The following is a 58244-nucleotide window of genomic DNA, read 5'->3' as shown; positions in this document are numbered from 1 at the left end:
TTAATAGGTGTTTGCACTAAAAATTGACACAACTGACAATACCATGCAAGCGTGGTTATTTACCACTTTGAATCTTAAACCTTAAACAATTTTTATTAAACTCATTTGACCAACTATTCTCTAATTCTTACAGTTTAGTCTGTACACTTTCATTTCTAACCTTTTGATCTAATACACTAATTCCAACATCGATAAAACACTCTAACAAGTTGGTAAATATAAGTAAATAATATTTTTTGACTATATCATTAAAATTTTGGTCCTTGAACCATTGTTTCCGACATTGTAGAAAAATCGAGTTTTATAGGAAGTCTACAAGACAGTAAACAAAAAATTCTGTTAGGTCATAAAAGTGGAAGTTACTAAATGACTCATATAGTGAGAAGTCTGAAATATCAGCTATAGATGTTGAGAATACTAGCAAACTTGTTGATAGACAAGATGCAATTACATGAGGAAAATGTGAGAGCATATTGTACATAGAATCAGATGTTTCATTCAAAACCTTTATGAATATGAATCTGCCATTAAGAGTCTGCCAATGGTGATAAATAAGCTAAAAAGGGTTATGAAAAAGTTAGACGATTATCCAAATCTTAATCTTAAGTTTATCTTGGCAATAAGGTTGCCAAAAAAAGGAAGTTCGCCACGGACTATCTTATAAGGAATGTTTTCCAATGAATATCTTGAAGATAGAAATGTTCAACAAAAATCATGAAAAAGAATTTTCACTAGGACTATCTAAAGCTTAGAAGTCCGCTAATGACTATCTTATAAAGGGGAAGTCTACCTTACAGCGAGGAAAGAGTCCGCTGGGAACTATCGATGGCTTTGAAATCTTTTAGGGCTACCTGATTAAGGAAATATCTTTTCGAACTATCTTATAAGTATAAGTATGGTTTCGCAAGAAAAGCGTAGTGTTTGATTATCTGCCAAAACTTATACTTTGAAGGTCACATAATAGGGTGTAAGTAAATGGGTTTTCCTTTGGAAGGGTATATGCATAGGATAAGTTGTAATAAGGTAATTGTCAAAATAATATAGTAAGTTAATAATGAGTTCGATGCGAAATAAAGGGATTAAGATAAGAATCTTCCATAGTGGCAAGATATCTGCTAGTCCACCAAAAGTACTCAACAATCCGCATATTTGTTTACATGGTTAACTTTGGATGAGTCAAATCATAAAGGTAAAATGAAAGCTCAGGATGAAGCTAAATAAAGTCAAGTCTCAGAAAAGAGTGTTAGAAAGACTACATTATTTTGCTTCTTTTGTATATACATACTTTATTCTTGAGCGATAAAGAGAAAAATGAGTGAGCGAAAAAAGGGCAGAGTTGAAAATGTGATTGGGAAGACATTAGAGAATATGGGGAACAAATACTTATTTGCTCAATTTGATTTTCAAGTAGCTTGGGTTTAGGTTAAGCCTTTTATTCTCTTGTTATTTGAATCATCATACCTTAACCTTAAGCCCAATTACAAGTTTATTAAGACTTAGTGACTTTGTTTCATAATTAGAGCTGATTTAAGAGAGACATGGTAGATAATGAGCTTATTAGTTCATGACATCCATTTATTTATTGTTTATTACTTTTCTAATGCACTAAGAGATTTCACAACATGTAACTTACACATAAGAGTACAGAAATTTCGTTGTTTTATTACTTTCTATCTATGTGAATTTTTCTGAAAACTATCTATGCTATTGCTAGTATCATATTCGGACATATTCAATAACCTAGATTCTTTATTGTGTTAAATAAATTTGTCTTCACTCCTTCATAATCTTTTCATCAAGTTATGTTAAGAACCTTAGAATTGCATATTTGTTTTTGTTTTTAAGTTGTTTTGCTTGTGGACAAGCTAAAATGTGAGTATGAGGGTATGATGAATATATTTGTAACATATTTTAGGTTCTTATTTGCTCACATTTAAATTGTTTCTAAGTGTTTTAGAGTTAGTTTTTTAAGTCTTTTGGTTGATTTTACAACTATTTTGTTGTAAAATGAGTCTTAGTTTATTTTTAGTGTTTTTAGGTTATGTTCAGTACTTTTTATATACCTTCTTCATAGTAAGCTTTTTTAAAGTATTTTGTAAGCAATTGGATTGAATTCGAGGAAGGAAAAGTAAATTAGGTTAAGGTGAAATAAAGAAAATTTAAAAAAAAATGAAGGAAAATTTTCCAAAGGAGGTCATGGCTTGGCATTCATGTGCCACGACCTTATGCTGATTTTTACATTTTATTTTTCACTTCATTTTTACATGAGCAATTTGGTATTTTGGCTTTAGCTCATGAGTTTGCCTTAGAAAAGTTTTGTAAAAGCAAACTTTAGCAAATAAGTTGAAAAATATGCTTTAGGATAAATTAGAAAGTCTACTTCTCATTTCTTTTAATTTATAGCCATCAAAGGATTCTTTTCTAAATTTGCTAGTAGATTGCAACAACTTGTTGGGGAATTATTTATTGTCAAGTTTTTCTTAACTTTATTTATTTTTCTTTCATTATGCTTCATCTGAATATCTTTTTATGTTAATTGTCAATTCACAATGAGATCCGTAGGTTAATGGCTTAGTAATTGAAATAGGATTAAAACCTTTTTTTTATAAGATGGTTGCAGTGTAATTCTCTTGATTTGTGCACATGTTAATCTTAGGTGATAAGCAAGTTAATTAAAGTTCTAAGGGAAAGTAGATTGAGAGCCAACCACCTACTCTGCCTTAACAATCTAGTCAGAGGTTACCCAATAATGGTTTCACTAAAACAACCATACAAGGACTACATTGCACATAGTACAAGTTTGGTGAATTGTTAAAGCAGTTGGTCACATTAAGGAATGTTTGACAATGGCACTTGTGTGTTTTAGCACTTAGCCTAATTTTGGAGGTGCGTCCATGTAATTGATTCTAGATTGGGGTTGATTCGGTATATGGTATTAATTGTTATTAACTAAATGTGATCCTTAACCACAACATTAATGAATTGAAGTTGAATAATCAAAATAACACTCTATTATCAAGTTTACTTTATTTACACTTATTTTATATATTCATCTTATTTACTTGTTTTATTACCTTTTAACTTAAATTAGTAATTTAGTTAATTAGTGAGTTAAGTTAATTGGTTGAAGTCATTTGCATATTTTTTTGTAGGTTTGATCCTCAAAATATTTCTTTACGGATTTATTTCATTATAATTATTAATGGACAATGATGTTGTGCACTTGTAATTATCAAGTAAATAATGGACGTTATTTTGAGGTTTAATTGAATATCTATTTTTGCATTAATTTTATGTAAGCTATTTGCAACCAATCAATAATATTATGATTTTTATAATTAGTTTTTTTATGAAAATATCATTTCATTAAAATAACTCGAAAAACCAAAGACAACGAGTAAAAGAAACAAATCCCAAGTTAATAAGCTTACTGAATACACTCGGCCTTAGCTTTCTTCATTATCACCATTACAATCCGAAATTAAAATATCCACAATAAAAGGAGGACAAGTGACAAATTCAGAGTAGTTTGCTTGAGAAAAAGTTGCCATTGCCAAAGATTGAGCCACTTTATTAGCATTCCTACTAGTTTAACAGAAGGTCAAAGAATAAAATAAGTACTAAGGTGGATGCAGTCTTAAATTTGCAGTGCCGAATTCGAATAATCAAAAGAGCCATAAAATAGGGCTGTTGAAAAACAACGATTATCAATTATCAGAATGACATCTTTTACGTGATTAAAAAAAATCATTAATTGCTAACATGGTAATCAACATGTATGCTGCAATAGCCCGATTTAGACCCTATTCAGAATGGTGGTTTCAGGACCACGAATCCTAGTCAGAAAAATATTTAAAAAATATTTTCTGTGTTTATTATGTGTGAATTTATATGTGTTAATTTTTCGTGTTTTAATTTTACTGTTTGGATGCCCGATTAAATAAAAGGGCTTAATCGCGTAAAATGAAAAAGTTTGTAGTTAAATGTGAAAGTGCCTAATTGTTGTCTTTATAATATGAAGTATTTATGTTGCAATTAGACCATAATTATAAATGATGGACGGTTAAGGACATGAATATAATGTTTGTATAATTATTTCATTAAGGTTATATTAGTAATTAAAGTAATAACATATGACATAATAAAACATAAAATAAATAAAAGCCATGCATTCATATTCTCAAATGGTAGAATGTTGTAAGAAAATCATATGCATGCTTAATTAAGGTATGTAATTTAGCTCGGTTTTTGATAATTTTTACGTTTTTGAGATAGTTGCAGTGTAATGTACAAAGCCCATGCTTGAATTTCTGATTTTGATGAATATTTTGAGTTATGTCATTGATGAATAATTGAGTTTTGTGATGTTAGTTGATGAATTATGAAAGATATGTTTTGGATTAATATGTTTTGTATTGGAATTTTTGATTATTTTGAGTAATTAGGGCTAAATTGCAAAAATAATAAATTAAGGGACTAAAATGTGAAATAAATGAAATAAATGGACTTGTATGAACATGGATAGCATTTGTCCTAAGCATGGTGTGTGCAAATTTTGCACGTTTTTTGTTTTGTGCAGTTTGGACTAAATTGTAAAAAGTGAAAAATGTTAGGGGTAAAATAGTAATTTTTCCATTTATGTGTTGTTGGACTAAATTGAATAGAATTATGTTTGAATGAGTTTAATTTGAATATGTTTAGATCAAGAACTAAAGAAATCAAATTTGGATCGGGGAAAAAATAAAGTTGTCGAATAGTCGTTTCGTTCCGATTACTGTTATCCGAGGTAAGTTTATAGGCAAATACGTGTTGTAAATTTCAATATATGTTTATTAAAAATGCTGAATTGAATTGTTATAATTTTTTTGAGAATGTGTTGAAATGATATATGTTTGAGAGCAATGGTTATGAGTTTGATTCGATTGAGTTACGACATCTAAAAGCCCGTATGAGCCTTAGGAATAGATAGGATATATATGTCATGACATAGGATTCTGATATGTGATGTGCGAGTAAGACCATGGCATCGATATATGTGTACGAGTAAGACCATGTTTAATACGTTGGCATTGATATGTGATTCCGATATATGTCTGCGAGTAAGACCACGTTTAATACGTTGGCATCGATATGTGATTCCGATTTATGTGTGCGAGTAAGACCCTGTCTGGGACAGTGGCATCAATATGTAACTACATGTAAGACCATGTTTGGGACGTTGGCTTTGTACGATATGTGTGATTATCCGAGTATCCCTTCAATTTCAAATGGTTCAACGGGCAATGCTAAGTAGTGATCGAATGTGTAAAACGAGCTAAGTGATCAGGTATGAAATAGTTGATTAATTATTTGAAAATAAGGTAAGTTGGTTATTTGAAATGTGATGCAAATTATACATTATGCTAATGTAAATATATATGTGTATTTGTGAAGTCTATTAGGCCATATGATATGTATAAGTATGAGATATTAAAGTTTGATTCATGCTCTATGTTTATGAGTGTGTATATTCGGTTATGTAATGGTACTATGGTTTAGAACTTGAATATTACTTTGATAATAGATACATGAATATTCGGTCAAGATAAAAATTATATATGGAAGTATATGTTATATATTTCAAATTTTGTATTTGAAATTAAATGTGACTATGAAAGTATAAATTGATTTAGTTAAATTGAGTTGATATTGTCATTAAGATATTTATTTGCTTATGACTTACTAAGTTATGATAGCTTACTGTGTGTGTTTATGTTTGTCTCTGTTTTATAGATTTTGGAGACTAATTACAAGCTCGGGGATCGTCAGTGAAGTTTATCACACTATCGACTATTTTGGTATTTTTATAAAGTTGAAATTAAACCTATGGCATGTATAGGCTAGCTTTATGTTTATACTTGATTTTGGGTTATGTAAATATGAGCCATACGAAAATGGCTTATTATTTTGTTAAGTTTGGATTTTATGTCTTGATCAAATTATGGTTATGTTTGGTTGTGGTTTTGATGATTCCGTTATGGTTTATACATAGATAAATATATGTGAACTTGATTGATATGCTTTGTTAAGGTTTTGCTATGTGAGTTCGTATTTGGCTATATGGTTTGGTTTGATTATTAGGTTAATTGATGATTTAGTAATTTGACATGGAATAAGCATATTTTGGTAAGTATGTTTTTGGTAAATATGTTTGTGATGTTTAGTTAAATGATTCGGCAATGAGAAGTGGTAATTATAATATATAATCGGTTTAATAATTAGCTCATATTGGTAAGTTTGTTTGATGGCATTGTTTGCATTTGTGGATAGTTATGAATCGATTTGTGTGATGTTAATGTAGTGATGGATGTGGTTTCGGTTGTGGCAAGTTTATATAGGTTATATTATGAATATATTATTGCTTGTGTAATTGGTCTTTTTGGTACGGTATGTGATAGCAAAATATGACTATGTTCTATGGATGATGAGTCGGTCATTTGAGCAAGTAAAATGTATCTAGTTAATAATGTTAATTAACTAGGAAATGATATACCTAATTGAGATTTCGTTATGATAACAGTATGATCTATTGAGGTTAAATTTGATAAACGGATATGTATGGCTAATTGATTGGTTGAGTATATGTATTTTGGTATGAATAATTAGCATGCGATTTAGATGTTCTTTGATTTGTTATTTGTGTTCAAAAATGTTAATGTTACTATAGTGCAATGCGCATAGCTTGGTAATAATGACAATTATATTTGACCATTTGTTATTTGTGTACTTTTGATTGATATTTGTACTCAAAATGGTTCATTTTGTTTAGTAATATGGTATAATATACAAATGTATATTGATTATATTTTTAAAAGCCAATGTCGCATATGTTAATTTTAAATAAACTTTGGTTATATGATATGCTTGGTTATTCAGCACATGTTTATAAATGAGTTATTAAATACTGAAATTCTTTGATGTATTAAGTTTCTTTAATGATAATAATACATGAATTTTGTATGTATTTGAAAGTAGATTATATATAACTTTGGGTTTTCATTGATAATTGTAACACCCCTAACCCGTCTCCGTCGCCTAATCAGGGTTACGAGGCATTACGAAACCAAGCTCACATAAACATAACTTTAATATCTAATTCCAAATGCAAGTCCAATTCATGAACATATATAATCAAATTCCAGCATGGAAACTAAACTCTTTTCCCATTGCTATTTACAATATAGGATTCAAAACTAACCAAAACATTATCAAGCCTATACATGCCATAAGATCGAGTTCAAATATTTAACAAAATACCAAAAGAAGTCGATAGTGTGATGGACTGTGCTGATGATCCCCGAGCTCGTAACGCGTCTCCAAATCTATAAAAACGAATGAACGAAAGCAAACGAAGTAAGCTTTTATAGCTTAGTAAGTCTCCAGCATAACTAAATGTATAATTATAAACACATAATTATTATAACCTTTTTAATCTATTCTACTGAAATTTCAACTAACACAACCAACTAACATTCATACATTATTCTACTCAGACCATTTCATTTATAGTCAGATATGTATACCTGTCGGATGAATTCAGTTTAATATATATATTATACAAAACAACATTACAATTGAATGTATACCACCGAGCATATATATACATATTATATACATATCAAACCGATTGTATATGTACACTCATGGTATGTTCTAAATCAATTCAAATCTAACACAAATATATATACATCAATCACATCTTATATTTGTTTATATATAAATATACCCACTATGAATTTATACCTGAATACCTAGGTAACACATACATTCGAAATACACACATATATATATATATATCTCAAATGCAGACATGATTAATTATCAAACACATAGGCTCAATATATATATGTTTAACTACCACATATCACCATATGCATTTATAAATTCAGCAATCACATATATCTAATGTACATATGTATTCATCGATTTCATATAATCACAAATCATAGATATATCCATTGCATATTCTAACACAATTTAAACAGATTCACCGGCATTTTGCCTGCTAGGCTTAAAGCCTGATTCAGTACACCGGCACTTAGCCTGCTAGACATATAGTCTGAAATGTATCACCGGCATTAAGCCTGCTAGACATATAGTCTGAAATGTATCACCGGCATTTAGCCTGCTAGACTTAAAGTCTGAATTACTTCACCGGCATTAAGCCTGCTAGACGTAACGTCTGTATTATATTCAATCACTTTATAATAATTCAAACTAACAATTTCATATCTTCACTACCATTCAAAAACTTTCACGTGAATATACATACAAAATCGAAACTTTCACATACATATATAATTCCATACCAAATTTCGATTCAAGAATTTATACATGTGCATTTATACATATTCGAATCTACCATATGAATGTATAATTTCATACTCAATTTCAAAACAAAAACTTGTACATATATAAATGCACAATCAATCCTCGCATACTTATATAATGACATAACTAAATTCAATACACAACGCATACATGTATATTTGCATGCTTATTCGACTTTATATATATATACATACTTATATAATCATTCAAACCATATATATATATACCTATATCTTATACATACCTTTGTTTAATCCAATAATTTATACAAGATCATACTTGTATATTCGAACATGTTATATACAATATCTATAGTCCAAAGTTTATTCAACTATTATACTTTAAATTATAGCTCAATCATAAGATAAAATTAGTATGCATGTATAAATATTAACTTAATAACTTTTAGTTGCTAATAGACTTACCTCGGATATCAGCAAACACAATCGACTATTCGATTACCTTCGACTTCCCCCGATCCAAATTCGTTTTCTTCGTTCCTTGATCTAAACATAGTCAAATTTAACCTTTTTATTCATCAAAACATTCATTTGAGTCCAACAATACATAAATGGGAAAATTACCATTTTGCCCCTAACATTTTGCACTTTTTGCAATTTAGTCCTTTTTGCACAAAACACCAAATACACAAAATTTGCCCATAACACACAAGGGCCGAATATTCATGGTTCTCATACAAGTCCACACATTGCATTTATTTCACATTTTAGTCCCTCAAAAATTTATTTTCACAATTTAGCCCTAAATACTCAAATTCATCAAAAATCCCAAGACAAAACATGTTAATCTAAGACATATCTTCCATTATTCATCATCAAACATCCCAAAACACAAATATTCATCAATGGCATAATTCAAAATATTCATCAATTCACAAAATTAAGACATGGGTTTTGAAGTATTCAAAGCAACGATCTCAAAAACGTAAAAATTATCAAAAACTAAAATCAAACTAACCTTGAATTGAAATCCCTAAGATGGCCGAATGCTAAAGCTTGAAGAACAAAGTTTCTTTCTTTTTGTTTCGGTGATACAAACAATGAAGAAAGAAAAAAAAACTTATTTCTTTTATGTTTTAATGATATAATAATATAATATTATACTATTACTATTATAACTTTTATATTTAATATATAAAAAGTATATATTAACTATCATTGCCGTCCACTATCTTTTAAAATGGGCTAATTGCCCTTTAAGAACCTCATATTTAAAAGCCACCATCAAATAAGCACTTTACACCTTAATAATCAAACTTCACATTTTATGCAATTTGATACTTTTGTCAATTAAACACATAAACAACAAAATTAATTCACGAAACTTTCACACATTTAAATTCACACATCATAAACACACAAAATAATATTAAAATATTTTTCAGACTCGGATTTGTGGTCCCGAAACCACTATGTCCAATTAGAGTCAAAATCGGGCTGTTACAATAATTGTGTTATGATTTAGATTATGTATTTAATGTTAAACGGATTTATGTTTTAGTTATGTGAATCTAACATATGTGTATATGTAAATGTTCGAAATTTGGGTCTCATCCGATAATGTCTCGTAACCTCTTTCTGGCGACGAATACGGGTTAGGGGTGTTACATATGCCACGTCAACAAAATTAACAAACATTTACTTTTTCATTCATTTTGGGGTGATTTGACAAACAATGCAATTTCAAAGGTTAAAAGAAGTAAAAAATTAAATAAAAGACTAAAATAACTTTGTTGTAAAGTGAGAGGGCTAAAATAGTTATTATGCAAAAAAACTATTTGGTAAGGTTATTAATTTTTTAACTGTTATTAACTTTGTATACATTAAAGAGGCAACTTTTTTCTATCTACAATAATAATTTATTTTATAATTTTGTTACCTTTGATGATGTGAAAAATATATGGGCAAATAAATAGGTATAAATTTATTATTATTGAAATATATTTTAGCTTGCATTTGAAAAATAGTTTCGTTTCAACTTTCATTAGTACAAAAAGATTAAATGCAAAGTAGTGCAAGGAGTGAAGTAAAAAGAGAATTAATACACAATATTTATTAATATAGTTTAGACACAACAATTCTATGTTTGTAAAGCCTTGCCCAGTGAATAATTATCCTGAATTGATATTGGTGAGATATTATTGAGAAAGAACAACTATAAACCTCGAACATGTACCATAACAAATATGGAAGATATCAAACCAAATTTTTTTATTTCTCACCGTAGTTGGAAGAGAATAAAAGTTGTCAGAAAAAACAAAAATACATAAAATAATAATATAAAATCTAATACCAAATTATAAGCTTTAATCAACTCTTTGTTATGCTTATGTCTGTTGACAAGATGTCATTACACTTATGAAAATATATATATAATAGATATATTTATTAAAAATTTATGTAAAAATTTAATTATGCATTGATTAAAATGGTAAAATCGATTGTTTATTAGTATTTTTAGTTTAAATTTTATTATAACTAATTTTTATTGATTTTTATATAAAAAATATCGAAACACTCACATAAAAATAATTTAATTTAGATATGAGAGGATATTTTAATAATTTTATAATTAAATTGTTGTCTAATTAATCTATAACATTAACTCAATAAAACCCTTAAAGTATGCAACACCCATAACCCTTCTCTGTCATCAGAGTTGAGTTAGAGGATATTACGATAGTTAACAAGTCCAAAATCATCTTACCATAGTTCACAAAATAATTTAATTATAAAAAAATCATAACAAATCATCAATCATAGCATATCTAAGATTACGGGCCTTAAATCGTGCTTACAATACCTTAAAATAATTAGAAAACATTCAGGGACTAATTTGAAGCAAAATAGAAAACATGAAAAATGTTGAAAATTTTAAAAAACAGGGGTCACACGACTGTGTGACAGAGCCCAAATCGTCTGGCTCAGGAACATGGCTGTGTGGCCAAACCATGTACAATTCGAAAGTAGGGTCACACGACCGTGCCTCTAGGCCATGTAACAGCCTGATGCCATGTGGAAAAACCTACACTTAAAATCAATAAGACACATGACCGTGTAATAGCCCAAATTTTAGTGATATTGGAAATAGTGGTTTGAGACCACCAAATCTAAAAAATGAACTCGTAGATTATATTATTTACTTTTTATGAGCCAAATGTAGGTTTAAAAGATTTTTGAAATAGTAAATTGTGTTTTATAAAGATTTATTTAGTCAAGAAATTGAGAAAAAAAGTATCGAGATATCGGTGTTATAAACTGAGCCATAAATATTTTTTTAAATATTTACGGAGTGTCAATAAGGTAGTATTAAAATTTCGTTAGAAAATTTTGACGTTTGGGTGATTAATTAAATAAAAAGGACTAAATTGAAAAGATGTAAAAGTTGTTAAAAGGATTAAATAGATCGATTTTCAAATGAGGAAGGACATAAAGTGTAAATAAGCCCAAAAGAGATATTTTCGGTGGCAATAGCTGAGAAAAATCAGGAAATGGGTGAAATAAGGGCAAAATTAGAAAATTACCAAAATTAGCTAAATAAAAATGGGACCAAATTGGAATATTTAGAATTCTCTTAAATTTCTCTTCATTTTCATCAGCTGAAAAACAGTTTCTTCAGCTGAAAAACAGTCATGGAAGAGGGTTCAAGCTGGTTTTTATACTCTAGCTTCATGTAAGTTTAATTCTTGCTTTCTCCTTGAAATTTCTAAGATTATGGACTTTTACAATTGGGTCCAACTTACTATGTCATTAGTTTTTGATTCCATGGCTAATTTTTAAAGTTTCTATGGATGAGTGCTGGAAGCATATGATGAATAAATATAGAATTGAAGCTTTAATTTTGATACATGATGATTTTATCACGTAAAATTGATGGAAATTAATTTTAGGACCTAATTATGAAAGAGTTTAGAATTAAGGTCTAGTGCTAAAGTTCTGATTTTCAGAGGTTATGAAGTAGTTTAAAATGATACACTAAAGTATTAATTGAGAAAAATTAGCTCAGTTGAGGGGTTAATTGAGTAAGGACTGAATTGTATGAACTGTGAAGTTTGGGGTAAAATGGAAATCAACATTTTGCATTAAAACTGTTTTGGACAGCAGCATTAGTCTAACTTTGAAAAATCACCAAAAATTGTAGAAATCTACTAAGAGGATGAATAAAATATGAAATTAAAGCTTATTGAGTCTAGTTTCTTATAGAAGAAACGATGTAAGTAATGGAATTGTAAATCATGAGATATAATAAATTTTGTGAGACAAGGTCAAAATGATTTTGGGTTCCCCTGTTCTGACTTTGAAAAATCATAAAAAATTGAAAAAAAAAATTAGAGGGTTAAATTTATATTTTTAGAATCCTAAATGAGTCTATTTTCAATATAAACAAACAAGAATATTATTCGAATCTCGTACGAGGAGATAATTAATTTTTAGTGAAGAATGGTCGAAATTGTTAGACAGCAGAACAGGGGTGAATTTAAAGAATATACTATACTTATTGGCTAAACCAAAAATTCTGAAAATTTTATGGTAAGAAGATATGTAAGTCTAGTTTTAGGAAAAATTAGTGGATCTTAATTTGGACTTCATATCTCAAGTTAAAAATAATTTAGTGACTATGACATGGATTGACAGCTTTGGAATATAAATATATGTAAATAGTGAAATTATAGATAATGTTACTTATAAGCGTGCTATATACATTAAGTATGTGGAATAGAGAGGAGGAGGAGGAAAATATGTGAGTGACTTATGTATAAATTGATTACATGCTCGATTATATTTGGTAAATGTTAAATTTTTTAAAAATGAAAAATGTTATAAATTCATGTTTGAATTAAATGTTATATATGTTAAAGAATAATTTGAATATTGGATATTGCCTAATAAATGAATATCCAATATTGCTTAGTAAATGTCAAGCCAAATATAAAAAAAAATTGTTATAAGTGGAACATGTGTGAAAGAATGTGGTAAGTATTTTCATGGTTATTATTGAGCTCATTCACATGAATTTGTCATTTGAAATTGTGATAGACAGGAAGAAATAGTGAATAGCATGCTTATGTATGGTTATATGTAGAGGTGTGCATGGGCCGGTCCGGGCTTGCCCCGCCCAAAATGTGAGAGGGTTTAGGCAAAAATATAGGCTCGAAAAATGGGCGTGGGCAAAAAAAATAAAGCCCGTTTAAAAAACGGGTCGGGCCTCGAGTAAGGCATTTTTAGCCTGACCCGGCCCGGCCCGGCCCAAATTTACTAAATGAAAAAAAATTCTATTTTTTAATATTATTTTCTCCCTATTTTACTACTATTTTACTAGTATGTTGCTACTATTTTGTTGTTATTATTTGGATATTATATAAAACTTATTTTATTGTTAGTTTTTTTTTTTATTTTAAAGATATCTACTAATTTTGTTATTATTTTAGAGGCATTTGCTTGTTAAATTGCATCTATTTTAGTGATATTTAAGTATACATATTTTTTAAAATTTATTTTCAATTTGTTGAGAAATATTTATTTTAATGTTTTTAGTATTTTTGATGGTTTATATATATTTTAAAATTATATGAAAATAATATAAAAATTAATATGGGCGGGCCGTGTTGGGCTCGGGTTTTAACATTTTTATTCGGGTCGGGCTTGGGTAAAATTTTAGGCCCATTTTTCGGGTCGGGCCAGTCCTGGGACTAGCAAACGGGCCTAAATTTTTAGTTGGGCCCGACCTTGCCCATGCACACCTCTAGTTATATGTATTTATCTGAAACACGATAAAATGATGGTTATATATTTGATATATGGAAACATGAGACTGTGATATATGAACATGAAATATATTTTATAAATATGTTCGTTCATAATTATAAAATTGTGCAACTCAAGTGTACTATTTGTATAAAGATGATATTTCAAATGATTTGATGGGTAAAGCTCCAATGTGAGATAGTCTGAAATCAAGACAAATTATTATGAAAGCGTATTTAAAATACATAGATATGATTGTTATAAGTTATGTGAATAAATGATGTGTAAAAGTATATGCAAATGAGAAATTTAATGAAAGTTGAGCCCATACATGTTTCTTGATATTTATACGAATTATATGACTAACAATGTGATAAGAATAGGTATTAGGGCTCATGATCAATTCAAATAATTATGTTTTGCATAATTATGTTGAATATAGAGAATCGATAAGTTAATTACCATGTTATACGAATTTATTAAATATTACATGTTTACTTTGTTTTACTTTTTCCCCTAATTAATAATGATTCTATAAGTTCCGGTAATGCCTCGTAGCTTGTTCCGTTGATAGATACGGGTAGGGGGTGTTACAAGATCATGTGACAGCCCGTGTGTGGCATGACCGTGCGACAACCCGTGTCCTAGGCCATGTGCACCTAAAATGATTTCTAAAACAAGCCAAAACATTATCTATTTCTTAGATGCCAAGCCAAACCAAAACTAATCATTCACATGCCTTCAAAATACATTCAAACAAGCTTAAAACATACCAAATCATTCAACCTAAGTGCCTAACAAATATGCCCTCATTGGCACCACAATTCATACATCAAGTTTATTCACATCGTAGGTCACAAGTCCTTACCTTAAACACATGCCAAACAAAATAACCAAAACATATATATATATAGACCTTTACAAGCCAAAACCAAAGACATTTATACAAGTAAGCTAAAACCAATCTTAAACAACATCACATAAGTATATAATGTACCACTTGCAAAAAGTATTCAAAAACATATACAATGCACATATATTGTATGCCACATATCCTAAAAGTAAACATATCAAAATCTATTGAAAGATAGTTGGATAGTGTGAGTTTCGATTTGATTCGATCGTTTGATTCCACAAAACGATATCTACAAAAAATAAGAAAATGAATCGAGTAAGCTTTTACTATCTTAGTAAGTTCACAGGTTGGTTAACTTACCGCATAATCGCATTTTAGTAATTAAAAAATCATTAGTTAATATTAATTTTAACCCTGTCAACCACAACAATTCAACAGGTGAGTTTCGTAAATACGAGTCATATAATGTAACACCCCCTACCCGTATTCATTGCCGGAATAGGGTACGAGGCATTACCGGAGTTTACTGAACATTTTCAGATAATTTTGAGTCATTTATTATTCATATTTTGAAATAATCATAACGTCTCTCTATTGGGCTCTCGAAGCCCAAAACATACATTAGAAACCAACTGGAATAAAATCGAGATCATAAAAATTTTTGCAAAATCTTAAATTATATTTTCATCTAAGTACTTACCATTTCAATGCTCCTTATAATTAAACATGTTACCATTCAATCAATAGCTTGGCACTTGTCTAAGCGTCAAACAACAACATTGTTAGTATACTTGCACATATTTCATATAAATTCAACATTGATATACCTATTTTCTCAACATATCACACTTGAATTTAATAATAGTCTCAACTTACATAATTTCCTTGTATCAACATATCAAAGATAATTATATATGTACATGTCACAAAATATATTATTCTCTTACTGTTTCTTCATAAGCATATATCATTCATTTCGTTATGTCAATATTTCATGCACCATCATTTCCTTATATCTTGTATATATTTATTTCGGTAATAGTTCGTATTAAACTTAACATAAATTAAATTCCATGTACCCATACTTATTTCATTTATCTATCTTCTTAATTATTTCATACAACTATTTTGTACATATATTTCCATATGACCAATTCCTGTAAACATTTTACACAACCATTTCATATAACCATTCCATCTTATACATATTACCTGAATATCGATTGTTCAATAGATATCTTGGCGTTTCTCTTCCTCGGTCTTATTTATCTTCGACATGATGTCATAGTATCTTTCAACTATGGTTTTACTCGCTTTCTGTCATGTTGCCATGGTATCTTTCAACCATGGTCTTATTCATTTTCCCGTCATGTTGCCATGGTATCTTTCAACCATGGTCTTACTCATTTCATGTCAGGTTGCCATGGTATCTTTCAGCCATGGTCTTATTCATTTCATATCACGTTGCCATGGTATCTTTCAACCATGGTCTTACACATTTCATATCACGTTGCCATGGTATCTTTCAACCATGGTCTTACACATTTCATATCAGGTTGCCATGGTATCTTTCAACCATGGTCTTACACATTCCATATCACGTTGCCATGGTATCTTTCAACCATGGTCTTACACATTTCATATCAGGTTGCCATGGTATCTTTCAACCATGGTCTTACACATTCCATATCAGAGAGCACACTCCCGCGAACCTCATCCTTACAGTGGGATTACCAGTCCAGGCTAAATCCCCTGTAATATAAACTCATAGAGTATTATCGGGATTACCAGTCCAGGCTAAATCCCTTTCAACGATAATTACTCTAATGAGCTTGGATCTGAATTACCAGTCCAGGCTAAATTCAGACCTTAATTCGGATTACCCGTCCGGGCTAAATCCATTTTCCACATATTCTTCGGGAGGACTATATCAGGATAGGATCACCCGTCCGGGCTAGATCCTTTTTACCGTCAATTCCTTTCAGAGATCCATCGAATTTTCCTTCCATTCAACTGTGATTTTTTTCCCTTTTTTTTTTCAAATATATCGATGTTTCATAAATTTCCATATAATGAACATTCAAATCATATTCATATAAAAAAACATGCATTTCAAGCATTTAAGAATATAATTCAAGTTACACGAACTTACTTGGCGAAATTGCAGAAATATCAAGATTAAGGGGCATTTTGGTAATTTACCATTTTCCCAATTTTCACCCGATCTTAAATTGAAAATTTCATTCAATTTATTAATTTAGATAATAAAAAAATTCATTCCGTTCAATTTGGTCATTTTTGACATTTTTACAAAATTACCCCTGAAGTTTTACTTTTATTCAATTCAGTCCTTAAGCCTAAAACATGCAAATTAGCCATGCTAGCTGGATATTCATATATATTTTCCTCCTCCTACTCCCCATTCCACATCCTTAATGTATATAACACACTTGTAAGTAACATTATCTATAATCTTTATTATTTACTTTTATGAATATTCAAGCTGTCCATCTGTGTCATAGTCACTAAATTATTTATATCTGGAGATATATAACTCCAAATTAATATCCGATAATTTTACCTGAAACTAGACTCATATATCTTCTTACCATAAAATTTTTAGAATTTTTGGTTTAGCTAATAAGTACAGTTTATTCTTTAAAGTTACCCCTGTTCTGCTGTCTAACAGTTCCGACTCTTATTCACTAAAAATTAATTATATCCTCGTACAAGATTCAAATGATGTTTTAATTTGTTTCTATGGAAAATAGGCTCATTAAGGATTCTAAACATATAAATTTAAGCCCGTAATTATTTTTCTCCAATTTTTTATGATTTTCCAAAGTCAAAACAGGGGAACCCGAAATCATTCTGACCTTGTCTCATAAAATTTATTATATCTCATGATTCACAATTTCATTACTTACATAGTTTCTTTTATAAGAAACTAGACTCAATAAGCTTTAATTTCATGTTTTATTCATCCTCTAATTCGATTTATACAATTTTTGGTGATTTTTCAAAGTTACACTACTGCTGCTGTCCAAAACAGTTTTAATGAAAAATGTTGATTTCCATTTTGCCCCAAATTTCACAGTTTATACAATTCAGTCCTTGCTCAATTAACCCCTCAATTGAGCTAATTTTTCTCAATTAATACTTTATTCTATCAATTTAAACTTCTTCATAACCCCTAAAAATCAGAACTTTAGCATTAGACATTAATTCCAAACTCTTTCTTAATTAGGTCCTAAAATGAATTTTCCATCAATTTTACTTGATAAAATCATCATATACCAAAAGTAAAGCTTCAATTCTATGATTATTCATCATATTATTTCAGAACTCATCCATAAAAACTTTAAAAATTAGCCATGGAATCAAAAACTAATGAAATAGTAAGTTGGACCCAATTGTAAAATTCCAAAAACATAGAAATTTCAAGGAGAAAGCAAGAATTAAACTTACATGAAGCTAGAGCATGAAAACCAGCTTGAACCCCCTTCCATGGCTGTTTTTCAGCTGATGAATATGAAGAGAAATGAAGAGAATTCTAGATATTCCAATTTAGTCCCATTTTTATTTAGCAAATTTTGGCAATTTTCCAATTTTGCCCTTATTTCACCCATTTCCTGATTTTTCTCAGCTATTGCCGCCCAAAATATCTCCTTTGGGCTTATTTTCACTTTAGGTCCTTCCTCATTTGACAATTGAGCTATTTAATCTTTTTAGCAACTTTTACACATTTTCCAATTTAATCCCTTTTATTTAATTGACCACCCAAACGTCAAAATTTTCTAACGAAATTTTAGTACTACCTTATTGACATTCCGTAAATATTTATAAAAATATTTATGGCTCGGTTTATAACATTGAGATCTCGATACCTCTTTTTCTCAATTTCTTGACCAAATAAATCTTTATAAAACACAATTTACTATTCCAAATATCTTTTAAAAACTACATTTGGCTCGTAAATATTAAATAATATAATCTACGAGTTCATTTGTCGAATTTGATGGTCTCAAACCACTATTTTCGACATCGTTGAAATTCAGGCTATTACATATAATCATCACAATTATACAGTTTTAACCATTATCAAGTCACGATATATTATCGGAAACCATGAACACTTACACAATTCACCATCGAAGCATCATAACTGAAAATCAAATACGTATCAATATCATGTCATTTAACCTTAAAATTTTTAGCTCGATGAATGATATAAATAGATGCGGATATGTGGTTAACCATCCAGAACACACCAGAATGCTCAAATGAGCTAGACCAACCGAGAACACACTTGGGCACTTGGTGCCTAACTGTTAGATAACATCCCTCAATAAACACACCTGGGCACCAAGTGCCAAGTCCGTAAGCTAACATCTGCCCTCGGTAACATGCCAGAATCACTGTAAATATAGCATGGTTTTTTGCAACAAATGCTGGACACCTATATATTCAGTAGAAAGTAACACATCAAAAGTCATCATCTCATCGCAAGTCAACCCCATAACGTACACAATATAACCTATTGGCATGCCAATTATATCCCTATGTAGGGTGAGTATTTGATCGAGTCGAGTCGAGTCGAATCGAGTAAAAAATTTTTGAGTTAGTCGAGTTGACAAATCCTATTTTAGCAACCAAACTCAATTTGAATTTTTTTAATCGAATTGAATCGAGTCAAAAAATTTTGAGTCAAATTGAGTCGAGTTAACGAATCCTATTATTTATACTTAATGTTGCGTTTAGATGGACCAATTATTTAACTAGTAGACGAAGTACAAGATTATTTAATTACATGAACAATATAATAATTTTGTCTTTTAACTTAATAGGTAAACATGTATCAAAAGGACGTAGTTTTACCTTTTAACTTAATTATTTTGAATTATAACTTTTAAAAAAGTAAACATTTATCAAAATGACGTAGTTTTGTCTTTTCTTATTTGGATTTTCGGATAACTCGAATTGTGTAATTCATATTCGAGTTAAACTGAAAAGCTTATTTTTTATTCGAGTTGGTCTGAATAACTTAATTAACTCAAATAATTCGAACTATTTAATTCAAAATTTGAATTTTTTATTGAGTTTTTCGAATTGAATGGAATTTTGCTCACCCCTATCCCTATGTTCATCTGGGCTCGATATAGGTAATCATATAGCATTTTATAATTCAATTCATTTTCTCACCTTGTACCAATTTGTAACAATTCAAATATATATATTAACATACCATAACTCAGATATCAATATAATATTATAAATTATACCTAATTAAACCATATGAACTTGCCAGTGTTAAATTGCAAAGATGACAATATCAGAGACTAATTAATAATTTTTTTCTTTTTCACAATTATCTACTAATTCTTGATCATTGGTCGACTATTTAACATCACAGTAATAATGTGCAAGCGTATACTGTCAATGCAAGTTTAGTAGACAGATGTGAGTCTGTCGGATATCGATCCCACAAGGATGGTAGACTTTTGTCTATTAATGTCGGTGCAATAACTAGATATGAACAAGATAAATTGTGAGGATGATTGTCGATGCAATAACTTAAAAACAACAAAATAAAATATGATAATGGTAAATTGGGATCTCCAACATGAATCTTCAGCAGAATATTAAGTACTCACAAGGTATAAAAGTATAGGTGATTGTTGAGGTAATAAAATTCAATGTATATCTTACCCAGCGTCACTTCTCTATTTAATCTAATACTTAAACATGCACATTAACCCTACCTTTTGATGATGGCAACATGGCACTATTAAGAACAAGTGGACTAAATTTCTCTAATCCTCACTCAACTTTCGTTGTAATGCTTGTTGGCTCGAATTGTCAATGCACTTTCCAGTGTTAGTGACTACAATAACACTTCCGTGTTAAGAAACATTTAAACCCCAATATTAAACAATAAAAGCAAGATTGAATAAGATAACATTTAACCAAGAATTCATGTGTACTTCTATATAAACAGCAAACAAAGAATAATCACCAGCATTTAGAAAGAAATAAGAAAGAATCGAGTGGAGAGTATTATTCCTAGACAACTTGACTGGATCTCTCTTTTCCCTCCTGTCTCGCACTTAGATCTCCTCGTCAGAAGCTAGTCTACATTAATTTTCACGTTGGCTCACCCGGGAGAGGCTTAAGCTGCTATGACCGCAAGCTTCAAGGTAGGATGAATATAATGATGATTAAGAAAAAAAAAGCTCTCTCTTTTCTTCTCACGTCAACCTATTATGTCCTCCTCCAACAATACAGGTGTGTTTTCCTCAAAATTATTCTGTCCTTGTATGTACAGGTTGGTTATACCAGACTAGACAGCTCACACAGTTTTAGTTTTTATCCGGACAACTATTAGGTGCGGCGACAATTCTGGACGCAATCTAGAATTAACTCATGCAGCGACATTAAAGCAAAAAGATAGCAAAATTAAGAATAAAATAAGCTAGGATTCACTGAGTTATAAAATGAAATTTACTAAACTGAAAATGCTAAAATATATGCTAAGAATAACTAAATTGAAACAATTTAAACAATAAGGAAGAGAGAAAACCTACGTTCTTTCTAGTGCTATCAATCATACAAAGTAAAGAAGATGACTGAAGCTTTTATTTTTCATGTGTTCCGATTTTTAAAGTTGAAGATCAAAGATGAAAAAAAATGTTTTGTTATATTTTTTTTACTTTTTATTATTATAAATATTATTAACATATAATTAACATATAAAATTAATGAAAACACATCATTAGAGGTCCACTATATGTTCATAATGATATTATTAACTTATAAGTCCTTCTATTTACATTAATTAATCCATTTAATCATTAAAATTTAATAGTCATCAAATTTTACTTTTTTACGATTTAATCCTTTTTGCTTAATTAATTATCCAAACGTTAAAATTTTGAAACCAAAATTTAGTACACCTATATAAAAACTTCGTAAATATTTAATAAAAATATTTAGGGGATGAATTTATAGAAATGAGGTTCCGATACCTCATTTTTTAAAACCACTTAACTTTAGGGACAAACCACTTGTACTTAACTATTCCTTTAATTAGCAAAAATTATCAGATAAAAAAATCTATATAATACTATATTTGACTCGTAAATATTAAGTAATAATATTTACACTCACTCGTTGGTTTTGTGGTCTTGGAACCACTGTTTCCGACACTACTGGAAAACGGGCAATTACAAAATAATTATAGGTAAATTACACAATTAGTTATTACATTATGGGTAAGTTTTCGTCTTGGTCAATTAATTAAAAAAATTTACAATTTGGTTATTGAACTATTTGAAAGTTTTCATTTAAGTCACTGAACTATTTAAAAGTTTTTATTTAAGTCATTGGTCTATTAAGTTTCTTTTTTTTTAAAAGTTTTACTAGCAAGCTTCAAGTGACCATTTGATGATTGGTATGATGGATCAATACCCATTGAAGAGTAAAAGAACTGCCTTAGGTCTAAGTCGATTTGATAGTCAGTGTTGGATATCAAAGAAAAAAGTTGTTTTGAATTTTGGTTAGCCAATTGGTGATGTCTAAAGCTGTTTCACGAAAATAAACTAAATTGTAGAAGAGAAAAGAAAATTTTTTTAGATTAGTGTAAGCATTGCAAATAAAGAAAGTCATATAACATCAATTTTAAAAGTCCAATGACTCAAATAAAAACTTTTGAATAATTCAGTGACCAAATTATAATTTTTTAATCAAATGACCAAAACAAAAACTTGTCTATAGTTTAGTGACTAATAGTGCAGTTTATCCAATACTTGTAAATAATTCCACAACGTGATTTGGTTTCCCCAAAAACACGTGGTAAAACTGTGTTGTCTGTCTACAACTAAGGCTTCCTTTGGTTTGGCTGTAAAAGCCAGTGAGGTGCAGTTGGGGGGAGGAAATGGTACCAATCTCACTGTTATGCTGTTTGGTTCAGCAAATCAGTGCAGTGAGATTGCATCTCCACCACATTGCTCAGCTGAAAATTAACTGGAGATTTTAGTTGCAATTGAAATCAACTGAACTGTTGGTATTTTTAACCGACAAAAATACCCTGCTGCAACTAGAACCATGTCAATGGATAAGCTCTCAAAATGGAGATCAAAGAGACAAAAAAAAAATATACCCTCAAAAATGGTGACCCTTTCAGCTCCACTCTCCCATAACTCTTTATGCTCTCCAGAATTATCAACAAAACACCATGGTTGTCCTCTTTATCAACCCATGTACCTCTCAGAGTCACCTGTTCTTCTTCTGGTATGGCCCTTGCTTTTTTTTCTTTCTTTATTTCTTAAACTGCTTCCAAATTCTTTTTCCTTTTTTCCTCTTTTGAATGTTTGGAATACGGATTCAAGCTTGAAAGTAATTCCCATTATGTGGGTAAATCTCAATTGCCGTGATGTCTTCAGTTCAAGTCATGTTTTGGGGTTTATGTTGTTGAGTTATTGTCTGGAACTTTCATGGGGGAAGCCATGTTTAGCTTTGTGTTTTCTCTTTAATTACTATCGCTGATATGTTTTCTTCCATCGAAGCAGCTAGCAAACGTGTTCCCAAATCCGAGGAAAGCTCGTCTCCACTAAGGACTGTAGCTTGTGGCCTTCTTGCTGTATGCACCGTTGCCACTGCCTCGCCTGTAATTGCTGCCAATCAGGTTGAAAACCTTCACCACTCCTCTGGGTTAAGAATTGCCAGGAACACATAAATTGTTGCACGGTAGCTGTTTGTATCTTAGCCTGAAAGAAGAAATAATGGAATTCATACGTAAATTAGCCTAGTTAATTCAATCAAACTGTCTATCCAAGTTACCTTAGGTCATTTAGTAACTGGCTTGCTCGGGTAAGGATGACTATTGGGATTGGGGAATAAATGTTCCTATATCCATCTGACGATTCAAATTAACACTGTCAAAAGGCCACTAAAAATGTCTAATTACTAAAGCATTGTCATGCAGAGGCTTCCTCCGTTGTCAACGGAGCCGAACCGATGCGAGCGTGCCTTCGTTGGTAACACCATATGTCAGGCAAATGGTGTGTACAATAAGCCGCTCGATCTACGCTTCTGCGATTACACTAACGAGAAATCGAACTTGAAGGGGAAATCTGTTACGGCTGCACTTATGTGGATGCTAAGTTTGATGGTGCAGACATGTCTGAAGCTGTGATGTCAAAGGCTTATGCTGTTGGAGCTAGCTTCAAAGGTAAATCTTCTTTATGTTTTGCATTTTCTACAATCATACATCTTTTCGTAACTCAGTGTTTTTGAGACAATTATAATTTTGTGCAAATTATCTATTTGATAAACTTGGCACAATTACTCGTATATATTTAGATACAAATATATGAGTATGATCCTCAAAATACATGAAAACATTTAGAAAAAATTAAGCATACACGTACCGAGTACATGTGTGTATTCAACACACATCCAAGTTGAGTATTGGAAATCATGGTGAATAAGTTTAGCATAAAATGGGAAATGATCCAAAATATAATGAACACAGGTACAGACTTCTCGAATGCGGTTTTGGATTGAGTTAATTTCGGAAAAGCGAATCTGCAAGGAGCTATATTCAAGAACACAGTGTTATCTGGTTCAACATTCGACAATGCGCAGCTTGAAGATGCAGTTTTCGAAGATACCATCATCGGTTACATTGATCTTCAGAAGCTTTTTACCAACACAAGCATCCGTGCTGAAGGAAGAGTTGAGTTGGGTTGCCGATGACTGATTTATATACACATATATATTCTATGTTCTTACTTTCTTTTTCTTTTTTAATTTTCATGTTGAGATTAAAAATGGTACTGGAAAACAGTTATTTCTGGTTTTGCTGCGTCTTTTATGTGCTTTGGGCCGCAAATGAAACAGATCAAAAATTTGTGGAAAAGAATTTGGGTCAATCGGCGTTCAGGCTGATGTCTGATTTGAAAGTTTGCTTTATTATTTAAAGGCACAATGGCTATTTAAAAGAAAATTTCTATTTTTCATTTTTACTCCCTTAAACTTGCATTACTTGGTAAAATCTCAAAATTGATAGAAAAATTTACTTTTGTTGATGAGGCATATACGTGGATATAATACCAATAATTAATTAAAATTTTAAATTTAAAAAATTCAAAACTATATTTAAAAAAATAAATACATTATAAATTATAAAAAATATATTTAATTATATTGAATCAAAGTTTATGTATTAAATGACACATTGGATCAAAATTCGTGTATAAATTTGAAATTTATACCTATATAAACTATAGCAAATATAGCAATTTATACTTGCATCTTAGGAAATTTTGAGAAAAGGGATTAAAAGCCATCTAAAATAAACAAGTCGATTAAGACATTATTGGCGTTAATTGCATAGGCTCCCTTTGGATAGGCGGTGCGTTTATCTAATAAATAATCTAAATTGATTATATAATTCATTAAAATATTAGAAGATACATTTTAATATTCTATTAAATGAATCTATAAATTCACATATTTTAATAATTTTAAAAAATTATATTATATATCAGTTCTAATCTGATGTCCTTAATAGTCATTTTTTATTCTCATCTCACTGCTACAGCTGCGTTTGAATCCAAATACACACTCCACCATTGTTTTTAATCTCACCGCTACAGTATCCAATCTCACTGCTACAGTAACTAATCTCACCGCCACCGCTTTTTTTAACCTCACCGGAGGTAAACACACTGCTAATCCAAACTCACCCTAAGAATGTAGGACCCGCTTTGTTTTATATATATACGGAGAAAGGAGTGTGTAAGACATGTTTTCTATTGTTGGAAATTAGAAAACAAATGTCGTATTGTTGATTTATTAAAATTAAAAAAAATGGGTTTTAAATTAAAGTTGAAAAGTCAAAGTAAGGTAAGAAAATGATGATGTGTGGATGCCAGCCAGCTTTGATGATAAGTGATTGATTTCCATCGCATAGACTTTTCTTGCTTTTCCGATACTTTCCTTTCCTTGGTCGTTAAATGCTGATTAAATTAAACGCGTCAAATCCATTACTCCTTACCCATTCCAATTTTTCTATTAAAAAATTAAAATACCCACTATTATTTGATTTCATCACTACAATTATTTCCTCCATTTCCCTCTGTATAAAAAAGGAAATTAGATTGATAGATTAAAATAAAATTGCTATAAATTTTTTTAAAAATTGGGAATAAAAAATTCAAATAAAGTACGCAAATTGATTTTTATTTTTTTAAGAAAAAGATTTGATATATATTTTTTTTATTTTCAATCCAGTTGTTATGACATTATTATTATGAATTATAATTTTCAACTTTAAAAAATTAAAAAACATATCTTCACGTCTCTGATACATTTGCCCTCTATATAATCTCCTTTTCACTTCCTTTGCCTTCTTTCTTCTTCCTCGTGGCACCCCCCCATATTTCAAAGGATTCCTTCAGGTAATCTGCAAATCGAATTATATATATGCATACGCACACTCACACATAAATATGCATACATATATATATATATGGTTTCTTGCTTTTTCTTTCTATTTTTATTCGGTTAAAAACAAATCTGTTTTTAGTCAAAGTTCAAAGCGTTTCTATAGCAGATCTGAAAGGTTTTTAGCTGTAAAATTGAACTTCCCTTCTAGGATTTTCATTCTTAGTTCTTATCTCCTAATTAATCCCTTATTTTTCGGTTTTTTTAAAGTCAACTCTCTCTTTAATTATATAAATCCTGGGTTTAATTTGAATCGATCCCAAATAAATTTTTTCCACGGTAAGGCTCTAGATCTGGGTTTATTTATGAGCAACAAAATTAAGATCTGTGTTTATTATTATTTAAAAACTGTGTTTTCTTTATTTTACGATTTTAATTGAATTTTTATTGTTGGATCTGCGGTTTGACTTTTTCTTTTATAGGTTTTTTTTTTAAATCGGCGTTCATTTCGAATATTTTTATTTTCCGGGGAAGATGAATCGTTGCAGTCTTCAAGAAAACGCCTCCGTTTCGGCTTATGATCATCAAAGGGGCGGCCCAGTTGTTTGTCCTAAGCCTCGGCGAATTGGGGTTCTCGCCAATAACCCTAACAGGCCCTTGAGATTGCATTTGAGGTATAATTTTCTTTCTTTCTTTTTCTACGAGTCTTTAATTAGGATCTTGTTTTATATTTTTTTAGGGCTGATCTAATTTGTTTATAGGGATTGTGATTTAATTATGTTTTTGTGTTTTTAATTTCAGTCATCAAGCCGAGGTCAGTGATTTAAGAGCCGGTGCGGAGCTTTTAGATATCATCCTCAAGAAGGTATTCTTGAATACCAGCTCTAACTTTTCGCCCTTTCATTTGAGACTTTTGTTTGAATCATATTCGAGTACACTAAAAGGATATGCTCCTTCAAAGTTCAAAGCCCCTCAAAATACATGAAATATCTAAACATGAGTCTATATGATCTTGAAAGACCTTATAAATACGTGAAAATCTTAGAAAAATATGAATATAACTCTGTTTGTCGCTAATCTGTGGCTTACGCGTGACGACGTAATTATCCTTTAAACATAAAATTTCTGGACAAATCAAACTTATGGAATTTCAAAAATTTATGTTTTGAGTTTATGCACACATGGTTTTAATATTTTTGTTTTCAGGGTGAACTCGTTTTAACGTGTTTATGGTTTGTTTGTAGCAGGAGGATTTCGGGATAGAACAATCTGCGACACAAGTAGCATCATCACCTCCATTTTTTTGTGGGTCACCTCCGAGTAGGGTTTCGAATCCGCTTGTGCAAGATGCTCAATTCCGTGATGAAAGACTTGCAGCCTTTTCAACATTCCAAATCCCAACTCCATCGTCTCCATCATCATCATCATCATCACGCAAAGGAGGGTGTGTTAGGATGAAGTTTGGCCTTAAACCGGCCACCGTTAGAGTAGAAGGATTCGATTGCCTTAACAGAGATCGCCGAAATTCCAGCATCCCTGCTACGGCCTAAAACTTTAAACTACAAGTGTACATACAGGAAAATCGAAGTGCCACCATTTCCAAAAACAAGGCGAGGTAAATTTGGAGAAAAAATTAGAGATAATTTCAGTTTAGTAGTGTTTATATGACGTGTTTTTGATTGCTAATAGCCATTTTAAGTAGTTTGATTGAAGAGAAGATAAGGTGGAGAGGCAGAACAAACTTTGTGTTGTGAAGAAAGGTTTGAATTATGCTCTTTTTGTAATATATATGTAAGATGTGGGTTACTATTGTTAAGAGTATTGATTGATATTTGTTCTTGGGAGATAAGCAGCATGGGAAATTCTGTATAGATTGAATTTTGCTTAGTTACATTACTCTGTAAATGGTTATGAATATGAGTATGTTATTTATGTTTATATAATTGTGCCATGTAATTTTTGTATAATTTTTGTACTTATACCGTAATTCATGTGGGGATTGTTTTCGAGGATTTGTTGCCTTGTCTCTGCAATGTTATTTTTGTACTAGTCTGCCGCCTGTATGCATGTGTCGCCATCCGGATTGGGATATTTATGAATAAGAAAATATTGGAATTTGAGTATTTTAATAAAAATTTGTGGTGGATTTGAAGTGAAGGTGGATGTCATTATCCGAATGCTACTAGTGATGCATTTGGTATAAAAATAAATCTATCATTCATATTCGACGATGTTGTATTCGGATCATGATATTTGAATATTTATCTGATTTACTGAATTTAAATATTAGTGGATTTTTTTATTGAGATTTAAGTCTATTGGCATTAATAACAAGGGGGGGAGACCGTGAGATTTGAGTACGTTTTAGGTGTGTTATTTTTGCTATAGCAATAGCAAATATGTTTGAACATATATATTTTTTAGTTTAAAAGTTATGTGGAGATTTAGGTAGATAAAAGAATTGTATAAGAAAAGTTGATTGAGTTTTAGTTTGATTGGTATGAGTATTGTTGTCAATGTAGTAAGATGTGTATTTGAGTATACCAAAGCATATTATACTTTTATTTATGGGTTAAGAGGGGTTTGAATAGCTTTAGGCTTTATGTTAGAAAGAATTAGTATTTATAACGAGATTATAAAAAAAAAATTATACAACAACTTAAATTTTAATATTATAAAAATTGTAGATATTTGATTTTTTTGGTACAGAAAAACTTAAAAAGATGATTATCGGGTGCAGTCACATAATTACATCTGTATCATGAAACATACAAGCTATCCAACATTAAATTGGCAGTAATGGAAGAATGGCCGTAGGAATCTGTGTTTGAATTTTGCTTTTGGTATGATAGGGATGTAATTATTAATTGCATGGTTAAGTTACCTTATAGCCTATAAGAAAGCCGTAAATTTTATTAATTTAAAAGGGGTTTTAAATCCCGTACAAGACCGACAGAAAATGACCAAAAACCTATACAACTGATAGTTTACCTAATGCAAACTTTACTATCTTAAGGTATGAGTCATTCTTCTTGTTCATTTGTAGTATAAAAACACTCTTTCATAGTTTACCAAATCACAAGGTAGGTTTAGCTAAAGACGGTGATAATTTTCAAAGCTCATTAAAGGCAAAAATATTTCATACCCGAATATCTTAACCTATCAAAGTATAATATACGTTGATAATGGTAGTAGAAATGATCACAAAGTAATTAAAATGAACAAATAAGAACACATTTTACGTGAAAAATTTTTATCAGAAAAAATCATGAGTAAATGAAAAAAAATTCACTAATATTGGAAAATAACAATACAAGAAGTTTGCTACTATGCACAGTTTGTAAAAGGTTAAACAATTTGTCTAATAGAAAGAAGTATAATTCTATACAAATTTAATTTGTTCAGTATAGTCCATACTCACATATCCTCAAATTTACCTCTATTTTATTTTTTTAACAAATAAGTTGTATCTTCAAATTTTCAAGTTGGATAAACGAAATTCAAGTCACACAATTATAATAATATATTACATTATTTGTAATATATTTAACCAACATTGGACTATTTATACCTTGTGTTAGAATACTAGCTTCCCTTGCTCATGTTAAATATATATACATCAGGTTAATAGACTAGCTTCTTCTATTCATACATATGTATTAAATAATTTTTTCCTTTGAATTTTTATTATATTTTTTAAACAAACGTTCCTGTTAATAAGAATTTTTTTAATCGAAATTTCAATCCTTTTATAAAAATGTATAAGCAAATTGGAAATAAATGTCTTTTATAGACAAAAATCAAGAAAATCACATACTTGGCTACAAAGAATAAAGAAAACAGCCGAGGAGAGTCTCTTACTAAACTATGTCTTGAAAGGTAGAAAACCTAAACTTTATGACGGAGGAAAAGAGTTTTCATTGCTTGAATAAGATTTCCTTGCCTAAATTGGGAATAAAGAAAAATCTCAATACATTAACACGTCTTATTCAATTAATGGTACTCTCAGCCATCAATGATATCATGCGATGAGTCTCTATACAGTTTCTTGCTCTTGTGATAGAAAATACATCTTTGACCTAATACAACAAATGTGATAAGGATTTGTTTGTTTTAGTATAAAAGTTTTTAGGAAAATAGTTTTAGCCTTTTTCGATGTTTGTTTCAAGTAAAATAGGATGGTCAACGTAAAAAAATTTTCTAGCCAACGTAAAAATTATTCCCTTATTCCCGTAAAATGTCTTATCAAAATTTATTCCGTAAGACATTTTGCAAAATGATAAGGCTCTATTCACTGTAACACCCCCATACCTGACCCAAACATCGGGTCAAAGCACTAGGATGTTACGTTCTCTACTACATTCTTCACTTATCAAAAAAATTCTTATAAACTTTCTAAACTTTTCAATTTAGTCCCTTTTTGTCATAAAAGTTCAATATTCACTAATTAATTATATTAAATCAATTTTCTTTCTTGTTACATTTTAATCACATAATTTATCTTAATATCTTGTTTCACATATCAAATTTTTATGTATTTCACTTCTATTATTTCATCCACATATTTTTTTCAAGTTTAACAATTTAGTCCTTGTTATTATAAAAATTCCACATGTTTCCACAATTTCACTTTTACAATACTTTATGCATATTTCATCATCTCATAACACATTAATTAAAATTTTACCATAATTTTCTTATTCACATATTAAATTGTTTCATACTTAAACTTCTGTACAATTTTCAATTTAGCCCCTATTGCCATGTAATTTATTTTTCACTATATAAACACTTTAATCAAATAATTCATTATAATATCTCATTTCACATGACGAATTTTCATGCATATCACTTCTCTTGTTTCAATTATAAATTTCACAAAGTTTACAATTTAATCCTTAACATCATGAAGATTCATTATTTATTAAAATTTCATCTTAACATCACTTTGTAATCAATTCACTACTTATCATAATCTCAAATGTATGTTTGTTTCATTGAAAATAATTTTTATGAAATATTTTCAGGAAATTTGTCAAATAACAAAAAATATTTTACACAGATTCATCCAAAGGCTAGAAAATATTAGTTTTTCCAGAAATGTAAATTATTTTTCAGAAATTATTTTCTGAAAATTATTTTTAGTGAAACAAATTGAGCCTAAAACTCTAAACAAAATCATAAAAAAAATCTGATTTCGCCTTTAGGAAAAAGTTTTTCTTTTAATGATTTAGTTTAAGCAAAATCCTAAATGAAAATAAAAGAGTAAATATTTTTTTTTATAAATATGCCGCATGTATTTTATCATGTGTTGGAAAATTAACAAATCTGTCCATTAATCAATATATAAACTTTAGGGATTAAACTTGATACTAACTTTTTTATGGGCCATCATGGAATACACCAAGTCACGAACACCTCTATCTGAAACACATATCAGCTAATAATGTTCACACTCGGACAAAATCATGGCCTACTGATGATTTGCATTTTCAGGCCAATTCTGATAGGACTTCAAGCTTCTTCTTTTTTTCCCACTTAAAATTTTTTAAATATTTATACTTTATAAATTATGACATGTAAATAAAAATACCAACGATTAGGGGTGAATGATTAATCGAATTGAGTCAAATTAAGTGAAAAAATTTCGAATTAGTCAAGTTGATGTAACGGCCCAAGTTTTAGGTTTTGCATCTATGAATACTTGATACAAATATTTGTCTGCTTTAGTGGTTAAGTATTCTGAGAGTGTTTAAGAGGTTATGAGTTCAAGCTTTGGCTTTAGTAAATTTTGGTATTTTTCTAACTTGAGCCCTATTCTTGCTCTGTGGGCTTATATTTAATTATTTGCAAAATCAAATTAGAATGAGCTTGTTGATTCAAGTGGTAAGGGAGTTAGTGTGTGGAGGTCTTGTGTTTAAATCCTGCGTGAGTGTGAATGTTAAGTTTTTTGTTCAGTTGACTGATAGAGTTTCGGTTGTACTGAAAGTTTGAGGAGGTTGAGATTATGTAGTAATGGGAAGTTGGGGAGAATATCCTTTTGAATTTATTTTTGTTTTTCTTTCTTGCCGTTTTTGTAACACCCTGAAAATTTCTACAGTAAGATATTATCCTTAATATAGTAAAATAAGGAAATAAAGTGACAAGAAGAAGAAAATTGAGTTATGTCACTGGGAAGTATATTATGACATATTGATTCAAGAAAGGACTAAATTGTAAAAGTGAGAAAAGTTTTGTGGCCCAAGAGTAAATACTAAAAATTTGAGGGATTAAAGTGTAAATATGAAAAAGTTGAAGGACTAATAGTGCAAATATTTTAAGGGTGGAATGATTTAAAAACGAAGGAAAATTGATGAATTAGGACCAAATTGAATAGGTGAAGAATTATAAGGGACTAAATTGTAATTTTACCAAATTAAGTGATGACTCAAGAATGGAATTTTAAAAGATCACGGAGGGCAAAATGGTCAATTGGAAGAGGGAAAAATCTAGAAAGTAATGTGATGTTGGTGATATTTTATAATTATTTAATTAGATAATTCTTATTTATTTAATATTTTAATAAGATATTTTATTATTTTATTTAGTCTATATATATATGTGTGTGTGTGGAAAAAAAAATACACACACACCATCCATCATCTTTACAATTTGGTCATTCTACCAAAAATTCACCATTTTCACCCAAAAATCAAAAGAATTTCCATGACTACCAAGAGATAAAAATGTTAAGGAAACTATGGGAAGTTAGAATATCAGGTTGGATTCAAGAAAAGGAAGCTGAAGGAGAGAGAAAATCAAGTTAAAGATTGAAATCAATGGAACAAAGTAAGAACATCAAGATTTCAATACATTTTTAAGATTAATATTATTGAAAAAAACATGAAATTGATGTTAATGTAGAGTTTTCTTATATATGGTCTTATGTTCTTGATATGTTAGTGAAGAGAAAATAAGAGAAAGTAATGAGAAATAGTGTAGAGAAAGAAAATAAGGGTGTTATAAACATAGTAAATAAACATCTTGCACTAAAACAGTTTTCAGCAGCAGTAGGATAACTTTGAAAAATCACCATAGATTATAGAAATCTAATTAGAGGATGAAAAAAATATGGAATTAAAGCTTATTGAGTCTAGTTTCTTATAGAAGAAACGGTGAAGAAATAAAATCGTGAATTGTGAGATATAATAAATTTAGTGAGATAAGGTTAGAATAATTTCGGGTTACCCTGTTCTGAATTTGGAAAATCATAAAAAAATGGAAAAAAACAATTAGGTTCTTAAAGTTATATGTTTAAAATCATGAATGAGTATATTTTAAATAGAAACAAACAAGAACATCATATAAATCTTATAAAATGAGTTAATTAATTTTTAGTAAAGAATGGTCGAAACTATCAGATAGCAGAATAAGGGTGAATTTTAAAAAATAAACTGTACTTATTGGCTAAACCAAGAATTATGAAAATTTTATGGTAAGAAGATGCATAAGTCTAGTTTCATATAAAATTAGTGGATCTTAATTTTGAGTTCTACAGTTCAAGATATAAATAATTTAGTGACTATGACGCAAATGGACAGTTTTGAAAATACATATAAGTAAATAGTGAAATTATTGATAATGTTACCTATAGCATGTTATATAAATATAGGATGTGGAATGGAGAGAAGGAGGAGAAAAATATGTATGAATATTCAGCTAGCATGGCTAATTTGCATATTTTAGGCTCAGGGACTAAATTGAATAAAAGTAAAACTTTATAGGTAATTTTGTAAAAATGTTATAAATGAATGATAAACTGTAATTTATACATATTTTTACCCCATGCTTAACACATTTTATGGATGAATTCTCCTTAGATATGGTGAATTTGGTGGTCCTAATCCATTAATTTCATGTTTTATACTTAGATGAGCATAGGAGAGTGAAAAGAACGAGAAACGGGCCAAAAACGGAGAAAATGAGACAACGTACGACATCAACACGGCTTGAACTTCCTCACACGGGTAGACCACACGGCCGTGTCAATTTGACAGAATCGAAGCACGATTCATACGGGTAGACCACACGCCCGTGCCTATTTAATAGGCTTGACCACGGCCTGAAGTAATCGCACACGGGCGTGTCCCTGTCGAGCCCAAGCAGAGTCCTATTCGGAAAAGGCCACTTTTGAGGGCTCTTAGGCATTCCAAAGCCTATAAATACACCCTAGAAGAGGAAAAGAGGGGGACGCACAGGAGGAAGCAAGGAATTGCTCAAGGAAAACCGATTGATCCATCTCAGAAGCCGAATTCACCATCAAGACTGAAGATCTCCCTTCAGATTCCCTCAGGAGTCTTGGGTTTTCTTATGTTTTGTTATTTTTATTTTTTTGAGATGTGTTCTTTCATTAGTATGAACTAAAACTCCTAAACTCCTAAGGGGAATGAAACCTAAGACGGATTTTGTTATTACCATCTGAATTGTATGATAAATATTTGACTTATTCTTAATTATGTGTTCTTAATTCTTGTTTTGATATTCCAGGATATTGATTCAAGTTAAGCTCTTATTCAGAGGAGGAATAGACCCTGTCTAAGAGTAAATTTTTTATAGTTAAGCGGAGTTGGTTGCACACCTAGAGATAGGGTGACAAGATTTTGCTGGATTAGGGTGAAACCTAATAAGGGGATCCATAGATCGAGTTAATGCAACCCTAGGGCGTTAATTAGAAAGAGATTTCAATTATTCAATCTACGGTTAGACGTTGTTAGTCTTAAGAGAGATAATAATATAACTTAGGGATCTCTACGGAACAAGTTGAATGAATAAATCGTCCGATTCAGAGTCAAATAACAAGTGAAGTCTAGGTGGATTTTTCCTTAGGTATTGTCTTAATCAATCGAATTTCCCAAAAAGTATTTTCCCAAAATTTCTTTTCTGTGATTTCTTAGTTTAATTAATTAGTTAGATAAACAAAACCCTTTTATTTTCAGGCTAGATAATAAAAAGAAAGTTAATACTAGTACTTTTAGTTCCTTTGGGTTCGATAATCCGGTCTTGCTAAAGCCATACTACTGTTCGATAGGTACACTTGCCTTCAACGTGATAATAGTTAGTTTCAAGAACGATTCATTATAAATATTTAAAACCTGTCACGAATATCACGTATCAAGTTTTTGGCACCGTTGCCAGGGAAATAAGATATTAGGAACACTCGGTTTTTATTACTTTAGCCATTTAATTTTACTGCAATTTAAATTTTATTCTAATTTTTATTACTAATTCTTCTTTTTCCTTTTTTCTGGTAGGTTCTTATAGTTTATGACTAGAAGAAACCCGTCAGGACCATTACTTTTTGATAGTGAGATTGATCGCATAGTTCGCAGAAACCAAAGAGAAATAAGGTGAAGCTTAAGATACACAGAGAACGAGCAAGAAGACGATATTCAAACCACAACCGAGGAGATGGCTGAAAATCAGGAAAACCTGATACCTCTTGCGATTGCTGTTAATCCAGTAAATCAGAATCCTACTCTATGCACTATGTATGATTATGCTAAATCTACTTTAACAGGAACTGAATCGAGTATAGTTAGACCTACTATTGCCGCAAATAATTTTGAAATGGAACCTAACACAATTCAAATGATACAACAGTTTGTTCAGTTTGATGGTTTGCAGGATGAGGATCCAAATGCTCATTTGGCAAATTTCCTGGAATTCTGCGATACATTTAAAATCAGTGGCGCTTCTGACGATGCCATACGTCTTCGGTTGTTTCCTTTTTCATTGAGGAACAAAGCTAAATAACGGTTGAACTCGTTACCATGAGGGTCAATTATTACTTAGGAACAAATGACCGAAAAGTTTCTATTAAAATATTTTCCGCCGGCTAAAACGGCTAAATTTCGTAATGATATCTCTTCTTTTGTGCAGATGGATTTTGAAACATTCTACGATGCATGGGAGAGATATAAGGACCTTTTGCGAAGATGCCCTCACCATGGGTTACCACTCTGGCTACAGGTTCAAACCTTTCATAATGGCCTGAATCCTTCGACTCAACAAATGGTTGACGCAGCTGCTGGCAAAACTATCAATAATAAAACACCTGAGGATGCTTATGAGTTTATAGAGAAGATGTCACTGAATAACTATCAGTGGCAAGTCATGAGGACAAAGCCAACGAAAACAACTGATGTTTATAACGTCGATTCGATCACCATGCTCTCTAATCAGGTAGAAATCTTGAATAAGAAAATTGATGGTTTTCTTAGTTCTTCACAGGTTTACCCAGTAATGCAGTGCGAAGCAAGTGGAGGTGGATCGAACAATTCAGAATACCCACCTTGTGGCCACAACATGGAGAACGAGCAGTTAAATTACATGGGTAATAATCCTCAATCTCAAAACAATCCTTATAGCAATACTTACAATGCAGGTTGGAGGAATCACCCAAATTTTTCATGGGGAGGCCAAGGAAATAAAAAACCACCACCCCCTCCGGGCTTTCTGCAACCACCATACCAGTAGAAGAAAAAGTCGAGCCTTGAAGAGATGCTGACCAAATTCATCTTGGTGTCAGAGACTCGTTTTCAAAATACTGAGACGGCACTCAAAAATCAACAAGCATCGATCCAAGGGCTCGAAACTCAAATTGGATAGCTGGCTAAGATTATTTCAGAAAGACCACCAGGAAATCTACCTAGTAACACCGAACCCAATCCAAAAGCACATGTGAAAGCAGTTACACTGATGAGTGGGAAAGTGTTAGCTGAATCGGAAAAGAAGCCACAACAAGAAGCTGACAGAAGCAAATGAGAGGAGGTAAAACCCGAAAGCAATGACAATCCAATGCCGAAGGAATATAAACCACCAATCCCATACCCAGAAAAGTTTAAGAAAGACCGCATGGATGCATAATTTGGTAAATTCCTTGAACTATTTAAACAACTACATATTAACTTACCTTTTGTTGAAGCTATATCGCAGATGCCTACATACGCAAAATTTTTAAAGGAGCTCCTAACAATCAAAAGGAAGTTTGAAGACTTATCTACTGTGGAACTTAACGAGGAATGCTCGGCTATACTCCAAAACAAACTGTCAACCAAACTAAAAGTTCTAGGAAGTTTGACTATACCCTGCTTAATTGGTAGTTTTAACGTTGATAATGCACTAGCTGATTTAAGTGCTAGCATTCATTTGATGCCATATAAAATGTTTAAACAACTTGGTCTGGAGGAACTTAAACCCACTAGGATGAGTATTCAACTAGCTGATAGATCTGTTAAATATCCTAGGGGTATTATAGAGGACATACTTGTAAAAGTAGATAAATTTTTATTCCCTGCTGACTTTGTTGGGCTTGATATGGATGAAGATGTTGAAGTGCCTTTAATCTTAGGACGTCCATTTTTAGCCACTGCTAGGGCTGTTCTTGTTGTGGGTGATTGTAAAATGGTACTTAGAATAGGTGACGAAGAAATTGTTTTTAAAATTTATGATGTCATGAGATTTTCTAGGGAACAGGATGACTCATGTTATTTTATTGACTCTATTGATCATGCTGCTCAAGATTCTTTTCAGGAAATCATACATAAAGACATGTTGGGACTGTGCCATGCCCAAGGAGAGGAGATAGATGACGATGATTCTGAGACAGGTAAAATAAAAGCTAAACCGAACTTCAATGAATCTTCCCAAAGACAAGCAGAATATGAGGACATTAAAAAGAGCGATGATTTTAAGTAAAAACCCTCTATTGAAGAACCTCCCAAACTGGAACTCAAACAATTACCAAATCACTTGGAATACGCATTCCTTGGAAATAATTCTACATTACCAGTTATTATTTCTTCTAACTTGCAACCCAATGAGAAATATGAATTAATCCAAGTATTAAAAGAACATAAAAAGGCCATAGCTTGGAAAATTTCTGACATTAAAGGGATCAGCCCTTCTTTTTGTACCCACAAAATTTTAATGGAAGATGAATATAAACCATGTGTGCAAGCTTAAAGACAACTGAACCCCAACATGAAGAAAGTTGTTAAAGCCGAGGTAATTAAACTTCTAAATGCTGGAATTATTTATCCTATTTCTGACAGTTCTTAGGTAAGTCCAGTGCAGGTTGTTCTTAAGAAAGGAGGCATGACTGTGGTAGCCAATGAGAATAATGAACTAATTCCAACTAGGGCAGTCACAGGTTGGAGAGTTTGCATTAACTATAGGAAGCTAAATGATGCCACGAGAAAACATCACTTCCCGTTGCCATTCATTGACCAAATGTTGGAAAGACTATCAGGGCACATGTACTACTGCTTCTTAGATGGACTATCTAGCTATCTTCAAATCCCAGTAGTTCATGAAGATCAGGAAAAAATGACATTCGAATGTCCATACAGTACATTTGCTTATCGAAGAATGCCCTTTGGATTATGTAATGCTCTTGCTACGTTCTAGCGCTGCATGATGACCATCTTTGACGAACTTGTAGAAGATATCATGGAGGTATTTATGGATGATTTCTCGAAATTCAGTAACTCTTTCCATCATTGCCTTAAAAATTTAAAACGAGTTCTAATAAGATGTGAGGAAACGAACCTTGTATTTAACTAGGAAAAATGTCACTTTATGGTTCAAGAAGGTATTACGTTAAGACATAAAATTTCTAGTAAAGGGATTGATGTTGATAAATCTAAAATCCAAATCATTGAAAAATTACCTCCTCCTAGTTTGGTTAAGGCTATTAGAAGTTTTTCAGGACATGCTAGGTTTTATAGAAGATTTATTAAAGATTTTTCTAAAATAGCTAAGTCTTTGACCAAATTACTAGAAAAAAGATATGCTCTTTAATTTTGATCAAGAATGTTTAGAAGTATTTAATACTCTAAAGGATAAATTGATTAATGCTCCAATTATAATAGCACCTGATTGGAATTTACCTTTTGAACTAATGTGTGATGCGAGTGACTTTGTAGTAGGTGCAATTTTAGGACAGCGAAGGGACAAGCACTTTCAACCTATGTATTATGCTAGCAAAACTTTGACAGCCACACAGGAGAACTACACCACCACGGAGAAAGAATTGTTAGCTGTGGTTTTTGCATTTGATAAATTTAGGCCATATCTAATATTGTCTAAAGTTATCATTTATACTGACCATTCTGCCCTTCGCTACCTGTTAACTAAGACTGATGCAAAACCTCGACTCATTCGATGGATTTTGTTATTGCAGGAATTCGACTTGGAGATTCAAGATAAGAAAGGGGCAGAAAATCTCGCAGCTGATCATTTATCCAGGCTTGAAAATTCAAGTACTAAAGAGCTAGATGAAGTGGAAATAAATGATTCATTCCCTGAAGAACAATTTTTTGCTATTTCTGACTCGGAGGTACTTTGGTTTGCAGACATCGCGAATTTTTTAGCCGCTAACGTTATCCCAAAAGGGTTGACACATCAGCAAAAGAAACAATTCTTTATTGATGTGAAAAACTACTTTTGGGAAGATCCTTTTCTTTTCTGTATATGTGCAGATCAAGTCATTCGGTGATGCGTTACAAGAACAGAAACATCAAAAATCTTGTAACATTGCCACTCAGGACCAGCTGGAGGACATTACGGTGGAAATAAGACCGCACATAAAATACTTGAATCAGGTTTTTATTGGCCCACCTTATTCAAAGATGCCAACAGGTACGTTATTTCTTGTGACAAATGCCAAAGGACAGGTAATATCTCCAACCGTGATGAAATGCCCCAGACATATATGCTTTCATGTGAAATATTCGATATTTGCAGTATCGACTTCTTGGGTCCATTCCCTAGTTCATTTGGGAATAAACACATCTTAGTAGCTGTCTATTATATGTCTAAATGGGTTGAAGCCCAAGCTCTGCCTACAAATGAATCTAGAATAGTGGTATGTTTTCTTAAAAAACTTTTCTCTCGATTTGGAGCACCAAGATTAATCATCAGCAATAGGGGGACTCATTTCTGTAACGCCCAATTTGAAAAGACCCTCTAGAAATATAGAGTTTACCACCGAACAGCTACCCCTTACCACCCTCAAACTAGTGGCCAAGTCGAAGTGGCAAATCGAGAACTTAAACGCATCCTAGAAAAGATGGTAGGATTAAACAGGAAAGATTGGACAATGAAAGTAGATGACACATTATGGGCTTATAGAATTGCTTTTAAAACCCCCATAGGAACATCACCATACAAACTCTTTTATGGAAAAAGTTGTCATTTACCATTTGAGTTAGAACACAAAGCATCCTGGGCTATAAAATTTCTAAACTTTGATCCCAAACTTGCAGGTGAAAATAGGTTGATGCAGTTAAACGAGTTAGACGAATGGTGAACCTATGCATATGAAAATTCAAGACTATACAAGGAAGCAACGAAACGATGTCCTGATGCTCGGTTAAAACAAAATAAACAATTTGAAGTTAGAGATCTTGTACTATTATATAACTTGAGACTCAAATTGTTCCCTGGGAAGCTTAAATCATGATGGTCAGGTCCGTTCGTAGTCAAAACAGTTTTCCCATACGGCACTGTAGAAGTAAGTCACCCATCGCAAAGTACTTTCAAAGTAAATGGACATCGCCTCAAACCTTACAACGGTGAGAAATTTAAAGATGACAGGGAGGAGCTACGACTCCACGAACCTCCTTAAGTATACTCACATGGTAAAGTCTAGCTTAGACTTTAAATAAGCGCTTCTCGGGAGGCAACCCGAGTGCTAACAATATTAATTTCTTTAAATTTTAGTTTTTAAAATCTAACACACTAACCAAATCATTGAACACAGGCTTTCCAAAACCACACGGCCAGACACACGGGCGTGCCTTATGCCGTGCCTACACCACGGGTAATGACACGACCGTGCGATACGACCGTGTGCAAATAGGGCAAAAAGCTTTTTCCCAACACAGGGCTGCGATAAGTTGCCACGACTATGTGACATGATCGTAGGCGAAACTGTCAAAACAACACGGGCGCTCGACACGCCCGTGCCTCACACTCGTGCTCAAAACTGTTAAAATAACACGGGCGTGCGCATGGGTAGGAGAAGCGAACCACATCGCACACGGTCGTGCAACACAATCATGCAGCCACACGACCCAGACACACGGGCGTGTCCTGAGGCCATGTGATGATCCCTCAATTCTCGACAAACACGGTCTGGACACATACCACACGGGAGTGGGACACGACCGTGCCACTTTTAAAATTAGATTATCTCTTTTATTTTATTTCCTTTTACCTTTTTTTTTACTCTAATTTATTTGAAGTCTCATTTTTTTAAACACGGCTTATCTTTTTTATTACTATCAGATTATTCCCTCAATTCTCCTTTTATCCTTCAGAATCATGCTTGCCCTCCAGCTTTATTTCGAATACTCGCTCTCACTAATCCAGAAATTTTATCCATTTTAAACCTAGGAAGTTTCACTTCTCTCCCTATCTTATGAACTTATATTTGTCAATATATCTATCTTTGTATATTTAGGACAATGTACATCTTAAGTGTGGGGGGTTACTTACATCTATATTAGAAAAATCCCTGAATTTTGTTTTATTCTTATGCAATCTTCTCATATCATTATTAGAATGAATTCTTATTAGTTTATAATGTTTATTGATATATCTTGAATTAAAACATAGGCATTTATGCATTGATTCTTTAAACTTTAAGACATTAGGGAATCAAGCATGATAAGTTGATTTTTGAAGAATTAAAAACTTTTAGGTTGTTTCCCTAAGTTTAGGTATTCTCTTGAGTTGGAATTCACAAGTTTAAACATCAAAAAGCCATAATTTTTGTGAGATCGTGAGCCTTTAGAGCATCTACTATTTCTTTCATGCTCACTTTCATTATGAGGGCGTCAGTATTGAATTGTTATTCTAGAACTTACTTGATTATGCATGTCAAGACCACACAATTTGATTTGATATGTCAAAATTATAAAGGCACTTAGGTTTAACTGATTCACTCCATAAAAACCTACATTCACAATTAACCCTTAGTGAAACCCCTGAGCCGAACAACTCATCCATTAATTTACCCTCAATATTAACCCATAACTCATTATTGTTGAAATCCCCTAAATTAATTTGATCCCTATTTTTGTCGAGATTTGAGTTGGAATAGTTGCTTAGCTATGTTTTATTCTATTTTGTAAAAAAAAAAACATGTATTCATATTAGTAGTAGTGATCTTCTGAGCTAAAGAAGTTAAATTCCATATTCTGAGAAAATGCTCTGTTGTATGCAATTGATGACTAGTCATTTTTCTAGTTAGGCAATTTTTCAATTCAATCTCGATTCTAACCCTTTCTTTCAGTTTGTGACCACAACCTCTAACCAAAGCCACTTTACAACCTTCTAAAGACCTTTTGATTGATGTTTCATCTCAATTTATAGTGGTGGAGATTTGATTTTCATGCAAGCCTATGGTAATGACTTTTCATTATTGACTATTGAGTGTTTCATTTATTGTCCTTAAACACCTCGAGTAATTTGAGTGAATCTTTAGTGAGAATGTGAAACTCTGTGATATTTTCAATCAAAGGTAATTACTTAGATGATGGGAGACACTTATGTTTTCATGATAAAATGCTCAACTTGGAATGTTTGAAACTTAGATGTTCTTTCAGTTGAATTTTCAATGTATGATTACCTATGGATTATTTTGAGATATTATCGATAGAAATTATAAGTTGAGAAGAATTTATTTTGATTATGAGTTGAGGATTTTGCTTGAGGACAAGCAAATGCTTAAGTGTGGGGGTATTTGATAAACCGTAATTTATACATATTTTTACCCCATGCTTAACACATTTTATGGATGAATTCTCCTTAGATATGGTGAATTTGGTGCTCCTAATCCTTTAATTTCATGTGTTATACTTAGGTGAGCATAGGAGAGTGAAAGGAAAGAGAAATGGGCCAAAAACAGAGAAAATAGGCCAACGTACAAAATCAACACGACCTGGACTTCCTCACATGGTAGACCACACGGTCGTGTCAATTTGGCAGAATCGAAGCACGACTCACACGGGCAAACCACACGCCTGTGCCTATTGAACAGGTTTAACTACGGCTTGAAGTAATTGCACACGGGCGTGTCACAAGGGCGTGTCCCTGTCGAGCCCAAGGAGAGTCCTATTCGGAAATGGCCACTTTTGAGGGCTCTCAGGCATTCCAAAGCCTATAATACACCCTAGAAGAGAAGAAGAGGGGGACGCACAGGAGGAAGTAAGAAATTGCTCAAGGAAAGCTGATTGATCCATCTTAGAAGCCGGATTCACCATCAAGACTGAAGATCTCCCTTCAGATTCCCTCAGGAGTCTTAGGTTTTCTTATTTTTTTGTTATTTTTATTCTTTTGAGATGTGTTCTTTCGTTAGTATGAACTAAAACCCCTAAATACCTAAGGGTAATGAAACCTAAGACAGATTTTGTTATTATTATCTGAATTGTATGATAAATATTTAACTTATTCTTAATTATGTGTTCTTAATTCTTGTTTTGATATTCCAGGATATTGATTCAAGTTAAGGTCTTATTCAGAGGAGGAATAGACCCTATCTAAGATTAAATTTTTCATAGTTAAGCGGAGTTGGTTGCGCGCCTAGAGATAGGTTTTGCCGGATTAGGGTGAAACCTAATAAAGGGATCCATAGATCGAGTTAATGCAACCCTAGGGCGTTAATTTCAATCTAGGGTTAGACGTTGTTAGTCTCGAGAGAGATAATAATATAACTTAAGGATCTCTACGGAACAAGTTAAATGAATAAATCATCCGATTCAGAGTCAAATAACAAGTGAAGTCTAAGTGGATTTTTCCTTAGGTATTGTCTTAATCAATCGAATTTCCCAAAAAGTATTTTCCCAAAATTTATTTTCTGTGATTTCTTAGTTTAATTAATTAGTTAGATAAACAAAACCCTTTTATTTTCAGGCTAGATAATAAAAAAGAAAGTTAATACTAGTACTTTTAGTTCCTTTGGGTTTGATAATCCGATCTTGCTAAAGCTATACTACTGTTTGATAGGTACACTTGCCTTCATCATGATAATAGTTAGTTTCAAGAACGATTCATTATAAATATTTAAAACCTGTCACGAATATCACGTATCAATGAACAATTTGCATGAAATGGATTATTTTATTATTTAAAATTATAAAATTGAATGAAATTATTAACTTAGTTCAAAATCGGAAAAACATGTTTTAAGGATTGAATTGAACAGTGTTGAAATTATGAAAAATTATGATATTTTATAGAATTCATGGGTTGTTATCAATTTGTATGAGAATAACGGCTGGAAATAAGGATTAAATTGCAAGAATTTTATTTTTTTGAGCCTAAGGATGAAATCGTCATTAATTAAAAGTTTAGGGGCAAAATGGTAATTTTGTTTAGAGCATTAATTGAATGTATTAGAACATGAAATAAATGAAAATGACGATCAAATTTATTTATAAAAATCTGGATGACTCGAATATGAGACTTGAACGTAGAAAATAAAAGATATCATATTAATGAAATTATAAACATAAACAAGCAACGAGGTAAGTTAGTGTAACTTGAATTATATTTTTAAATGCATGAAATATCGATATAATGAATTATCTGATTTGTGTTTATGAAGAAATGACAAGAGAATGATATTTATCATGACATGTAAATATGTGATTATCTTTGATACGTTGTACAAGGAAATTAAGTATATTGAGACGAGTAATAAATTCAAGTAAAACATGTTGAGAAAAATAAGTACGTTTAAGGGACAATATGTTTGATTTTAATTGGTTCCCAATATAAACGTTAGATGAAATAAAATATCTGATAAATAAATCGGTAACTCCGGTAATGCTCCGTAACTCTATTCCAGTGATGGATTCAGGTTAGGGGCGTTACAGTTGTTCCTGAAAACATTCTTGACGTTTCTTCTCCAAAGTCTCCTATTCCTTTTCTTCTCTGTTAATTTTCGCCTTTTCCTTCTTTTTCCTATACAATTTTCTTCCAAACTTGTCTCTCTCTTGTGCAACTTTTTTATTACGATTTGAATGGATTCAGGGGCTCGAAATCGCTTGACAGAGACTTAGTTCTGTGGGAATTACTGTTGTTTGATCGAAGGTGCCGTGAGGTTCGGGAGTGTTTTCTCTACAAAACATTATCAGGTGTGTACCTAAAACGCATAAATTGAGGTTTCAAAAAAAGCCAAAATTGGCCACTGTCGATGCCATACGGGCATATGGTTACCCATGTGAAAGGCCGTGTGTGAGGACACGACTATGTGATCGACGAAGGTATGACCATACGCAAGACACGACCGTGTGGTGGCTCGATTGTGGCCGTGTGAGCCACACAGGTAGGCCAAGTTAGATGTGTGAGCCATACGGGCATTCCGCATGGGCGTGTGGGTTATTGGGCAAGGCCTTGTGGACCACACGGGCAGAGCCAATTTGGGTGTGTGGGCCCATTTATCTGAAATTTTCCCTAAGGTTGCACGGGTCGTCCCAAACGACTATGGGCCTACTGTAGGGTCGGTAAGGGCTAAATAAACCCTAAACTTGATAATCTGATTACTTGATATACTAGACTGACTAGGATACTGATGCATGTCTACTTGCATTGTTATCTGTATATCTGTTATCTATATACGCTAATATGTAAGCATGTGAGCATGTTAGACTGTTTATCTGTATTTTTATATTTCTGTATCTGATATTGGAGAGGGGGTGATGTATATTGGAAGAAGTGTTCTGAAAGGCTATTTACGCCTATTATCTGGTAGCATGGCTGCATTATTTTTGTTATGTGCCGCATCGGTACAACATGGTGTGTAGGGCTGAGTGGGTGTTTAAAATCCCACATTGTGTAGAGGATGGGGGTAGGATATCTGATTTCTGATTCTGTTTGCACATCTGTATCTGTATTTGTAACGGGCTTAAGCCCGAATCCGTATCTGACTGATTCTGATTTTCTAGTTGTGTGCATGTTTAATTCTGTGGGGTTACACACTGAGTTTGCGAAAACTCACTCTTTTCTGTTTATTCTGTACAGGTAATCCACAGTCTTAGGCGGATCGGTGTTGCGGAGCCCCTCGGTGACCACCTATTTGAACCGGTTATGGTCAAGATATAATTTTTATATTCTGGTTTAATCGGTTTTTTTTATGTAATTCAGACTTTACGGACTGTTTTCTTTTAATTTAGGTTATACTGTGATTTTATGATTTTATAACTGCAAATCGCGATATAACTCGGATTTTACCAAAAGCGAGGGTTTTCTAAAATCTTAAACGGTTTTCTAAAAACAACGATTTTTTTAAAAAAAGCTTTCGCTACAAATACGTCTTACCTCTAACCGATTAAATGAATGAGAGCTTTGAAATTGATAATAGCGATAAGGGCTAATGAACTTGTATGGTTTTAAGTTAACGGCAACGGTTTTCAACCCCATTTTATGTGATACTTTCGGATTCGGCCATAATGTCTAGATCGGGTTAGGGATGTTACAGTTGACGAGTCCTATTTTATCATCCTAAGTCAATTTATTTTTTTTGAATCAGTTGAGTGAAATGAAATTCAAATCGAGTGAAATTATTCGAGTTAAATAAAAAAATAAGCATGACAAATTAAAATTTTGTTATAATATAACTATTTTCATGTTAGAGTACATAAACTTGAGACCATATATATTTGAAAGCTATTTCAAAGTAAAATAAGAGAAAGAAAATAAGATACTTGGGTATCATAAACTTGAATTGATAATTAATTAGGTCTTCAAAATTACTATTTTGAAAATTTTCTTTTATATATTCTTTAGAATTTTTTTAGAATCTTTATTTTTATTTATAATTTTTATTAATTTTTGGTTTTTTTATAAATATTTTTAATATTTTGAATTATTTAAAAAAATTTGTTCAGAGAAACTAATTTTCTCATTTTTGAAATTGAATAACACAATTTTATTAACTCGAACTTAAAAAAAAGAAAAGGTTTTTCAAGTCGAATTGAGATTTTCTTACCCCTACTAGTGATTAAGTAGATGACAAAATATGTCTTTTTTTTCACATTTTTTTGAAGTTTTTCCTAAATACGATGGGTGGGATGTCTTTTTTTTTCACATTTTTTTGAAGTTTTTCCTAAATACGATGGGTGGGATGCAAAGCTCTTATTGATGCCAACTGGGTAACGTAAGCGAAATCAATATTAATTTTTAAAGAATATAGTGTATAGCTGTAAATATATGTTATAGGTTGTTTTTATTTTTTTTCTTTTTATGTTAAGATGTAACTTGTATAAATGTCTATTTTAGGGTTGAATGAAAAGTAAGTTTTTTCACCCAAATAAGTTTCTCTTTTTTAGTTTTCCGAACCTTCGAATTTCGCTTACATAGTACTAGAGCCTTTTTTTTTTGGTTTTTTTTTGTTTGGTGTTTCACTTGAATCACGAATGAATTAGGAATTTTTTCAGCGGGTCAATTTTAAAAGGACTTTTATTTTACACCGCTAGCATAGGAAGGAGTGCCACCATGCCAATAGTCGATCTGCACTTTCCGATAGACTAAAACATTACATGTCAGGCTCACACACTGCCAAATAGCAACACCCTTCATCCACGTACTAATGCGTGGGGGCACGTAAGAGGTCTTCTCCTTATTGGATTTTGACGCCAACGTCGGCTTGGGGTTCTGACTAAAGCCTAGTTGTTGGGTTGTCGATTGGAGGTGGTGTCGAAGGTGTTTTGAGGTTTTTGTCACTATTTCAGCTACTATTTAAGTCTTTTTGGAGGTTGGAAGTTTGATTAGAAAGCTTAACAATTAGTGTTCTTTTAAGTTTTTTGAGTTGTTTACAATGGTTGATATAAAAACTATTGTAAGCGAGATGGTTAAGTTGATGTCTAAGAACACAAAGCATAAGTTGAACCAGTGTAACTTTTTGGACTAGATCAAAACCATTAGGATTTATTTAAGGATTATTGATAAAGATGACCACTTAGTTGACAGTTCACCTACTAACATGTTAGGCTCAAAGATGATGCACAACTGTTCTTGCAAATTCAAAACTTCATTGATAGTGATGTAGTTGCTTTGATTAATCACTATGAATTTGTTAAAGAATTAATGAACTATTTGGAATTTTTGTATTTTGGGAAGGGAAATATTTCATGGATGTATGAAATGTGCCAAACCTTTTATTGACCAGACAATTAAGATAGGTCACTTACAACATATTTTAAGAATTTCAAAAGAGTATATAAAGAGCTCAATGTTTTTCTACTGTTTAGCTCGGATGTGAAGTTTCAACAAACTCAAAGAGAGTAGATGACAATTATGAGTTTTTCTTTATTAGATTGCGAGTCGTGTTAATTTGCTAAGCATCATTGTCTTCTTTTAATACTTGGAGTTAGTAAACAAGTAGAGTCTCCATTTGAGCTTATTCATCCTGATGTTTGGGGTCTATGCCCTATTATATCTAAATTTAGGTTTGGATATTTTGTTACATTTATGGACGACAATTCATGTATTACTTTATTATGTTTAATGAAAAAACATTTTGAGTTATTCTCTATTTTTTGTGCTGAAATAAAGACTAGGGTTAATGTTTCCATTCGTATATTATGCAGTGATAATGCAAAAGAATATTTCTTTGATGTTTTTAAATTTTACATGACTCAAAGTGGTATACTCCATCAATCTTCATGTGTGGATACACCTCCTCGAAATGTAGCAACTGAAAGAAAAATTAAACATTTACATGAAGTACCTAGAGATTTTCTTATTCAAATGAATGTTCAAAAATGTTTTTGGGATGATGTTGTTTCAACAGATTGTTTTTTAAACAATTGCATGTCATCTTCTATTTTAAATGGTGACATACCTTATAATATTCTCTTTCCTTTACAATCTTTTTTTTATGAACCCAGTGAAATCAGAACAATAATTTCGGGGTCACAAATCCGAGTTCGGAAAGAAAATTATTTTAATATTATTACATGGTCTGCATTATGATAGGAATGTCGTATGAAAATTTCGTTAAGAAAATTTTATTGATTACATGTTTAATTGATAACAGGACCAAATTGCATGAAATGAAAAAGTTGAGTTCTAGTAGCTATAAGTATCAAATAGCTATGGAATTCAAAATTAGAGGTCTTTATATGGCACATAGACCATTAAGAGGAGTTAGTAGATAAGTATGATGATTCATCCATGGAAAATTAAATAAAGAAAATGAGTAAATTGGAAAGTGGAAATAATAAAAGATGATAAATGATTAAATAACAAAATATCATCTTTTTCATCATCTTTCTCAAATAAAAATACATGGAAACCCTAGTTTGAAGCTTGAAGAATAGACAAGCTTATATTGCTAAATTAGATCCGAATAGATCAAATACGGAGTTAAATCGATGAAAAGAGAAAGTAGCAGATTAGTAACTTTTGCGTATACGAACATTGTTAAGGTAAGTTCATGTAATTAAATTGTATATTTATATGTTTTGAATTGAATGTTGTGTATGTGTATTGTATAATCGACATGTATGAAAATCAGTCCATATCTATAATTCTCGATAAGTATTAAGTCCCGATTAAATAAATAAAATTCGGTGGATATAGGGTTCCTGAATTGGTTGTGGTCCTGCATATGTTGTGGACACACCATAGCTTGAAATAGCGTCTCGTTATTATCTCTCATGAGCATCCTGGTATATGACCCTCTCGAGCTTCCCATTATATTGTTCTTGCGAGCTTCCTATTAATAGCTCTTCGGAGCATCCCGATTGGTTGTGATTTTGAATGTGTTGTAGACACACCACAACTCTTATGAACGTCGTGAGCTTCTCGATTAAAGGCTTTTTGTGAGCTTCTTGATTAATGGCTCTCCAAAGCTTCCTAATATTGGATTCTTTGAACTTTCGATATATGGCTATCTGGAGTTTTCTGATTAATGGTTCTATGGAGCTACCCATTATTGGCTCGTATAAGCTTTCTGATTATGGCTATTATGAGCCTCTTGTTATACATCCCAGATAAGCTTCCCTTTACATAGCTCACATGAGCTTCCCGTTATATGGCTCGAGAGAGAGCTTTCTGTTTATGTGCTCGTATAAGTATTCCCGAATATGAATTGACAGTTTACAGTGTTGTACACTTCATGTGTACTACCCTTGTATTCATCGATATTTTAAATGATTCAACGGGTAAAGTTCCGATATGAGATGATATGAATTCAAGATGAATTACTATGAGAAATACTTGAAATACAAAGATATGATATGTACATGATCATGGACACTTGAAGTGATAAATACATGTATGTGGAAATTGAATATTGATGAGCTCATTCATGTTTCTTGGTATTTATGTGAATTACATGACTAACATGCTTGATGAGGATATGTACTTAGGCAAATGGCCAAATTGGCTTGAGCATGTTTATTTGCTTACCTTAAATGTGAATTAAATGGAAGGTTAATTTCCTGTTATACGAACTTACTAAACATTAAATACTTACTCTGTTTTGTTTCCTTTATTTAATAGTACTTCGGAAGCTCGTTAGGTTGGAAGCTTGAGGGAGATATCTCACACTATCCATAAACTCATTTTGGTATAAAAAGTAAATTAAATTTTAGGTTATAATGGAATGTATAGGTTAAAAGTAGTCAAGAATGGCATGTACATGTTTGGTTGAAATTTAGCCATTAGTATGGCTTGTAATTGTATGTTTTGATATGTAAAAAGTAGCCTTAATATGTTGATGTGTGTTGAAATGGATAACTGATGGAAATCATATATGTATGTTGAGGTTTGGTTTGAGATAGTATAAATTTGGTAAAATATGCCTATATGTATGTATGGTTGTTTTGGTAAGTTTGGATAATTGAACATATGAGTTGATATGCCATGTATAAAACTTCGTTTTGGCTTGATTTGGATGTATTGCATTGGCTTGAGAATATGTTAAAGTCTTGATGAAGGAGAAATACAAATTGGGTGAGAAATTAGGCTTGGAAATGGTCTTATTTTGTCCACACGGGCAGAGATATGGACGTATGTCTCAGCCATGTGTGATATACGGCCTAGAACATGGGTGTGTGTTTTGGCCGTATGTCCCCTGCATTTTTTAAATTTCAAAATAGAATGCTCAGAATTGATTATACGGCCTGGCACATGGGCGTATGGCTTGGCCGTGTGACCTCTACACCTATTTAATTAAAATTGTTATGTTCACACGGCCTAGCACACGGGGGTGTGACTTGGCTGTGTGACCCAAGTTAGAGTGTTAGACGAGTACTAACACAGGCTGGGACACGGCCGAATGCCCTATTTTGAATGCCCACACGGCCTAAGATATTGGCGTGTCCCTTGGCCGTGTGAGCCATACGGCTTGACCACACGAGCGTGTGTCCCCTGCACCTTGGAAAAATTTTGAAATTTTGCAAAAAAAATTTTGAGTACTCAGTTTAGTCCTGACTTGTTTCTAATGTGTATCTTGGACCTTGATGGTTTATATAAGGAACTTTATGAATAATTTCTGATATGAATGGTAAGTAATATGTATTATCTGTTTTTGATCTGTATATCCCAGTAATGCTCCGAAACCTTGTTCTGGTGACGGATATGGGTTAGGGGTGTTACAACAAGTGACAAAATTAGATCTAAAGTATCTTCAGTGTGAATTCCTTGCATATTCTCATCTTTAAAAGGGTTATAGATGTTACTCACCTAATCTTAAACATTATATTGTTTCTTTCGTTTGTTGGTATATATTATAACTCAACCAGTTAGTCCTTCAAATACTAGCGCACGAGGTCAACCACCCAACCATTTGTTATTTAGCTTTATTCAAGATGACAAGTGCCTCAAATTCCATGTCCTTTTCCCATCACTTCATTGGAGGATCATGTGCCAAGTGATTTGTAATGACCCAAAATTCACGGGCATCGGAAAAGCGAGTTATAGGGCCTCCGTCTTAGTGAACCGAGTTCTTAAATATTTATTAGGATTATTTGTGAGGCTAGTTGTGTGTTTAATTAGGCTTTAAGTAAGTGAATTTAGCTTAATTAAGATAAATTAGGAAAAAAAGGGCTAAATTTAATAAGGGGTAAAAGTAGAATTATAGATTAATAAAAAGAAAAGGGGACCAAAATGGTAAATATACCATTCACCATAAATGAGGCGGCATATGTTGATAAAAATCTAAGATTTTTATTGTTTAATTATTATTAAATTATAATGTATATAATTATTTTATTATATGGTAATTTATATTAGTTATAAATTAAAATTATTATATTATATGAATAAATAAAAAATTTGCCAAATGGATGGTGATGATATTGTACAATTGTAAAAAAAAAAAGTACATTTGTAATACTTATATTTAATTAGTAAATATATATTTATTATTTATTATTACTAAGTAAAAGATCTTTATTAGATAAATAATTAAAATGTGAGATTTTTGTATAATAAACAAATTGGATAGTGACAATTGTAATAATGTAAATATATACATTTGTATTATATTTATTTATTTTGTAACACCTAAACCTGTTCTAGACGTTATGGCCGAATCTGGCGATGTCACATGAGAGTGTTTTTGAAAACACATTGACCTTTAAATCGTTCCAATTATTATCTTTTACTTAGTTAGGGAAAACTAGGACTAATTGATTTGCTTTAAAGCATTTTCTTTATGCAGAAGCTTTTGATAAAATTCGTCTTTGGAAAACCATTCATATTTAAGGCTGCCATCATTTTGATTAAAACCAGATTTAGACTAAAATCCCATAAATAATTTAAAAATCCAAATAAAGTCCAATAGTCCATAAAGTCCCCATATAACATCAAAACAACCCAGAAAAAATAAAAAGAAAAAAATAATTAGGAAATAAATACCGAAACGGAGTTTAAAACAATCTAAATATGTGTGGCCACCGTCAAGTTCTCCGCTGCACCGTCCCGTCAAGTCTGGGGATTACCTATATAGATGAAACGGAAAAAGGGTGAGTTTTCGCAAACTCAGTGTATAATCCCCACAGAAAATATACACAATAGGTGTCAATAGTAAACAGTTTGGGCCGAAGCCCTTTACAGAATCAGTTAGGCCTTAGCCCATCAAATACAGAGTCAGATACCACTAGCCTTAGCCCATGTCAGATACAGTATGCAGAAAGAATATCAGAATCCTGCCCACCAGTTTCTACACACCATCTCCGTCCAGCCCTATACACCATGTGGGGTTATAATCAACCCACCCATCCCTACACACTGTACTGTACCGAATTGTGGCACATGATCAGAATAATGAAGCTGAACTGCCAGATAATAGGCTTAAAGCCTTTCAGACACTTCCTCCAAAATATCATCAACCTAACCCCGATGCAATGTAGCATACAATACATGACATGCAATTCTACCATTAACAAATTATACATACAAATTGGTTTACAGCTAAGAGCATATATATATCACATAGCCAAATCATGTAATCAGGGGTCAAGAATCTCTTACCGACCCTACAGTAGGTCCCAGTCGACTTGCGCGACCCGGGCAACTTTTCGGAGTATTTCAGAAATAATGGGCTCACACGCCCATATGGGGTCACACACCCGTGTGGCCCATACGGCCCAAATTGGCCTTGGTCGTGTGGATCACAGGCCTAATCCAGAATTCTACACGCCCGTTTGGTTCACCCGTGTTGGCCCACACGGCCCAATTGGTCGAGCCTGTGTCTGCACATGGCCCCGCCAACCCTCACACGGTCATGACATGAACCTATGTCACGTGTGCACGACCTAGTTTGTCGATCACATGCCTGTGTCCTGCGACACGGGCGACCACATGCCCGTGTGGCGTCTACAGATTCATTTTTCGGCTTTCGTCGATTCTTGTTTTCTGTGTAATTGACGACACAGCTGGTTCCGAATTTCTGTAGAATATTTCCGAGCCTCTAGAGACCTAAAATCAGTATACTTCATGCTTTAAAAAACCCCAAAACAAGTCTAAAACGGTTACTTGCAAAAATGAAAAGTCGGCTTACCGCTACAGAACGAACACTACTCTGAGTCAAATAAACAAAATGCTAATACCAGCCTCACGGGTGACTTCTAAACAGCAGCCAAAAACCCTATTAAATACTTAACTAGAGTAACACACGAGTTAGTGAATCGAAAACTTACCACACGCGCCTTAACAATGAAAAAGCAGGACGTTTGCAAGCAAGGAAGAATGTAAAGTCAATCAATGAGGGAGAACAAATGAATTTCGGCAGCACAAGGAGTAAAAGGGAGAGGAAACGGTAGCAAAAAGTGAAGATGAAGCCGAAAGTGCCAAAAAAAGAAACAGTAAAACTGATAACCCCTTAGTGATTTTCTCCTTAATTCTCTCCATTACTCAAATTTCTGATCCAACTCAAACTCTTCCCCGTAACCACCTAAAAATAAAGTCGACGTAGAGAATCGAACACAAAACCTCTGACACTCCAGCACTCCACTTAACCTTCAGACCAACAGGCCCATTCTGATATGAAATTACACATAACTTAATATAAACCTTTTGTACTAGCAGTTAAGACTTAGTTCAGGAAAAAGCCAAAATTTTCCAACAACAAGGCTTAAACTTGGGACCTCAAACACACACCCAGAACACTTAACCACTAAAGTAGATACACAATTGTGTCAAATCTTTACAGAAACAAAAACTTAAATTTTGGGGCGTTACATATTTACTTGAAAATTAAGTAAAAGATAGTTATTTATTAAATAATTATATTATGAGATTTTTGTGTATGATAAACAAATTAAGTGGTGGCAAATGTAATGTAAATATGTGATTCTAAAAGATATTTATTATAATTATTATTATAATTATTATAATTATTATCATTATTAAATAATATTTATATATATAAGATATAAAATAAATGAAATAAAAAAAGAAAGCAAAAGAAAGAATAGCAGAAGCCATTCGAAAACAAGAAGAAAGAAAAGGGAAAGAAAAGAAAAAGGGGAAAACTAGGATTTGAAGGTTTAAAGCTTTAATAAGTAAGTCAATTAAGTCCTTTTTACTTAATTTTGATGTTTTAGAACCTTTAAAACAAGATTTTGATGAAATTAAGTTGATACTTTGAAAGTTCATAGGTTTATAAGTATAGTTCATGTTGAACAAAAAGATGAATTAGGGATTTAATTGAATGGATTTCAAGTTTGATTTGGTAAGGGATTGAATTGTAAAAGAAGTGATAAGTTTTTTGTTTAAAGGACTAAATTGAAAGAAATTTTAAATTATAATTTTATTATGAACATTAGACAGTTAAGTGAAATATGAAAGGAAATTGAATAGAAATGAAGTATGAATTGAATTATAAAAGTATATGAGTTAATTGGGATTAAATTGGAATTAGGATATAAATTGAATAGAAATTCAATCATTTATTATAAATTAGTGCTGTAATTAATAAGTGTAAATTATTATTATTATTTTCATGTTTAGCAAAGAACTCGAGGCATCGGCACTAAAAGGAAAGGAAAAGTTATCGAGGAGTAATCGAATAAATCCGGGTTTGTATTACTATAATTCAAATTGCTATTTATTAAATGTTTGATATAAATTTTATATTTAATAAATAAGTATAAGGTAAGTATTAATATTTGAGTTGAATGGGAATTGGATTGGATGGTGAATGTATATGTATAATTGAATTGTATATTGATTTGAATGTGAAATTGAAATTGAATAGTGATCTTAAATTTGGTATGAAAGTGAATGTTTAATTGAGAATTTGAATGCCCTATTAACTAGTCGGGCTAAGTCGGATATAGTTGGCATGTCATAAGATTTGGAAGAGTACGAGATATATCGGCTTTGTCAATCAGGCACTTTATGTGTCATATTTCAAGCACCTCGTGTGTCGTATCAGGTACCTCGTGTGTTATTTCAAGCACTTATGTGTCGTATACTGAATAGATACTATGTACTGTTTTAGGCACAATGTGCCGTACTAGTGTGTTTAGGTTGGAATCTGTGTATCCATCAAAGTCCAGTTTTGTTAATAGGGTGAATAACTGAAATGAGAAAATTAAATAAATTTGATTGATCGTACTATTAAAAATATGAGAAAGAAATTATGAGTTGAATTGTGAATGGAATTAAGATGTGAGATTTGAAGCACGAACTTAAGGTTCATGAATTTGCTAAAATATCAAATTATTGATATTGAAATCAGTTGAATAAATGAAATGAGAAAATCAAATGAATAGATCGATTGAACTATTGAAAGTATGAGAAAGTGAAATTATGAATTGAAATGTGAATTGAAATTGAGATATCGAAAGAAGAAGTGAAAGTAGAATGAATTGGAAATAATAAAATACTGTATGAGTTAGTTGAATATAATCTTATGAATTAATTATAATTATGTTTATTGAAAAATGTTAGTTTAAATAATTATTGAGAGACTAATGTTGTAAGGTTTTAGATATGGAATAGAATAAGTTATTGAATTAGGATGTAGAAATGAAATATATGAAATAACGATTTAATGAAATGGTTATTGATGAAATGCATGAAATGGATATTGATATAAAAAGAAGATATATAAATTAAAATAAAGAAAAGCTATTTAAGATACATATTATTGGAATAAATTTAAAGTTTAAATGCATGAATGATTTATTGAAGGTAAAATAGTGGTAAGGTTTAATGTGTATATATATTGTTTTCACCTTAAGTATTTGAATTATAGTAATACCTCTGGGTGTATACTCAGCGTACAGTTTGTTTAAGTGCACAGATTAGGTACAGAAATTTTGAAGAGTTGTATTTGAGATTACGAGTCTTCATCTCATCACATCTTCAAGCAATAAGAGGGTACGTTTTAAAATTTTGAATAGAATGGCATGTACTTAGGAAAAATTTAGTATGTCCCAAGTAGTAATAATGGATTTAAATATAAATTATTTAAATTTATTATTTGTCCATTTTTATGTTCAAATATAATAGTAATTAGCCAAGAATTACTTTGGCACCAAATGTAATATTCCTATATCAGGTTTGTAATACCCCTAAGCCCGGCCTAGACGCTATGGCCGAATCTGGCGGCGTCACATGTGAATGCTTTTTAGAAAAACCTTAGCAAGTTAAAAGTCGTCCAATTTGTTATCTTTACTTAAGTCATAAAATCTCTATTCCAAACAATAAGTGAAAACATTTCATTAACGCGGAATCTAAAACATCATTAATTCATAAATCAATAATTTAACAATTTAAAATCCCAAAAATAAACCCAAAATAAATATTTATATAAAGCAGACAAAATAAAGTGTTACTCAAAAATCCGTAAATGTCTACCAGTGGTCACCATCGAGCCCTCTGTCACACAGATTTATCTACTACTGGGGATTACTTGAACAGATAAATAAATAAAGGGGTGAGTTTTCGCAACTCAGTGTGAACATCCCCACAAACAACATGTATCCAAATAGATAACAGAATACAGTTATTCAGCCTCAGCCATACAGATATCGCATGCATAACAGATCGGATATTAGAAATATCATGCCTACCAACCCTGCACACCATCTTCGTCTAACCCAACACACCATGTAGCGATAAAATCTACCCACCTATCCTTGTAAACCGTATATGGGGATATTATTGACCTATCCAACCCTACACACCATAAAGTAACGCATCGCAGCACATATCCTAAGTATGCAGCTTAGCTGCCAAATAACGGGCTTATGAAGCCCTTCAGGTACTCCCTTCACGTCTTCAAACCCACCCTG

General features: G+C 31.8%; 1 protein-coding gene, 1 non-coding gene and 1 pseudogene across 7 annotated transcripts; 2 read left to right on the top strand and 1 right to left on the bottom strand.

Annotated features, from left to right (window-relative positions):
* Positions 1 to 22873: 22873 nt before the first annotated feature.
* LOC107912731 (thylakoid lumenal 17.4 kDa protein, chloroplastic-like) lies at positions 22874 to 24855 on the top strand (annotated as a pseudogene).
* A 1163-nt stretch (positions 24856 to 26018) lies between these two features.
* LOC107912729 (uncharacterized) lies at positions 26019 to 28377 on the top strand. 6 transcript variants are annotated; one of them, XM_041081356.1, is made up of 4 exons: positions 26019 to 26453; positions 26922 to 27113; positions 27241 to 27304; positions 27687 to 28377. In XM_041081356.1, the coding sequence occupies exons 2-4, from the start codon at positions 26974 to 26976 to the stop codon at positions 27987 to 27989; spliced, it is 507 nt and encodes a 168-aa protein (XP_040937290.1). In that variant the 5' UTR covers positions 26019 to 26453; positions 26922 to 26973; the 3' UTR covers positions 27990 to 28377. The 6 variants fall into 6 exon arrangements, with proteins under 6 accessions (XP_040937290.1, XP_016696524.1, XP_040937287.1 ...); XM_016841035.2 differs by having other exon boundaries at positions 26294 to 26453; positions 26974 to 27113; XM_041081353.1 differs by having other exon boundaries at positions 26294 to 26453; positions 26974 to 27113; positions 27684 to 28377.
* A 7947-nt stretch (positions 28378 to 36324) lies between these two features.
* On the bottom strand, positions 36325 to 36431 carry LOC121210370 (small nucleolar RNA R71). Its single transcript, XR_005905483.1, has one exon. It is a non-coding gene; the product is annotated as a small nucleolar RNA R71 (small nucleolar RNA).
* Positions 36432 to 58244: the final 21813 nt, after the last annotated feature.

This window comes from Gossypium hirsutum, chromosome A11, assembly GCF_007990345.1.
Source record: "Gossypium hirsutum isolate 1008001.06 chromosome A11, Gossypium_hirsutum_v2.1, whole genome shotgun sequence".
Taxonomy (NCBI): Eukaryota; Viridiplantae; Streptophyta; class Magnoliopsida; order Malvales; family Malvaceae; genus Gossypium; species Gossypium hirsutum.
The sequence above is the reverse complement of the archived record's forward strand: the minus strand, read 5'-3'. Positions and strand labels throughout refer to the sequence as shown.

What these genes read in the sequence shown, in the direction of transcription:
- LOC107912729 (XM_041081353.1), top strand. Translation starts at nt 26,974, where the DNA reads ATGAATCGTTGCAGTCTTCAAGAAAACGCCTCCGTTTCGGCTTATGAT. An exon ending in CCCTTGAGATTGCATTTGAG is followed by an intron (nt 27,114 to 27,240) that starts GTATAATTTTCT and finishes TTTTAATTTCAG; the next exon opens with TCATCAAGCCGAGGTCAGTG. An exon ending in TAGATATCATCCTCAAGAAG is followed by an intron (nt 27,305 to 27,683) that starts GTATTCTTGAAT and finishes GTTTGTTTGTAG; the next exon opens with CAGGAGGATTTCGGGATAGA.